This window comes from Erythrolamprus reginae, chromosome Z, assembly GCF_031021105.1.
Source record: "Erythrolamprus reginae isolate rEryReg1 chromosome Z, rEryReg1.hap1, whole genome shotgun sequence".
NCBI lineage: Eukaryota > Metazoa > Chordata > Lepidosauria > Squamata > Dipsadidae > Erythrolamprus > Erythrolamprus reginae.
This window is the reverse complement of record NC_091963.1, coordinates 22,701,928-22,774,016: the sequence shown is the minus strand read 5'-3', so window position 1 is coordinate 22,774,016 and position 72,089 is coordinate 22,701,928. Positions and strand designations below refer to the sequence as shown.

The 72,089-nt window shown below is 40.5% G+C and overlaps 1 protein-coding gene across 2 annotated transcripts; it reads right to left on the bottom strand.

The window, feature by feature from the left end:
• Positions 1–22,733: 22,733 nt before the first annotated feature.
• Positions 22,734–63,077, bottom strand: MAP3K8 (mitogen-activated protein kinase kinase kinase 8). 2 transcript variants are annotated; one of them, XM_070729601.1, is made up of 8 exons: positions 62,858–63,077; positions 49,616–49,980; positions 44,097–44,261; positions 42,015–42,276; positions 35,792–35,898; positions 34,524–34,676; positions 27,454–27,700; positions 22,734–24,772 (listed from the first exon to the last, which is right to left on the bottom strand). In XM_070729601.1, the coding sequence occupies exons 2-8, from the start codon at positions 49,949–49,951 to the stop codon at positions 24,642–24,644; spliced, it is 1,401 nt and encodes a 466-aa protein (XP_070585702.1). In that variant the 5' UTR covers positions 49,952–49,980; positions 62,858–63,077; the 3' UTR covers positions 22,734–24,641. The 2 variants fall into 2 exon arrangements, with proteins under 2 accessions (XP_070585702.1, XP_070585703.1); XM_070729602.1 differs by lacking the exon at positions 62,858–63,077 and adding an exon at positions 53,099–53,176.
• Between the last annotated feature and the right edge of the window lie 9,012 nt (positions 63,078–72,089).

The following is a 72,089-nucleotide window of genomic DNA, read 5'->3' as shown; positions in this document are numbered from 1 at the left end:
ACGCCGTCAGGGGGGCGCTCTCTTTCGCCCAGCGCCGCTTGAAAGGACCCCCCCTTTCCACCCCTTGTCGCCCGACAAAGGAGAAACTTCTGCGAATCGTGCGCCGTCTCCAGCGCTCTCTCCACGCTCGTCTGCTGTGTGGCTGACAAGGGTGCGGCGGAGGCGGCAGCAGCCCTCCACTTCCGTCCCAGCGCGAAGGCAGTCCTTGCCTCCCCTGCCCGCCCCCGAGTCACACACTTCGGGGTTGCTGCTGCTGCTGCTGCTGCCGGTGGTCGGTCGGTCGGAGCAGCTTCCTCTCCAACCAGGCCGGGTCGGCGGCAGCACCGAAAGCGGCTGCGTTTCCTGCACGTACCCAACTTTCCCATTGGCCGCCCGTGAGCCTGCTCGGCCGGCCCCCAGCCAGCTGCTTCGCCGCCGGCGCACGATTCGCAGAAGTTTCTCCTTTGTTGGGGAAGTTGTGCGGGCTGCCAAGCCGAGTACGGGGCGCGAACTCAGGGGAGCGGGACAGGTGGCCGACGTCCACGTTCGGTTGCCAGACCCTCGGTTGCCACACAGGTAATGTGACTCTTCCGGCTCGGGACTCTCTTTTTTTTTTGCGCTTTTCTTTTCTTTGCAACCGGCCGTGAAGGAGAAAGAAAGAGATCGGGTTGTGTGAAAGAGGCCTGGGTTGGGGGAAGGGGAGAGGTAAGATGTGTTTTTTTTTTTTTTGCAACACCGCTCAAAAGGTGCCTTGGCTGGAAGAATAGCTGGTTTCCAGGGCATAAACTGGCTCGCTTCCGGGGATGGTGCACATCCGCTCACTTGCAGGGAAACAGCTTTGGGGCTAAAGAGGCGCTCCGGGCGCAAGATTGTATCCCGAGTAGTAATTCCATTTACTGCTCCGATGTGCCTCGCTGCAGGCTTTCTGTCAACGAAATAACAGCAACATGTTCTCGGAAGCCACCGCCTCTTCCCCTGCCTCGCTGCCCCTTGTCTCGGGCGACAAGGGGTGGGAAAGGGGGGGGGGGGTCCGGAGCTGCGCCCTCCTTTGCCCGCCTCCTTTCCAATGTAAGACATACCCCGAAAGTAAGACATAGTGGGGCTTTTGGGGGTAAAAAGAAAGTAAGACACTGCCTTACTATCGGGGGAAACACGGTAGTAGTAGTAGTAGTAGTTGTTATTATTATTATTATTATTATTATTATTATTATTATTATTATTTATTAGATTTGTATGCCTCCCCTCTCCGAAGACTCGGACAGCTGAGAAATTATTTGAACTGCTAAGCAGTTCAAATAACTGTTCATTTGTTTGTTTGTTTTTTAAGTTGAAGATGCCTTTGCAGAAAGTTAGCACCCACCCTTCTCCTAGAAGAATGAAATACACTGCCTCAAAAAAATAAAGGGAACACTCAAATAACACATCCTACATCTGAATGAATGAAATATTCTCATTGAATACTTTGTTCCGAACAAAGTTGAGTGTGCACAACAGCATGTGAAATTAATTGTCAATCAGTGTTGCTTCCTAAGTGGACAGTTTGATTTTACAGAAGTTTGATTTACTTGGAGTTATATTGTGTTGTTTAAGTGTTCCCTTTATTTCTTTGAGCAGTATATTTTGAGAAATATTTTAAAAGGCAGAATAATATATTTCCCTGGATTAGAAATTGAGAATCATTGTTTCTTTGGGGGGAGAAAGCAGCCCCCACCTTTCTTACTAGCCCTCAACAGGTGTTAGCACTTAAAGAGATAAATAAGTTAAAAGGAGTCTAGTTTTTAGGTAGCTCCATTCAACTACATACCTGAAATAAATGTCTGAGTACTAAAAAATTTAGCCGCCCCGAGTCTTCGGAGAGGGGCAGCATACAAGTCCAACTAATAAATAAATAAATAAATAAATAAATAAATAAATAAATAAATAAATAAATAAATAAATAAATAGGCAAAAATTGCTTTCAGCAAGGTCTGAACAAAGGGAGGATTAGCCCACAGCCATAATAGGAATTGCCAACACCCTTTCAAAATATAAGCTCCTTCATTGCATCATCTCAGTTGCACCATCCCCAGCAAGCTTCAACCAGCTCAGACAAACATGACCCCTAGTTGGCCCCATTTGGAGTTTGACAACAGCCAATAGAATATATATTCTGGAGCAGGAACAGGAAGCTCAAGGGCAAAGCCCGGAGAAGGTATAAAAGCCACCTACTCTCAACTCCATGTGGTCAGTGGCGCAGAACCATATGCTTGGTGGTTCTGTTCATCATAGAGCTGAGGTGGTGCAGCTGGTAAAGTGCAGTACTGCAGGCCACTAAAGCTGACTGCTAGATCTGCAGGTCAGCGGTTCAAATCTCATCACCGGCTCAAGGTTGACTCAGCCTTCCATCCTTCCGAGGTGGGTAAAATGAGGACCTGGATTGTGGGGGCAATATGCTGGCTCTGTTAAAAAGTGCTATTGCTAACATATTGTAAGCTGCCCTGAATCTAAGGAGAAGGGCGGCATTAAAAAATAAAATAAATAAATAAAATAAACTAATTAATTAAACCATCAACCACCAATCAGCCTCCATGTTCCAATCAGCCTCCACCACGCCTTCTGCTGCACAAATCCCAGTGACCGGTTAGGTCCCACAGAGTTGGCCTTCTCCGGATCCCGTCGACTAAACAATGTCGTCTGGCTGGACCCAGGGGAAGAGCCTTCTCTGTGGCGGCCCCGACTCTCTGGAACCAGCTCCCCCCAGAGATTAGAACTGCCCCTACTCTCCTTGCCTTCCGTAAGCTCCTTAAAACCCACTCATCAGGCATGAGGGAACTGAGATATCTCCCCCGGGCATATACAATTTATGCATGGTATGTTTGTATGTATGTTTTGCATAGTAAATGTTTTTTAAAAAATATTTTAAATTATAATTATTAGATTTGTCATGAAATCAAATCAAATAAATAAATAAATAAATAAATAAAATAAGAGCCTTCTCTGTGGGTGGCCCCGACCCTCTGGAACCAGCTCTCCCCGGAGATTAGGATTGCCCCCACCTCCTTACCTTTTACAAACTTCTTAAACCCACTTCTGCCATCAGGCATGGGGCAACTGAGACATCTCCCCTAGGCCTATATAGTTTTTTGTATGGTATGCCTGTGCTGTATGTTTCTTTTTTAAATAATGGGTTTTTAGATATTTTTAAAATATTAGATTTGTTTATTGTATACTGTTTTATTGTTGTTGTGAGCCGCCCCGAGTCTTCGGAGAGGGGCGGCATACAAATCTAATAAATAATAATAAATAAAATAAAAATAAATAATGTTTCCAGTATTTTTCTCTTGGCTTGGAACTGAAACAGATAGATATTTAAGTCAAACTGCCTTCTTAGCAATTGCATGGATACAATTGTGTAATGATTTGAGTAACAGGACAAAAGTGGTTGACCAGTTTCACATTCCAGTGTATTTCTTAATTCCCCCATTATAGTCTACAGCTCTAATATTCCTTTGAGGTCTCCCACTCAAATATTCATCGTGCCTGAAGCTACGTAATGTACAGATTGAGCCAAGATCAGCCAGGTGTTGCCACCTGTTGAAACACTTTACAACTTAGAAAGATCTACTAGTGTCCAATAGGAGCCCAGATCTAAATAAGGCCTTGAGCTATAGACTATTTCCAACGGTACTAATTTACCTATGCTGATTTTACAAGAATGTATGCAATATAGGATGCAATTACTCCTCCTTTCAAAAGATAGGGTTTCACCCCCGGTGAAAAATGGAATGCCAAGCCAAAGCTTTGACCAGTGGGAGGAATGCCTATCATGGCATATTTTAGAGTAAAATCATCAGAGGAAGTTATTTGCTTGATTTTTCAGGCTGTTGATTCCCAAGGCTGGCAGCTGCTTTTGTCACGTGGCGCAAACATAATCAAACCTGCTTTTCCACATAGCTGCACTCTCCGTTCTTCTCACTGACTCACTGTTGTTGAACCAAATCGAGCAGCCAAAAAAAAAAAAATCAGAATGAAGTTTGCTACCATCAAATGCACCAATAAATTAAAGTTACAGTCAAACCTCGTCTTACGAACCTAATTTGGTTCCCCGGGGAGGTTCGTAAGACGAAAGGTTCGTAAGACGAAACATTGTTTCCCATAGGAAACAATGTAAAGTCAATTAATCAGTGGCAACCAAAAAAAAAAACCCGCAAAAAACCCGCTGCCGCCCGGCTGTCACTTGTTTAAAAGGTGACAGCCGGGCGGCGGGCTTCCCAGCACCCCCCCCAACCCCGAACTTTTGCCGAACTTCCGGGTTCGGGGTTCGGGGGGGTGCTGGGAAGCCCCCCAGCGTGGCTGTGACCTTTTAAAACAGCCGCGCGGCTTCCCAGCTGTCCTCCGAATGCTGAACGCGGAAGTTCGGCTTTGGTGTTCGGCTTCAGGAGACAGCTGGGAAGCCGCGTGGTTGTTTTAAAAGGTCACAGCCGCGCTGGGGGGCTTCCCAGCACCCCCTGAACCCCCGAACTTTTGCTGAACTTCCGGGTTCGGGGTTCGGGAGGGTGCTGGGAAGCCCCCCAGCGCGGCTGTGACCTTTTAAAACAGCCGCACGGCTTCCCAGCTGTCTCCGAACGCCGAACACGGAAGTTCGGCTTTGGCATTCAGCTTCGGGAGACAGCTGGGAAGCCGCGCGGCTGTTTTAAAAGGTCACAGCCGCGCTGGGGGGGCTTCCCAGCAACCTCCCGAACCGAACCCAGGGTTCAAAAAAATTTTTGCCTCTTCTTACGAACTTTTTTTGAGTTACGAACCGCGTTCGGGAGGCTGCTGGGAAGCCCCGTCGCCCTGCTGTCACCTTTTAAAACAGCCGCGCGGCTTCCCAGGCTGTCTCCGAACGCCGGTTCGTAACTCGAAAAAAGTTCGTAAGAAGAGGCAAAATTTTTCTGAACCCCGGGTTCGTATCACGAGTTGTTCGTAAGACGAGGGGTTCGTATCTTGAGGTACCACTGTACTGCAATCCACTGTACTAATTTTTTTTAAAAAACAAATTGTTCATCTTTAGAAAATAAGCCATAGGAGAAAACTGCAAGATAGAAATGTGTTGATTATTTGATCCTAATGGTGCCCAGGTCAATTAATTTAAAGAAGCAGTAGTGTCCAGGGTGGGTTCCAACTTACCTCGCTGCCGGAATCGCTCCCCCCCCCGGCATCGCGGTGGCGTGCAGTAACAAATAATAATAATAATAATTTTTAAAAGAACAAAGCCAAGAACAAGATGGCAACCACATGTACAGTGCCAGAAATTGGCTTCTGCACATGCTCAGAAGGAAAATTTTAAAATAGATAAATAAAATTTTAAAAAATTCAGAAAAAAAGATGGCGGCACCCGTGGATCAGCACCAAACCGAACTGGGTTGGTGATGTCATCATGACATCACCAACTGGTCACTACCAGTTCTGGCGAACTGTCCAAACTGGGAGAAACCCAGCCTTGATAGTGTCTCTTCACACTTGTTTGCTTTCATCAAAATAACCCAAGTAACATTTCAAAATTATACTGCGAGCTCCACCTTCTCAAGTATGCAGGTGACATTATTATGATACATATAAAGAAGTGATCAGGATTTGCGTTGTGACCTTGCAATGACCTTGCAATGCTGTGATCCTCCTCCATTTTGATTCTCCTTGATTCCTCTGCAGACTCTAGAGCAGTGTTTCCCAAGCTTGGCAACTTGAAAATATCTGGACTTCAACTCCCAGAATTCCCCAGCCAGCATTCGCTGGCTGGGGAATTCTGGGAGTTGAAGTCCAAATATCTTCAAGTTGCCAAGCTTGGGAAACACTGCTCTAGAGCAATGATGGCAAACCTTTTTTTTCCTTGGGTGCTGAAAGAGCATGTGTGTGCATTATCATGCATGCACAAGTGCCCACACCCATAATTCAATGCCTAGGGAGGGCAAAAACAGCGTTCCCCCCCCCTCCTGGAGGCCGTCTGGAGGCTGGAAATGCCCAGTAGGCTCGTGTTTCACCCTCCCCAGGCTCCAAAGGCTTCCTTGGAGCTGGGGGAGGGTAAAAATGCCCTCCGTCATCCTCCCGGAAGCTCTCTGGGGGCCAAAAAACACCCTCCAGAGCCTCTATGCTAGCCCCAAAGTCAGCTGGCAGGCACACACGTGCACATTGGAGTTGAGCTAAGGCAATGGTTCGCTGCTATCATGGAACACTGCTATCATGTCTCCATGGTCCTTCTTTTCATTATTTCATTATATTGTACTCGTTTCATTATATTGTATTCTTGTTTTATTTTTGTGCACCAACCTGAGTCCATTGGAGAAGGGTGGCCTATAAATTCAGATAGAAAGAAAGAAAGAAAGAAGAAAGAGAGAGAGAGAGAGACAGAGAGACAGAGAGAGAGAGAGAGAGAGACAGAGAGAGAGAGAGAGAGAGAGAGAGAGAGAGAGAAAGAAAGAAAGAAAGAAAGAAAGAAAGAAAGAAAGAAAAATTTCAGCTCATTTTAGCTGTAGCAAAGAGGTAAAGATCTCTCCATCTGACCAAAAGAACAAGGATGTTTACTGAGATGTTAGAATCCCTATGACAGATTGGGTCTGTCATTGGGAAGAAGCTTACATTCACAATAGGCCCCAAGCAATCAAGGGTGGCATATGCTTGAGTTATATACTTCCATCTCTCTCTCTCTCTCTCTCTCTCTCTCTCTCTCTCTCTCTCTCTCTCTCTCTCTCTCTCTCTCTCTCTCTCTCTGTCTCATACACACACACATTCTATTTCTTTCAAAGGCAAAAACAAAAATGGCAGGAAATGGGAGGGAAGTAATAACTACCCAGCCTCCTGTTTGATGGCTAGGTGGAGTAAAAGATGCTCAGTGCTGAGTGTTCCCATCATTAGGGATCATGTGCCAATGACATGTGAACTTGGATGAGTTGACTAAGGGATACTCACTGGGTGAGCCACATTTTGCAAACAAAGCTACTGAAAGACATTAGCTTTGAAAGAGATTTTTTGCAAGCTGCAGACATCTAGGCCTAGAAAGCCTAGAACTACGGCGTCTAAAACATGATTTGAGTATTGCCCACAAGATCATATGCTGCAATGTCCTACCAGTCAATGACTACTTCAGCTTCAACCGCAACAACACAAGAGCACGCAACAAATTCAAACTCAATACGAACCGCGCCAAACTTGACTGTAAAAAATATGATTTCAACAATCGAGTTATCGAAGTGTGGAACTCATTACCGGACTCAATTGTGTCAACCCCTAACCCCCAACACTTCTCCCTTAGACTCTCCACGATTGACCTCTCCAGATTCCTAAGAGGCCAGTAAGGGGCGTACATAAGTGCACTGGTGTGCCTTTCGTACCCTGTCCAATTGTCTCTTTCCTTTCTTTCAACTATCCTATATATTCTCTTCCTTTCATATATCCTCTCCTCTAAGTTCACCTTCACCCTCTTCTATATTAACACATGTCTATTTTTCTTCCTATGTACTTGTGTATTGGACAAATGAATAAATAAAATAAATAAATAAATCTTATTTCACAAAGAGGGGTTTTTTCCCCCCAGGATTGTCATGGACACAACGGAGGCACGTTATCTATTCATTAATTATGAGGCCACAGGGGAATTCAAAATGTTTCTTCTTTTTTTTATAACTCCAGTACTCTTAAATTAATATAGATAAGAACTCGAGTAGGATGCAAAGTAGGATGCTAAAGCATTTTGGTTTGGGGCTCTTGCGAATACAATAGAATTAAAGATTATCATAATACATATTAGGTTTCCCAAATCTAATGCCTCCCAGTTGTTTGGATTCTGCTATAATTATAATTCCAAATTATCTAGATCAGAGGTGAGGCCCATGGGCCAGATACATCACATGCTGGCCATGCCCACTCCTATTTTAGTGAAGGGGGGAAAGTCCCAATATGTCACTTGACAACAACATGACGATGTGAGCTTGACACCCCCTGATGTAGATAATGCTAATTGAAAGATTGGCCAGTATGAATGTCCTGTTCTCAAACCTGCTTTATCATTTTCAAGTGCAGTAACTCATCGTAAACACCCACATTGTGACATTAGCTATCTTGAATTTTACATCTTTTGGGAATGTTGTCCCCTGAAAGATCGGATTCAAAAGAAAATGACAAATCATGGGTTTTTTTGCTAGGTGTCTTTCCATACTTGCTTGGAAACAATTGCTTCTCTTAGTCTACAGCTCCTTTGCTAAACAAAACTAGCATTCCCTGTGCCTGATTCCATTACAGTCTAACTCAGTGGTTCCCAACTTTTTGTGTGGCCATGCTCCACCTAAACATCTCTAAAATTGTGATCCCCTTTACCACCCCACCCCGTGACAGTTGTTACATAGAAACATAGAAACATAGAAGTCTGACGGCAGAAAAAGACCTCCTGGTCCATCTAGTCTGCCCTTATACTATTTTCTGTATTTTATCTTAGGATGGATATATGTTTATCCCAGGCATGTTTAAATTCAGTTACTGTGGATTTATCTACCACATCTGCTGGAAGTTTGTTCCAAGGATCTACTACTCTTTCAGTAAAATAATATTTTCTCATGTTGCTTTTGATCTTTCCCCCAACTAACTTCAGATTGTGTCCCCTTGTTCTTGTGTTCACTTTCCTATTAAAAACACTTCCCTCCTGGACCTTATTTAACCCTTTAATATATTTAAATGTTTCGATCATGTCCCCCCTTTTCCTTCTGTCCTCCAGACTATACAGATTGAGTGAACTCTTCACCCAAAGAAAGCTTAAAGGGCCGTTAACTTGGTTTAAACAAAGTTCCAATTGTTCCCATTAAAAATCAAATTGCCCCCTGCGGGGTGTAGGTAGGGGTGGGCTGCTAGCCAGAAAGCTAAATTGGGCTCGTCGCCACCCCGGCTCATGAGTGCTTGTGGGGCAGCATGATTTTGCTTCTGCAATTGTGGAGATAGAAAAATTGTGCATGGAGCCACAGGTGAGCCCGTGTGGAAACACGAGTGCACCTGTGGCCCCATATATGCAGAATCTATTAGATCAAGATCTACTGTGGTACAAGTTATTTGCTTATGACCATTTGCAACAATTACAAGGGTGCTGAAAAGGGTGACTTACAACTGGTTCTCACTCTTATGACCATTGCAACTTCACCACAGTCATGTTTTTGTTTTTATTTATTTTTATTTATTTATTTTTGTCCAATACACAATGAGGGTTTTAGTGGGTATATATATATATATATAAACACATAGTAAAATACATGATGAAGGTTATAGAGGAGATACTCATGGTAAAATATATCAATGAAAGAATAGAAAAGAAGGTATAGTAATAGAACATATCAATGAAAGAATAGAAGAAGAGATATAGGAATAGAAGAAAGGTATAGGAGATATAGGACAGCAATAGGACAGGGGATGTAAGGCACTCTAGTGCACTTGTACTCGCCCCTTACTGACCTCTTAGGAATCTGGATAGATCAACCGTGGATAATCTAAGGGTAAAGCCAAGATCTTTAACCGAGTGGGGATTATCTGTGATAATTTGATTATTCAGTTCATATTTGGAGTTCAGATTCTTTTTCCCAATGTGTAGGACAGAGCATTTGCTAGTTGAAATTTGGAGTTGCCATGTGTTGGACCACTTAGAAACAGAGTTCAGGTCTTTTTGGAGAGTAGTTGTGTTATCGGTGGTGTTGAAGAGTTTTACATCATAGGCGAAGAGGACACAGTTGCTTGTGATGTAATCACAAAGGTCATTGATGTAGAGAATGAAGAGCGTTGGACAGGGGTGGATATGGTGCTTCCTATTTTAACCACTTGTTGTCTGTTTTACAGGAATACTATAATCCACTGTGGAGGGATCCTGAGATGCCATAGGATTTGAGTTTTAGGAGTAGTTTGTCATGGACCACCGAATCAAAGGCTTTGCAGAAGTCGATATAAATTGCATCTATAGATTTCCCTTGATCTAGATGAGTTGTCCATATATTTTTGCAGTGGAGGAGCTGCAAGTTGCAGGATAGGTTTTTTCTGAAACCAAATTGTTTGTTAGAGAGCAAAGTATTAGTTTCTTGATGGAGAGTAATTGATTGGTTTATAATTGATTCCATGACTTTGCATGGGATGCAGCATAGTGAAATTGGTCTGTAGTTATCGACAAGAGAGGGTCTCCTTTTTTGAAGATGGGGATGACCATTGCTTTCGACCATAGCTTAGGAAGTGTGCTGGTTCTGAAGGATTTTTCGAAATTATGATTCAAACATCATCACATATTTACAATGGTTGTAGCATCCTGTGATCACATGATTACCATTTGCGATCTTCTCCGCCACCTTCCATCAACGAAATCAGTGGGGAAGCTGGAAGGAAGTTGCAAATCATGCCCATGTGATGTCTCAGCTATCACAGATGGTTCGTTTAATGACTGTGACAAAAAAGTTGCAAAGTCAGACATGGTTATGTGATGCCTCAATTAATGACATATCATTTAATAACAACTTTTTGCACCCTACTGTGGCTGCAAATAAAGACTATCTGGATCGCAGTAACATCTGATTATCTAAATGTTTCTGAGAAAGTCACATGGTGGACATGAAAGCTATCATAGAAACATAGAAGATTGACAGCAGAAAAAGACTTCATGGTCCATCTAATCTGCCCTTATACTATTTCCTGTATTTTATACCATGGTCTTTTGAGACTGAAGGATGCCAATGAAATGCAAGTTAGAGAAAAATATTGCGCTGAAAAGTAAAATACGAATTACTTACCACTCTCCTGACATCCTTAGACAAAAATAAGGAATATTTTCCAGAATGAAATTTCTTTGGAGCAGCATAAGTATGAAATATACAAAGATGAAGAAAGAGAAAGAGTTGAGTCAGGGACATTAATGTATTCTTTTAAAAAAATCAGAATCAGAGCACTGGATATTGCTGCCAAATAATCTCTAGAAACTATTTATTTATTTATTTTATTTTATTTTATTTTATTTTATTTTATTTTATTTTATTTTATTTTATTTTATTTTATTTTATTTTATTTTATTTTATTTTATTTTATTTTATTTTATTTTATTTTATTTTATTTTATTTTATTTTATTTTATTTTATTTTATTTTATTTTATTTTATTTTATTTTATTTTATTTTATTTTATTTTATTTTATTTTATTTTATTTTATTTTATTTTATTTTATTTTATTTATTAGATTTGTATGCTGCCCCTCTCCGAAGACTCTGGGTGGCATACACCTACTAATACTCAATGTACATTAGGTCTATTATTCTGACAACCAAAGTATGGAAGGCAGCAGTTTAATTTACCTTAATTTACCTTCCTCTGAAATAGATTAATATTGAGTCATACAATGATGAGAAGAATTCTGCTACTGCCCAGAATTCATTGCTTCATTTGTTGAGTAATAAAACTGGCTCGACCACACTTGAACCCTGAATCCAGGAATCAAAAGCACCCCAAGCCATTCATCTGAGCTGCACTCAAGATGTACAGTGATGTGCCGGTGCCTGGAGGCTGTTGGGGCCTGGATGGGTGTCAACAGACTCAAGCTCAACCCGGATAAGACGGAGTGGCTGTGGGTTTTGCCTCCCAAGGACAATTCCATCTGTCCGTCCATTACCCTGGGGAATTACTGACCCCCTCAGAGAGGGTCCGCAACTTGGGCGTCCTCCTCGATCCACAGCTCACATTAGAAAACCATCTCTCAGCTGTGGCGAGGGGGGCGTTTGCCCAGGTTCGCCTGGTGCACCGGTTGCGGCCCTATCTGGACCGGGACTCATTGCTCACAGTCACTCATGCCCTCATCACCTCGAGGTTCGACTACTGTAATGCTCTCTACATGGGGCTACCTTTGAAAAGTGTTCGGAAACTTCAGATCGTGCAGAATGCAGCTGCGAGAGCAGTCATGGGCTTACCCAGGTATGCCCATGTTTCACCATCACTCCGCAGTCTGCATTGGCTGCCGATCAGTTTCCAGTCACAATTCAAAGTGTTGGTTATGACCTTTAAAGCCCTTCATGGCATCGGACCAGAATATCTCCGAGACCGCCTCCTGCCGCACGAATCCCAGCAACCGATTAGGTCCCACAGAGTGGGCCTTCTCCGGGTCCCGTCAACTAAACAATGTCGGTTGGCGGGCCCCAGAGGAAGAGCCTTCTCTGTGGTGGCACCGGCTCTCTGGAACCAACTCCCCTCGGAGATCAGAACTGCCCCTACTCTTCCTGCCTTCCGTAAACTCCTCAAAACCCACCTTTGCCGTCAGGCATGGGGAAATTAAACATCTCCCCCTGGGCACGTTTAATTTATACATGGTATGCTTGTGTGTGTGTCTGTTAGTATATGGGGTTTTTTAAATCTTTAAATATTTTAATTAATTGGATTATTTATGATTTGTTTTCACTTGTTGTGAGCCGCCCCGAGTCTTCGGAGAGGGGCAGCATACAAATCCAAATAATAAATAAATAAATAAATAAATAATACAGCTTTTGTATAGCTTACACCAAAGGTGGGCTGCTAAAGTGGAACGGTGATGTGTGCTCGCCCCCATGGCTCTGAGTGCTAGTGGAGTCCAGCACAATTAGGCTACTGCACCTGGGCAGGTAGCGAAATCATGCATGGACATACAGGTGCGCCAGGGATGTACCTGTATGTCTGCATGCGATTTTGCTTCCTGCCCAGATGCAGTAGCAGAATTGTGCTGGACTCCACTAGCACTCAGAGCCATGGGAGCCAGAACACATCACCGTTCTACCTTAGCAGCCCACCTCTGGCTTGCATCAAAATTCTCTCAGCATCTTCAGTTTATTTAGCTCCATATTCTGCTTGATTATCCGTGGTTGCTCTGTGAATAGCTGCTTCTGAACTTTACAATAGCTAATTAAATCATTATCTTATTATGACAGATTATAGACTTTACACTGTTGAATCTTGCAGGTTTGTTTGCTTGGTTACTTGTGCAGGTGATTCTAAAGTTTTCAATACATCTTTTGCTAAAAATTGTTCAGATGGATGTTAAAGGATGTTAAAATGCTAAAACCACCTTCTAATTGAATTTTGTATCTTTTTCTTTTACGTCCATTTGTATACATAGTTTTATTTTCAATAATTGTTCCTAAGTAGTTGAAACATTTCCAAATTTGTAATAAGCTTAGATTTTTGTATTTTTTTCACCATGAATTATCAAAACATAAAGCAATACCCTTTAGGTCAAAGCAATGGAAACTGCAGTTTAATGTTTCCAAATGTAAAATAATGCACTTGGGGAAAAGGAATCCTCATTCTGAGTATTGTATTGGCAGTTCTGTGTTAGCAAAAACTTCAGAAGAGAAGGATTTAGGGGTAGTGATTTCTGACAGTCTCAAAATGGGTGAACAGTGCGGTCGGGCAGTAGGAAAAGCAAGTAGGATGCTTGGCTGCATTGCTAGAGGTATAAAAAGCAGGATGAGGGAGATTGTGATCCCGCTATATAGAGCGCTGGTGAGACCACATTTGGAATACTGTGTTCAGTTCTGGAGACCTCACCTACAAAAAGATATTGACAAAATTGAACGGGTCCAAAGACGGGCTACAAGAATGGTGGAAGGTCTTAAGCATAAAACGTATCAGGAACTCAATCTGTATAGTCTGGAGGACAGAAGGAAAAGGGGGGGGGGACATGATCGAAACATTTAAATATGTTAAAGGGTTAAATAAGGTCCAGGAGGGAAGTGTTTTTAATAGGAAAGTGAACACAAGAACAAGGGGACACAATCTGAAGTTAGTTGGGGGAAAGATCAAAAGCAACATGAGGAAATATTATTTCACTGAAAGAGTAGTAGATCCTTGGAACAAACTTCCAGCAGACGTGGTTGGTAAATCCACAGTAACTGAATTTAAACATGCCTGGGATAAACATATATCCATCCTAAGATAAAATACAGAAAATAGTATAAGGGCAGACTAGATGGACCATGAGGTCTTTTTCTGCCGTCAGACTTCTATATTTCTATGTTTCTAGATAATTCCTAGCATAGGAAGTTAGCAACTTCTGCTTTTTTTCTGATGTAGCAAGTTGAACGGCTGGTTAGGCAGCTGTGTTTCATGTACATTTGCTACTGCTGTGCTGTGCCACTGACAGAAACTCTGCTAATTTACTCTTGCATCTGCTTTAAACCGACCCATCTTATGAGGAACCAAAAGCAAGTTATGAATCGGGTCTGAAACAAGTAAGATAGGTGCAAAGCTAATTTTAGGATAAAACATATCTTATGTCATCAAAAGGCTGCGGGGGGGTGATTTCCCCCGGAAAAAAACAATTGATTGCACTACCAAAGGATTATAAACAGTGATTGGACCAGAAGTAAATTAGGGACACAACATAGAAACATAGAAGACTGATGGCAGAAAAAGACCTCATGGTCCATCTAGTCTGCCCTTATACTATTTCTTGTATTTTATCCTAGGATGGATCTATGTTTATCCCAGGCATGTTTAAATTCAGTTACTGTGGATTTACCAACCACGTCTGCTGGAAGTCAAGGACAATCTTAATATTAAAAAAATAGGAAAAGAAATAAACACAAATAAACACAATATTTATATGCATATGCACCAAAGACAAATTCTTTGTGTGTCCAATACAGAATTCTATTCTATTCTATTCTATTCTATTCTATGCCATGCCATGCCATGCCATTCCTATTCCTATTCCTATTCTTATTCTATTCTACATTTACAATAGTTACAAAATAAGCAGTTAGCATCTGGTAGCCAGACAACATTCCGTTCTTCTTAAGCACCATGATTTCTGAACTTTCAACTTGCATTCCTGACACAAATTTCTATTACACACTGATGATATCAGAGGTAGGAATGCACATACACTTGTTTTAGAAACATAGAAACATAGAAGTCTGACGGCAGAAAAAGACCTCATGGTCCATCTAGTCTGCCCTTATACTATTTTCTGTATTTTATCTTAGGATGGATATATGTTTATCCCAGGCATGTTTAAATTCAGTTACTGTGGATTTATCTACCACGTTTGCTGGAAGTTTGTTCCAAGGATCTACTACTCTTTCAGTAAAATAATATTTTCTCATGTTGCTTTTAATCTTTCCCCCAATTAACTTCAGATTGTGTCCCCTTGTTCTTGTGTTCACTTTCCTATTAAAACACTTCCCTCCTGAACCTTATTTAACCCTTTGACATATTTAAATGTTTCGATCATGTCCCCACTTTTCCTTCTGTCCTCCAGACTGTACAGATTGAGTTCATTAAGTCTTTCCTGATACGTTTTATGCTTAAGACCTTCCACCATTCTTGTAGCCCGTCTTTGGACCCGTTCAATTTTGTCAATATCTTTTTGTAGGTGTGGTCTCCAGAACTGAACACAGTATTCCAAATGTGGTCTCACCAGCGCTCTATATAAGGGGATCAACTAAACAATTCAGACAATTACTTCTATAGGAAAGCGATCTAATTTTAGATCTAAGATTGTACCACTCCATTCCTTGTTTGGGAGAGCACTGTTCTGTGTATAATTTTTTTTTTCCAATTTGGTAATGTACCTTTGAGGGTTAATGTTGAGTATTAGTGGCCACACAGATAAACTTCTCCAGAATAACCAGTTCCAACCTGGCCCTTCTAATGGCGCACCCGTTGTAGCCAGCGGTGGGCAGCAGGCCGGATGGGGTGGAACACAGTTCCACTGGTGGAAATGAAGCGCAGCTCCAACTGATAGGCGACTGTCACTTCCTGGATTATGGGTCTCGGCTCGGCTCTCTTTTCTTTCCCTGCTGCTGCTGCTGAGTATGTGCTCCTTGCTTTTTTCCTCTTTCCCCCTTCCTGACCTCAGATGAAGTTTCCTCTCTCCTGCTTGGCTCCCCTCCAGCCTCGCACGGCCACCTCCCACCTGAGGTGCAAGCAGAAGGTGTGGGTGGAAGCAGCGCTGGCAGCATTTATGCTTCTGGCAGTACCCATTCACCTAGTTATCCAGCCTGAGGTGGGGGGCGACCCAGGAAGGAGAGTGTGGGAAATGCGAAGGACTTAACAGTTCATTTGAACGATGATGATCATTCAAGCCACTCCCACCTGATCACATGGCTGGCAAGCCACTCCTACACCGTCACATGATCATTAAGCCACACCCACAAAATAAGCCACACCCACAGTGTGGCAGTAAAAATTTTGGCTACCCATTACTGGTTGTAGCTATAATTGAGCCCATCCACATTGATAACGGAAGCCCTTTTCTTTTCTTGTAGTTTTAGATTGTCTCAAAATGAACAGCTATAGGCTATGTATCAAGTCATTAAAGGGTTTTATTAAAATGGGGAAAATGCAGAGGTGCGATTCAGCTAGTTCAGAACAATTTTGGGAAACTAGTAGTGGCGACACGTCATATGTCGCTGTGTTTTTTTATGTGGCATGCATGCTGTTGTGGTTGGCTCTGGCCCAGCTCCTGCCCCAGGGAATGTGGAGGTGGATGCAGGGGAAACTTCAACATGTCATAGGCCTGTGTTATTGCCGACAGAGTCAGTTCAGAGTTTAGTTTCCTCAGACGAAGAAGAAGGTGGGAGTGACTCGGCAGAGGCTGGCTTGGCACACAGCCCAGGCAGTCAATCTCCATTATCTTCCATTGCTTCGGATGAAGACATCTTGGACCCATGCAAGCGCAGAATTATGCGTAGAAGAGACCAAGTAAGGACATATTACAGGAGATAAGAGAGGCCACCTGTGTTTGGGTGGGGCTCCAATAATTAGGGCTGCTGCTATAAATAGCAGCATGTGGGTTTGGCCATTGTGGAAGAGTATCTGATCGCAGTTCTTCAGGAATCCTGTGTTGCTGTTTTCTGGACTTTGTTGATTTTTCATGCCTTTGAGACCAAAGCAGAGCAACGTGTGTGTGTGTCTCACTTTGTTGGAAGAAGAAAGGGTGTGAAGTTTCTTCACAGCTGCTAGCTAAGTACTTAATGACTGCTTAAGGGAAATTGTACAAACTACCCGGTTGTTTTGGGAAGAGTGCTCTTTGCAATACAAAAAGAGTGCTTAGTTTATTTTGAATTTTGTGATAAAGAACATTGTTTTGAATATTCAAATGTGTGTGTGTCTGAAATCTGTACCCTTGAATTTTTGGGAGGCTCCTACCAGAGAGCCCGGCAGAACACATGCGTGAATGGCATGCACCAGAGATGAGTTCTTACCAGTGCGGTCTGCTGCACCACTCTGGTAATTACCCTCCAGTGTGATTGGATACACAAGGAAATTGTCCTTGATGCATATGCTCTCATTGTGCCTAAAAGAAAAGATACATTTATCAAGAATCAAGAGGTGCAACACTTCATGATTGTCATAGGGTACAAATAAACAATCAGGAAACAGTCAACATTAATATAAATCGTATGAGCTATGAGTTCCCAAAATCCTTCATTAAGCTTCTTGTTTAACCAGCTTCCAATAAACTAGGTTATGAAGTTATGGTGCATCACTCTTGGCTAGGTTCATGAGGTTTCAGTATCCTCAATTCATAAGGAATGGGATTGTGATTATTTTATAAAAGAAATTTCTCCCTGTTCTAAAGTATGTACTGTATTCCCTTGACAAGACTCAAAAAAGTAAAATACCTTTTGTACAGGTATACAAGTTCCTTTGTTATGGCAAAGGAGCTCACTTAGCTGAGGTAGCAACGTCTTAAGAAACACATTTAATTGGTCTAGTGTAGAATGATGATAGCCTCCGTCTTGTCCCAGGTAGCCAGAGTTTACTCCACTATTTCCAAATTCTCATCTCATCTTTTGAGTCATTGTGAAGCTTCCCCGACCTGCTCCTGAATTGCCGTCGGCAGGGGGAAAATGGGAAATTGCGCCTCGCAGCTGCACCAAGGAATTTACTTCTTAGTCATAACATGATGTATTCCGGCTGACCAAGTCAAGGCCATCTCCATGGATACCAGCAATGCCTGGAAGGGAGTGACTTGTGCAACCCCTGAAATTACCTTTTTGGGGAATGTGACTGGGTGACGCATTTTGATAGAAAGGGGAAAGAAGATCAGAAGCAAGGCAAGTGAAGGGAGTGAAGATAGAGTTGGCTTTAGTCAACTCTTTAGGCTTTAGTCAACTTTTTAGACTTTTATCAACTTTTTGGGCTTTAGTCATCTCTTTAGGCTTTAGTCAAAGCATAAATATCATCACGTAACCCCAAAAACTTTACTCTTAGACTATCCACTCTCCCGATTCCTAAGAGGTCAATAAGGGGTGTTCATAAATGCATCAGAGTACCTTCCATCCTCTGTCCTAAAGTTTCTCTCTTACTACTATCATGTATATAAATATTGTTACATCTTTTTTTTCTGTTGGATCACCCGACACCCTAGATTATAAAAACATATAATCCTTCCCTGGTACAAAGCTGAAGGGATCAGATCCTGTAGCCTAGAGGTTAATTCTCTGCCTTACAAGGCAGAAGCTGCAGGATCAAATCCCAGTAAGGGTATGGATAGCTGATGAGGCCAGAACAAGGTCGAATAGTGCTATCCTTTTAATATTCAGCAAAAACATGTGACACATTGTTATATCTTTGTATTCTACCCATACGTACTTGACAAAACGAATAAATAAAATAAAATAAATTGTTGATTGCTTTAGGGCACTGATTGGAACCCTGACATAATGGGAGGGAAGATGGAAGAGAAACTGTGAGCTGGGTGAGCACTAAAGTAATTACAAGTCATCACCAACACGTGCAAATGCCACTCAGGGTTCATTGGCCCTGTGTTCAGTAACATTGCCACACTTCTTTTACATACTCAGCTGGCCATGCTGTTCTCAAGCTGAAGACTCTTTGCACAAGTGGCTCCTGGGTGATACAAAAACAACCTAGCTTAGGAACCTCGCTCAAGCTCAAGAGTCATATTTTGGAAAAACATTTCAGGTTGTTGAATTTTAAGGATTTGGTTGTAGAATCCTGTCCGCTAGCCAGAGGAACTTGTAAAGGTGGATCGATGAATAGTCTCAATGTGGGAAAATCTATGAGAATGAAGGTAGTCCTTGACTTACAACTATACCTGAGCCTGCCCATTATGGTCATAAGTTCCGACTGTCATAAAGTGGGTCATCACATGATCGAACCCAATTTTACAATCTTTTTGGGGGGCAGTTGTTAAGAGAATGTGGCGGTCTTAAAGCAAATGTGGCAGTCGTTAAGCAAACCCATTGGGTGGGGAGTTTTGGAAACCAGAAGAAAATGCAGATTTCCAGAGGAAAAATGTCGTAAGTCCCAATAACGTGACAGCAGAGTGATTCTAATGGCTATAAATGTTGCCAAATACCCAAAATGTCATCATGTAATGGCAGCAGGCAGGGGTAGGAGGGAGCTGGAATGGACGCAGGTATTGTAACTTTAAAACTGAGTTGTAAGTTGTTTTGGTGAAGTCCAATACAATTTTGAATAGTTGCTAAAAGTGACCAGTCATATGTCAATGTTGTGGTTAGCTCTGGCCCAGCTCCTGCCCCAAGGAATGTGCAGGTGGATGTGGGGAAAACATCCACATGCCGCAGGCCTGTTTTGCTCCCGATGGAATCTGCCGACGAAGCCTCCTCTGACCAAGGAAGCGTGAGTGACAGGGAAGAGGGGAGTTTGGCAGACAGCTCAGGAGGAGATCAATCATCTGTATCATCCTTGGATTCTGAACAAGAATTAATGACACATCCACGCATGCGTAGAGTGATGCATAGGAGACAACAACTGAAGGATTATTACAAGAGAAAATGAGGCTACCTGTGGTTGGGTGGGGTTGCTGTAATTAGTGCTACAGATAAAAGTGCAACCTGGTGTTTTAGCCTCATGGCAGTTTATCTGATTCATTGTTTCGTCAAGATCGTGGTTTTTGTGGTGTTCAAGATTGTCTGTGGACTCTCTGGACTTTAGAATTGGACTCAATTTCCCAGTTATTGGGTGAGCGATTGGATTGCATTTAACCTGTGCCTTGTGTGTACCAGAAAATCCCTTTGACATTTAAAAAGGGAGCTGTTTCTGTTTTTCTGTTTATAAAAGCTTTGGGGTTTTCCTTTTATTGTGTGGTGTGTGTCTTCCTGGACTAATTACCCTGTAATTACGGGCGGTTGAAACACGCCGGCAGAACACGTCAAGGACAATCTTAATATTAAAAAAATAGGAAAAGAAATAAACACAAATAAGCACAATATTTATATGCATATGCACAAAAGACAAATTCTTTGTGTGTCCAATCACCCTTGGCCAATAAAGAATTCTATTCTATTCTATTCTATTCTATTCTATGCCATGCCATGCCATGCCATGCCATTCCTATTCCTATTCCTATTCTTATTCTATTCTACATTTACAATAGTTACAAAATAAGCAGTTAGCATCTGGTAGCCAGACAACATTCCGTTCTTCTTAAGCACCATGATTTCTGAACTTTCAACTTGCATTCCTGACACAAATTTCTATTACACACTGATGATATCAGAGGTAGGAATGCACATACACTTGTTTTAGAAACATAGAAACATAGAAGTCTGACGGCAGAAAAAGACCTCATGGTCCATCTAGTCTGCCCTTATACTATTTTCTGTATTTTATCTTAGGATGTATATGTTTATCCCAGGCATGTTTAAATTCAGTTACTGTGGATTTATCTACCACGTCTGCTGGAAGTTTGTTCCAAGGATCTACTACTCTTTCAGTAAAATAATATTTTCTCATGTTGCTTTTAATCTTTCCCCCAACTAACTTCAGATTGTGTCCCCTTGTTCTTGTGTTCACTTTCCTATTAAAAACACTTCCCTCCTGGACCTTATTTAACCCTTTAATATATTTAAATGTTTCGATCATGTCCCCCCTTTTCCTTCTGTCCTCCAGACTATACAGATTGAGTTCATTAAGTCTTTCCTGATATGTTTTATGCTTATGCTATATCCCTCTATAGTATTATTTTGTAAGGTGTCTTTTGAGAAAACTGAACAGAAGTAGCTATTGAAATGGTCAGCGATCTCCTTATTCCCATTAATGCATGTATTATTCCCGGTACTTTTTTTCTTTTATTCCCAAAATGATGATGGTGAAAAGAGGAATGGGATCAGAAGAACACGACATTAGGCTTTCCCCCCTTAACTAACTATTGTCTCACATGGAAAGAAGGAAGGGAGTGTTGTGTCCACCAGTGGCTGATAGTGGATCCCATTCAAGAGCAGACCAACTTGGTGATGCGTCAGGGGTCTGTGCAGCTGGCACCCGAGGATGGCAAGGGCTCGGTGCCAGAGGCAGAGGTTCAGCCAGGGCCTTCGGATCCTCCAGGACTTCATAACAGTGGTGAGGAGGAAGTGACCTTTCCTCTTCTTGATGCAAGAGCCCGCAGGGCTGCCAAGATCCAGTGTATTTCTGGATAATAATCCAGATAATTCGGACCAGAATATCTCAGGGACCGCCTTCTGCTGCACGAATCCCAGTGACCAGTCAGGTCCCACAGAGTTGGCCTTCTCCAGGTCCCGTCGACTGAACAATGTCTGGCGGGACCCAGGGGAAGAGCCTTCTCTGTGGCGGCCCCGACCCTCTGGAACCAGCTCCCCGCAGAGATTAGGATTGCCCCCACCCTCCTTGCCTTTCATAAACTTCTTAAAACCCACCTCTGCTGTCAGGCATGGGGGAACTGAGATATCTTCCCCAGGCCTATATAGTTTATGTATGGTATGTTGTGTACATGTTTTTTAAATTAGGGGTTTTTAACTTTGTAATATTAGATTTGTATTGTACATTGTTTTCTGTTGCTGCTGTGAGCTGCCCCGAGTCTGCGGAGAGGGGCGGCATACAAATTTAATTAATTAATTAATTAATAAATAATAATAATAATAATAATTTACAATCCTGGGTCTAGAAAGCCTAGAACTACGACGCCTTAAACATGACCTAAGTATTGCCCACAAGATCATATGCTGCAACAACCTGCCTGTCAACGACTACTTCAGCTTCAACCGCAATAACACAAGAGCACGCAACAGGTTCAAACTTAATAACAACGGCTCCAAAATTGACTGTAAAAAATATGACTTTAGCAATCGAGTAGTCGAAGCATGGAACTCATTACCGGACTCCGTGGTGTCAACCCCCAACCCCCAACATTTTTCCCTTAGACTTTCCACGGTTGACCTCACCAGGTTCCTTAGAGGTCAGGAAGGGGCAAGCATAGGTGCATTAGTCTGCCTTCCATCCCCTGTCCAATTGCCCCTCCTATATTTTATATATATTTTCTTCCATTCATATATCTTTTCTTCTATTCTTCATTGACGTATTCTATTCTCATATCTTTTCTTGTATCCTTTCCCTGATATTTACTACTGCATGTTTTTATTCTCCTTAACTTTCAATTTGTATTGGACAAAATAAATAAATAAAATAAATAAATAAATAAATTGCTTGAGTTGTGTGCAGTGGTGGGCTCCTACATTTAATCCCCCCCCCTGCATCTTTTCTTTAATGATTCTATTATACCATTTTTTTTATGTTAGTGTAATTCTTGATTATTGTGTTTTATTATTGTGAACTTTCAAGAATCATATAATTGTAGCGAAATAGATGATTAGACAGACAGACAGACTTAGAACCCACTCTTCTTGTCACAAGAAGCTTCCCTGTGTGTTCTCCAGGAATCCCAGAAATTAAGTAGCAGCCCTTGACCTCTGAAAATCTTCCCTCCCAAAAGCTTTGAAATAAACATGTTTAATAACAAAAGAAAAATGGAACAAAAGAAACTAATAATTTCATATCACTTTAATCCAAAACAGTAAATATGTTTAATAGAAATTTATTTTACAATAAGTGATTCTGGAATTAGAACTTCAAGAAGTTAATATAAACTTATTTTGCATACAAAGACATTTCAAATACAAAATCTAAAGCAATATATTGTTAATCATTCTATTTATAACACACATAGTATGTTCCTACTAAACTGTTTTATAAAAGTTAATACTGTTTATTCATCCCATAGGATGTACAAAGTTTTGTTCTTGAACCAGTTTTATTATCATTCAAAACATTTGTTTTAAATGCACTCAAATCTTCAAAAACAAAAGGAGGTATTCTTTCCATAGGAACATAAAATAACCGTAACACCTAACTACATGTCTATTTTTAACACATAGTTAAATTAAATTAAGATCACCTTCATGAGTCATGTATACAGTGTGTTAACATTCAAATAGCATATGATTATATTTACTAAGTGTGTAATTTACATTCACATGACAGAGTTTATCTCAAGATCTGGCATAGTTCCCATTCATGTCAAAGAACTATTGTGTTGGAAAATATTTGCAGCCAGGCTGGGATGCAATCATTTTGACAATTCCCTGTCTAGCAGCTTGATAATTAAAAACTTAAAACAGAAGATGCAACTAAAGTCACAATATATTTCCTTCCCTCAAAACCAGTAACTGTACATGAATTAAATAATACATATTCATGAGGAAACTAGGTGACCCAGAATTCAGAAATGTTTTCTTGGAAATGTTTTTTAGCTTATGTACAGAATTCTTAAATTTGCCACACCCTCAGTCTGAAAGAAAGGAGGTCATTGCAACAGCACTAAGAATAGAATAGAGTAGAATAGAATAGAATAGGATAGAATAGAATAGAATAGAATAGAATTTTTATTGGCCAAGTGTGAGTGGACACACAAGGAATTTGTTTTGGTGCATATGCTCTCAACGTACATAAAAGAAAAAGATACATTTGTCAAGAATCATGTGGTGCAACACTTAATAATTGCCATAGGGGTCAAATAAGCAATGAAGAAACAATATTAATAAAAATCTTAGGATATAAGCAACAAGTGACAGTCATACAGTCCTAAGAAGGAGGAAAAGGATGATAGGAATGATGAGAAAAACTAGTAGAATAGAAGTGCAGATTTAGTATGAAGTCTGACAGTGTTGAGGGAATTATTTGTTTAGTAGAGTGATGGCATTTGGGAAAAAATTGTTCTTGTGTCTAGTTGTCTTGATGTGCAGTGCTCTGTAGTGACGTTTTGAGGGTAGGAGTTGAAACAGTTTGTGTCCAGGATGCGAGGGGTCAGTAAATATTTTCCCCAACCTTTTTTTGACTCGTGCAGTATACAGGTCCTCAATGGAAGGCAGGTTGGCAGCAACTGTTTTTTTCTGCAGTTCTGCAGAATTAGGAAGAATGATCGCACACCCACCCAAAATATGAAGCCCCCAAATATTATTTTAACAGGAGAGGCTTATCTCACTTGATGATCAGAACAAAGCATAAACAAAACTAATGGGGGAGCATACATATGCTCTTTTGCTCCAATATTATTTCATTCACTTAGTAAGAAGATATGGGAAAATAGAAGTTGAATTACAGATAAGAGAAGCCAGGTTTTTTTAAAAAATAAATAAATAAAGTAATAGAACCTAAGCAAAGGACTTATTGTCAGTGTAACTCTATGTAAAAAAATCACAGTTACCAGAGTAAGGGAGGGTGTGTGTGTGTGTATAAAGGTAGCAATGGAACTCAGCCAGTACATTCATTAAACATTGTTAGAGTTCAAGTAATCCAACCATAGTCAATTAAAGCTCTCATGGTTCTCTCTCTTTCTCACTCCTCTCTACATAAGTAGTCCTGTCAGTGCCACATTAGAGATCCCCAAATCTAGTCATAATCTAGTGTTGTCGATCCACGGACAATATTAAAGTAGCCAGCCAATGCTCCAAGATCGATATATAATGAGCGTTGTCTCCTCAGCAAATCCGATTCCTCAGTAATCCCAAAATTTGAAGATTCTAACAAGGAAAAATTAAAGAAAAAGATATATTATACATTAGAAAAGTAGTTTCAGAACAACTAACTTAGGCAGACTGGGGATTCTTCATCCCTGGCGATGGGTCAATTACTGTTTGAGGATGCATTAATTGGGTTTCCTCCACATTGCAAAGGATTGGACTAATTTTAGTCCACTTCCAACTCCATAGTTCTGTGATTCTCTGGTTTATGAAATCCCCTCCTTCCTCTACAAATACATAGAACTGTATATATAATAATGGCTTCCAACTAAGATAACTTCAAAGAGAAAGATAAGGTTATCAACAGTTTTACTCTTCTTAGCTAAATATTGTCATCAATTAAATAGATGCTTATTCCTTTAGCAAGCCTCAAAGTCTTCTTCATTAAAGTGTTGGCAAAATTAAATGTACAGTGTTCTTGAGAAATAGTTCATTTTGTAAACCAATTAGGGATGAGCACATGTCTAATGGAATTTTATATCAAATATGAAATAGAACTTTATGTGAGCTGATGCAGATTTGCCTTTGCTCTGTTTAAAACGGAAATTGTTCAACAAATGAATACAGGGAAATCAGAAATTTTTTTCCACCCCTTTTAAATAAAAACTATATTGGCCTGATGTTGGCTAGGAGAAAAGTAACCTGGTGAACTATGAAATCTGACTGCATTGTTAAAAGGCTGAGAATATAATTATTGATGAAAATAATGATGTTCTAGAAAAATGAAGAAGACAGCTACAGCAAACTAACCGCACTCAGGTTTGTCTTCTATTGGAATATTTCTTCTTAAGAAAATAATCTAATATTTCACATACTGCAGAGCATTATAAACAGTCCCCAGGTTATACTGGCAATCCAAGTATTAGGTTTTCAAGGACGTGACAGTAGAAACATTGCAATGGCTAAGGATGTAAACCAAATGTAAGTTCCTGTCATTCAGTCTTGTGGCAAGTTTGAATGATTGCAACCCAAGGACCACTTAGATTACACAATATTGGAAGTTCCAAAATATTTGTTGAGATTCCTAGATACTGAACTGATTTTGCAGGAATTACACACTTCATCTAAAGCCTTTTCAGTTGAGAAGGATTCTCCCTTGTCCTTAAATCAGAGGCCTTCAAACTTGGCAAGTTTAAGACTTGTGGACTTCAACTTCCAGAATTCTGGGAATTGAAGTCCACAACCCTTAGAAACATAGAAGATTTATGGCAGAAAAAGGCCTCATGGTCCATCTAGTCTGCCCTTATACTATTTCCTGTATTTTATCTTACAATGGATATATGTTTATCCCAGGCATGTTTAAATTCAGTTACTGTGGATTTACCAACCACGTCTGCTGGAAGTTTGTTCCAAGGATCTACTACTCTTTCAGTGAAATAATATTTTCTCACGTTGCTTTTGATCTTTCCCCCAACTAACTTCAGACTGTGTCCCCTTGTTCTTGTGTTCACTTTCCTAATAAAAACACTTCCCTCCTGAACCTTATTTAACCCTTTAACATATTTAAATGTTTCGATCATGCCCCCCCCCCTTTTCCTTCTGTCCTCCAGACTATACAGATTGAGTTCATTCAGTCTTTCCTGCTTAAGACCTTCCACCATTCTTGTAGCCCGTCTTTGGACCTGTTCAATTTTGTCAATATCTTTTTGTAGGTGAGGTCTCCAGAACTGAACATAGTACAGTGGTCCCCCGATTATTGCGAGGGTTCCGTTCCAGGACCCCTCGCAATGATCGGTTTTTCGCGAAGTAGCGCTGCGGAAGTAAAAACACCATCTGCGCATGCGCAGATGGTGTTTTTACTTCCGCCGCAGCAGCGAGGAGCCGAAGATTGGGGTTTCCCCACCGCCCACGCAAACTCCTCGCTGCTGCCGCGCCCGCCGCTTGTCTTGTCCGCCCGCCGCTTGTCCGCCGCCTGCCTGCCCGCGCGCCCGCCGCTCGCCCGCCCTTCGCCCGCCCACGCCGTTCGCTCGCGCCGCTTCCCAGCTGAGTCCTGAAGCCAGAAGGCAAAGGTGAACTTCCGCGTTTGGCTTCGGGACTCAGCTGGGAAGCGGCGCTGGGGTTTCCCCACCGCCCACGCAAACTCCTCGCTGCCGCTCGCCCGCCCTTCGCCCGCCCACGCCGTTCGCTCGCGCCGCTTCCCAGCTGAGTCCTGAAGCGAACTTCCGCGTTTGGCTTCAGGACTCAGCTGGGAAGCGGCGCTGGGGTTTCCCTGCCGCCCACGCAAACTCCTCGCTGATGCCCGCTGCTCGCCCTCCCGCCAGCAAGAGGGGGAAGACCCAGGGAAGCTGCCCAGCAGCTGATCTGCCCGGCGCCATCTACGCATGCGTGGCCATAGAAAAAAGGGCGCGCATGCGCAGATGGTGTTTTTACTTCCAGGTTCAAAAATCGCCATATAGCCGTTTCGCAATGATCGGGATCGCAATACCCGGGGGATCACTGTATTCCAAATGTGGTCTCACCAGCGCTCTATATAAGGGGATCACAATCTCCCTCTTCCTGCTTGTTGTACCTCTAGCTATGCAGCCATAACTCTTAAACTTGCCAAGTTTGGGGACGCCTGCCTTAAATATTGTTTTGCTGGCCTTCATGTTTTTATTAAGAGACTTGGGAAGTGCGTGTGTCTTTGCCATAAAGACCAAAGTTGTGTTGAAGGAGCTGGTGTACATAAGAGCAGACCATACCTGAATTATTCTCAGACAGTTCCAACTCATTCTTCTCCAGAAACTTCTTTCGTGGAAAAAGAGCTGAATCTAGACTCTGACATCGGGGCTGTTCCTCCGGTGATGGGTGCAAAGCTTCATGTTTGAGCAATTCTGTTGCTGTAAGCCTCTGCTTGGGATTCCTTTCAAGAGCTGCTTCCAATAACTGTCTCATACTAGCACTGCAATCGTCAGCAATGTCCTCAAGTGGCGGAGCTTGCTTATGGATCTACCAAAAGAAATGTTTAAAAAAGGAAACATAGAAGACTGACGGCAGAAAAAGACCTCATGGTCCATCTAGTCTGCCCTTATACTATTTTTTGTATTTTATCTTAGGATGGATCTATGTTTATCCCAGGCATGTTTAAATTCAGTTACTGTGGATTTACCAACCATGTCTGCTGGAAGTTTGTTCCAAGGATCTACTACTCTTTCAGTAAAATAATATTTTCTCATGTGGCTTTTGATCTTTCCCCCAACTAACTTCAGATTGTGTCCCCTTGTTCTTGTGTTCACTTTCCTATTAAAAACACTTCCCTTGTAACTTGATGCTGAAGAAAAGCCAGAGAAAAATTCCCCAGCGTTGCAGAAGATATGCATGTTGTAAAATTACCGCTCTAGGAATTTTGTCTCCCTCACCCACAGGCTGGAAAATTGCCATTATACTCCTAAGGCAAAAAAAATCAGTTGAATTCTGGAAGCAGAGCCAGTTTCACACTGAAACTTGCCTCCAAAACAGGTTCAAATTCAGCTTAAGATCCACAATCCTAACTCAGAATATCCAAGGCAAGCAAAGAGAGACGCACAGCATTTGAACAATCTAATTTGGCCAGCAAAAGGGAACAAGATGGGCATGCTATAAATGAGAAACATAGTTGTTTTGGCTTAGTCTTGTCCTTCCTGCAACAAAACACAATCTCTCAAGGCATAACTTGCCAGCTTTACATCTGGAGATACTTAAATTGGTTTCGAAATGAGGTAGGGTTTATATTTATTTATTTATTTATTCATTCAATTTTTATGCCGCCCTTCTCCTTAGACTCAGGGCAGCTTACAACATGTTAGCAATAGCACTTTTTAACAGAGATAGGCTATTACCCCCACAATCCGGGTCCTCATTTTACCTACCTCGGAAGGATGGAAGGCTGAGTCAACCTTGAGCCGGTGATGAGATTTGAACCGCTGACCTTCAGATCTATAGTCAGCTTCAGTGGCCTGCAGTACAGCACTCTACCTGCTGCGCCACCCCGGCTCATTATATGTATGAAAGGAACATTGAATATATATTTTAATGTTCTATTTCTGGTCTGATAAAGAAGAAATTATCCACAAAAATACTGCCTAATTTTAATCAATTGAGCTTTGGGCCAATTCAAAACAGTACTGATGAATTTTATAGCAATATAAAATTTTATAGCCGCCCGAGTCTGCGGAGAGGGGCGGCATACAAATCTAAATAAATGAAATGAAATGAATACATCACCAAAAAGGTTTCACGAGTTGTTAACTTAATCCTATATAGCTTCTGCTCCGGTAACATCACACCACTAACCAGAGAATACAAAACTTTCACCAGTCCAATCCTCATCTGTCTGGAACCCACACCTCATTTCGGACAGAAACACTCTAGAAAATGTCCAAAGATTCTTTACCAGAAGAGCCCCCCACTCCTGCAATCACAACAGAATACCTTACGCAACTAGATTTACAATCCTAGGTTTAGAAAGCTTAGAACTACGTCACCTTAAACATGACCTAGGCATAGCCAATAAAATCATCTGCTACAACGTCCTTCCTGTCAGCGATTACTTCAGCTTCAACCACAACAACACAGAAGCAAACAACAGGTACAAACTTAAAGTAAACGGCTCTAAACTAGGCTGCAGGAAATACGACTTTAATAACCGAGTAGTTGATGCATAGAACTCACTATCTGACTCTGTAGTATCATCACCTAACCCCCGAAACTTTACCCTTAGATTACCCACTGTTGAGCTCACCCGATTCCTAAGAGGTCAGTAAGGGGCCTGCATACGTGCAGCAGCGTGCCTTCCGTCCCCTGTCCTAATGTTTCTCATTTATTTATTTATTCATTCATTCATTCATTCATTCATTCATTCATTCATTGGATTTGTATGCCGCCCCTCTCCGGAGACTCGGGGCGGCTAACAGCAACAATAAAACAGTATACAATAGTAATCTAATACTAAAAATGATTAAAAACCCATTAATATAATAACCAAACATACATGCATACATACCATGCATAGAATTGTAGAGGCCTAGGGGGAAAGAGGATCTCAATTCCCCCATGCCTGACGGCAGAGGTGGGTTTTAAGTAGCTTACGAAAGGCAAGGAGGGTGGGGGCAATTCTAATCTTTGGGGGGAGTTGGTTCCAGAGGGCCGGGGCCGCCACAGAGAAGGCTCTTCCCCTGGGTCCCACCAAGCGACATTGTTTAGTTGATGGGACCCGGAGAAGATCCACTCTGTGGGACCTAACTGGTCGCTGGGATTCGTGCAGCAGAATTAGTATCATGTATATAAACATTGTTATATCTTTGTATACCACCAATATGCAAATAAATAAATAAGTTGAATCAGTGGCTGGTCAAGTTTAGGTTCTGTAAAAACAAATTAGCTGAATCATTCAGAACTGCCTTTTTAAAAATTATTTTTCACTTGCCAATTTCTCAGCTTGCAGTTTTTATCTCCCTCCCACTCAGATCAACAAAACACCTTCATTTTCCAAATTGTTGCCATTTTCACAATCTTTATGAAGTTTTGTATGAGGGGAATGCAAAAGGCCTGAGAGGTAGCCCAGCAGCTTACTTCATAGATTCATATCCACAATGTTTTGTTTTCATTATACAGTATTTCAATAGCCAGATTTCACCTCTATTTTTCTCCATCCCAAATACCCAAAACCTCCCATCTGACTTTATTTTTCCATGCATAAGAGTATTAACTCTGTATTGCCTAGTACGTAATTATGGCACCACCAACTCAACTGTCTGGACTGCGTACAATGGAACAGCTATGCTTATCTCTAATACAATGGAAACTTGGGAGTTCCCAATCAACCAGTAGTTCTCTGTTCCACAGAGAAATTCAGATTGTATTGGTGCTACTGAAAAGCAACTGCTTAATCTTTTTCCCTGTGTTATTTGACCACTGACGTTGTCTCTTCCCCAATCAGGGTTTGGCAAGCAGCTAATTACACATTTGGAAAGCATTTTGGAAGCCTTCAAATCTGACTCCTTGCATATTTCAAGAAACCCAAAGCAACAATCCTTTCCACCACACCCAAACGCGTACACAAACACTCACACACGCATACAAACACATCTCGCCAAGAGAAGCATTCTTTAGATTTCTATGGGAATAGAAGATGATAAGCACGAATATATTGGATGTAGAAGCACTGATTACAATCCTTGTTTAAAGAAACAGGATAGGTGCTTAGACCTTGGGCAAAGTGTTCTGTGCAAATTAACAAAAGCCTTTTGTAGCCGTTTGTATTTACACATGCACACACACAGAAATATAGCTGCTCACCAAGAAAAGCATTATTTCGATATCTATGGGAATAGAAGACGATAAGCACGAATATATTGAACCTAGAAGCACTGATTACAATCCTACTTTAAAGAAACAGGGTGGGTACTTAGGCCTTGGGCGAAGTGTCCTGTGAGAACTAACTAATGCCTTCCTTTTGTAGCAGTTTGTGTTTCATTACGTGACCCAAGTTGCAATGCTATTTTTCTCTGAAATGAAACTCCTATATTAAATGTAGAAGATTTCAGACTGAGTTTCTGCCTTGTCCAGGTTAACAGGTTCAGACTGGCAAACTCCTTGGTTCAGACATGCAAAGCATAGAAAATGTAAGTATCCTGACCTGGTCTTCAAAATTGAACTTTCTAGTTTACCATTTCCAATATGGCTAATCATGTAACACATATGCATCACAGGTGCATATTTATTTATTTATTTATTTATTTATTTATTTATTTATTTATTTTATTTATTCATTTGTCCAATACACAAGTACATAGGAAGAAAATAGGCATGTGATAATATAAAAAGGGTGAAAGTGGGCTTAGAGGAGAGGATATATGACAGGAAGAGAATATATAAGATAGGTGAAAGAAAGGAAAGACAACTGGACAGGGGACGAAAGGCACATCAGTGCACTTATGTACGCCCCTTACTGGCCTCTTAGGAATCTGGAGAGGTCAATCGTGGAGAGTCTAAGGGAGAAATGTTGGGGGTTAGGGGTTGACACTATTGAGTCCAGTAATGAGTTCCACGCTTCGATAACTCGATTGTTGAAATCATATTTTTTACAGTCAAGTTTGGCACAGTTTGTATTGAGTTTGAATTTGTTGCGTGCTCTTGTGTTGTTGCGGTTGAAGCTGAAGTAGTCATTGACTGGTAGGACATTGCAGCATATGATCTTGTGGGCAATACTCAAATCATGTTTTAGACGCTGTAGTTCTAGGCCTAGGATTGTAAGTCTATTTTCGTAGGATATTCTGTTTCGAGTGGAGGAGTGAAGGGCTCTTCTGGTGAACTATCTTTGGACATTTTCAAGGGTGTTGATGTCTGAGATGTGGTATGGGTTCCAGACAGATGAGCAGTAGTCTAAGATGGGTCTGGCAAAAGTTTTGTAGGCTCTTGTGAGTAGAGTGAGATTGCCTGAGCAGAAGCTGCGTAGGATTAGGTTAACAACTCTAGAGGCTTTTTTGTCGATATTGTTGCAGTGGGCTTTAGCACTTAGGTCATTCGATATTAGTATTCCAAGGTCTTTTACAGAATGTGGGTTAACAGTGAAAGATTGTTTATTCAGTTCGAATGTGCGGTTAGGATTCTTTTTGCCAATGTGTTACACAGAAACAGAAGTAAGGCTTTTCCAATTGTCTTTGACAACTGATGAGATAATAGGAAATACAAGTAAACCCTGACTTATGACTGTGATTGAACCCAAAATTATATTGCTAATATGATTATTGTATCTTATCTTAGCCCATTTAGAGGCTATAAATTTATAATAAACAACAAGCAATGTAGTTGCCAACTCTTTTTGCCTGATTTTTTTGTTTGGGATTAGGGTTAGGATTAATGATTGCAAAATTGTAATGCTGAAAAATAAAATCTATTCCTCACATGTATCCTACATTTCCAAAGAGCCCTACCATACTGGGATTTTCTTCCAGTTCTGCTGCTAAACACACCCTGGATGACACCAAGAGCAAATCCAACACAGTTCCATTTCTAAAAACCTTTACAAAGCCAAGATAATTTTACCCAATTATCTACCCAGTATTTTTCAACTTTGCTAAGTTTAAGATTGGTGGACTTCAACTCCCAGAACTCCCCAGTTGGGGAATTTTGGAAATTAAAGGCAATGCATCTTAAAATTGTCAAAGTTGAAAAACACTGTTCTAATCACTGCACTACTATTAAATCTACAGAAAAAGATTGTCAACAGGCAATGAACTGTTAGCTTTCCATGAAATGTATGTTTTTAAATAATCTTCTTCACTTCACTTAGCAGAGTATTATCATAGCATTTCTGTTATATATATATAAAACAGAAAAAACATATAGCCCCTCCCTGGTACAAAGATCTGGTGGCCTAGAGGTTAAATCTCTGCCTTACAAGGCAGAAGCCCCAGGATCAAATCCCAGTAAGGGTATGGCTAGCTGATAAGGCCAGAATAAGGCCGAAATAGCGCTATCCTAGTCTCCCTTAATTTAAAAAAAGATTCAGAAATATTTGTTTTCGTAGATATTCACGGGTATATGTATGTAGATTGTTCTGAGTTCGGGTTTTGCCCCGTGTAATATTTTGAGTGTCTATGCGACGTTTCGGTGAAATCACATTCACCATCATCAGGCTGAAGTAGCACGAAGCTTAAAACTTCAGCCTGATGATGGTGAATGTGATTTCACTGAAACGTCATGTAGGATTTAGAATTTCATAGGATCTACAAAAACAAATATATATATTGTCACCTTTTATTTTTGGCTGAATTTGAAAATTAAGGGAGACTAGGATACATCTATTTCGGCCTTATTTTGGCCTCATCAGTTAGCCATACCCACTGGGACTTGAACCTGCAACCTTTGCCTTGTAAGGCAGAGAATTATCCTCTAGGCCAGTGATTTTCAACCTTTTTTGAGCTGCGGCACATTTTTTACATTTACAAAATCCTGGGGCACACCACCAACCAAAATGACACAAAATGACACCCTAAGACACTCTCCTCTCTTTTTCCACCCCTGTCTCCTCCCCACCCTTGTGTGTGTGTGTGTGTGTGTATACACACGCTTGAACCATTTCCAAAAACAGGTGAGGGCTGGGTTTTTCTCTCTCTTATTCTTTAGGTGCTTTTTATCATATGCTTTAAATCAAGAGTCAGTTCTCTCTCTTTTTTGTTTCTCTCTCTTTCCTCTCATTCTCTGTCCCAATCATTTTCTCATTTCTCTTTTTTCCTCCCCTTTTTGCTCATTTTTTCCTCTCTCTCTCTCCCTTCCTCTCCTTTTCTCTCTCTCTTTCTTTCTCTCTCTCTTGCCTTCTTTCTCTCTCACTCATGCTTTCTCTTTCTCTCACTCTCTTTCTCTCTCTCTTTCTCACTCTCACTCTCTCAGCAAAAAGTTGCGAGATTGGAACCTGAGCTTCCTTCTTCGCGGCACACCTGACCATGTCTCGCGGCACACTAGTGTGCCACGGCACACTGGTTGAAAAACACTGCTCTAGGCTACAGTATCCAATCCCTTCAGCTCTACACCAGGGAAGGGTTACATATTTTTGTGTCGAATCACCCTGGTGTATTGAATATATATATATTCCATCATGAACTCTAACATTGAGAGAATACATCTGCTCTTGGTGATACAGATTTACCAACAACCAACATACGAATGAATAGAATTCTCCTTTCCAACTGCCAAATCCGACTATATACCTGTATGCAAATTGGCCCTCATGTACCATTCCATTCCCCTTTTTCCATGCTATGTGCTAGAACAATCAATTAAATAAACTTACTATGTAGAGATAGGAGGGATAGGCTGCACGAGGATACCGACTGACCCATGGTGGAATGCCGGTTTGCATGTGGATAATGGTTGCTCCTAGGCTGTAGATGTCTGCTTTCGTACTATGTCCTCGGCAAAGAATCACTTCTGGACTCATGTAAATCTGCAAATAAAATCAAAAATGAAATTAGCTTCTGTGACAACTTTACTCTGGAATCATCTCTTAATCATCTTAAAGCCAAGCAAGGAAGGTTTTAAATGGATTTGCTTAAAAGCCATGCAAATTTTGAGCTTTTGCTCAAAGAAACAGGAGAATTATTGGGTGTCATTTTGATGCATTGTGAAACACTAACGAAGAGCAAGAAATAATAATATACTATCCCAATTAAGATTTATCAAAGATCTATATTGATAATAATGACTACATTTCATAGAATCATAGAGTTGGAAGGGAGCTCCAGGCTCATCGGGTTCAACCCCCTCCTAATGCAGGATTCACTAAACCATCCCAGAAATATGACTGTCCAGTCTCTGTTTGAAGACCTCCACTGAAGATGAGCTCACCACCTCCTGTGGCAAACTGTTCCACCGGTTTATCACCCTTGCCGTTAGAAAGTTTTTTTCTGATATCTAATCTAAATCTACTCCCTTGCAGTTTCATTCCATTGTTTCTAGTCCTAGGGAGGTTTGCTTCTGTTTGAAGTTGTCTAGATCTGAAACACTCTTTAGTAGAAGGGGACAGACATTCTTAATTACTATGGTACATAAAGGGATGGGCTGCTACAGGTTCACCCGGGTTCAGGAGAACCTGTAGCTAATGTTATAGCTAGTTTGGAGAACCTCCAAATCCTACCCCTGGCTGGCTCCTCCCACTCACTCTACCATGCCCCTCCCACCCCACCCTGCCCCTCCCAGGAGTTTCCACACGGTCCGTTTTGGATGCGAGGTAAGTGCAGGGCCCATGTGGAAGCTTGGGAAGGGGGGGGAAACGGGCCTCCTGGAAGTTCCAGAAGGCCAGAAATGGACCCATTTCCAGCCTCTGGAGGGCCACTGGAGCCTGAGGGAGGCAATTTTGCCCTCCCAAAAGCTTGAGGAAAGCCTTTGGAGTCTGTGGAAGGCGAAAACACCCCCCCCCCCCGCCATAATACAGGAGGTTAACTAGGCCATGCCCACCATGGCCATGCCCATCCAGCAACTGGGCAGAGAACCCGTTGCTGACATATTTGAAGCCCACTCCTGGATATCCTATGGAGTTATCTTCTCATGATGAATCATTACCTCTGTTCCTCGAAGTTCTTTGGGATAATAAATATCTCCTGTCATTTGAACGCTAAGTCCAAAATCCACTAAAACAGCTTTGGTTGACATGAAAACAATGTTGCTTGCTAGAAATTAAAGGGAAAAAAATGAGGATATTAGGCTAGAGAGAGAACAAATGTTCATGTTTAGTTTAACACAGAAAATATCTTACAGGCAGGAATTAAAAGGAAAGCAATGATTAAACAGGCACACAGCAAGCAAAAATACACTTGGGACTTCTTTTACCAGTGATTCATAACACAAGTCAACATAAAAAAATCATTAGCAAAGTTAATATGTCTGTTTTATTATTTATTATTTATTAATTAATTGGATTTCTATGCCGTTTTATGGAGTTTGATGTGATGATTCCAAAAATATGCTTACGTTAATTTTGCTCTATCACATAAAGTTTCTGATATAGAAGCATTTTTATTACGTTATTTCTACATTTTTAATCTTTGTGATAATTACTGTTTCTTAACGTTGCCAGTATATTTTCTATACCTTATAATAATGATGCTGCCCTTTGGAAACTATACCTGCTACAGAAAAACTATATACATTTTTGAAATCAGAACAAAAAAAAATGATTTAGAAAAGTAAACTGGGATGATTACAAAAAATATTTTTGTACACCTGTGTTACTGTTTTCTTAATGTCGCTAGTATATTTCCTTATAATAATGGTGCTGCTCTGTGGAAAATATACCTGCTACAGAAAAACTGTATAGATTTTTGAAATCAGAACAAAAAAATGATTCAGAAAAGTACAAGGTCAACTGCGATGATTACAATTTTTTTTTTTTTGTAGATCTGGGTAATTAGATGGGAATTATAGTTGTCCCATTTCCTGAACAAGTCTACTGATGAATTATTTGACTCGTATGTTGATGTTGTTGTTGTTGTTGTTGTTGTTGTTGTTATTATTATTATTATTATTATTATTTATTGGATTTGTATGCTGCCCCTCTTCGTAGACTCGGGGCGGCTAACAAAAGTAATAAAAACAGCATATAACAATACAATATTAAAACAGTTAAAAACCCTTATTATAAAACCAAACATACATACAGACATACCATGCATAACATTGTAAAGGCCTAGGGGGAAAGAGTATCTCAGTTCCCCCATGCCTGGTGGCAGAGGTGGGTTTTAAGAAGCTTACGAAAGGCAAGGAGGGTGGGGGCAACTCTACTCTCTGGGGGGAGTTGGTTCCAGAGGGCCAGGGCCGCCACAGAGAAGGCTCTTCCCCTAGGTCCCGTCAGAGCTGCATATTCATATAGGATGGGCCTCAGAAGGGACAGAAGAGATATCTCTGTAGAGATGGGCTTCTGACTCTGGTTTCATCTTCCCCTTGTATAACTGTCCCTTTGAGAACCTAATTATCGGTTTTCAACAAGCTCACAAGAACAATTCCAAGTTAAGAAATTTCCTGGACTTCCAGACTTAAGGTAAGAGATATTCTTCACAAATCCACTTTGGTGGACTTCCAGCAGCAACTTGAACCACTGATGGACACAATCCACATTCCATTCCAGAGTTTGTGGCGATTGTGGTTTTAAAGCAAATTAAAATTCGGAGATCTGAATTTCTTTAAAAAAAGATAATCATAGATTTCAGATGTATAAAGCCATGGCTCCTCAAATGTCTCTGAAATTATCTAGGTTTTAAAGCAACCCCAGTGACAGCAATGATGGGGAAATTTTATATGTTGATGAGAAAAAGAAAAAAGACATATGATCACTTTTCCCCATTCTCTCTTCAACTAAAACTTGGGGAAATCAATCCCAATGGCAGGCAAAGAGACTAAAGGCTGCATCAGATTGACTCTGCAAACAGCTTAGAGAGGGTTGCAAAGCAGTATATAGGTACTATTGCTATTAGATTTCTCCAACACCTGTATGACAAGTAACATACCCCAGTGACTGATCAGATCCAACAGTGTTGGCCTCCTCTGGGTCCCCTCAGACAAACAATGTCGTCTGGTGGGACCACAGGGGAGGGCCTTCTCTGTGGTGACTCCAGCACTCTGGAACCAGCCTCCCCCTGGAGATTTGTACTGGCACCACACTCCTAGCCTTCCGAAAGGCCCTAAAAATGTGGCCCTGCCGGCAGGCCTGCAAAGATCATTGACACCTAGCTCCTGTCCGATGGTGGTATGATTGTGAGGGCATCTTTGTGTCTCAGACAGATGTAGGTGGAGTAAAACCTGGACTGTTTGTCTTTGACTATAGAAGGAAAATAAAGTTGTGGAGCTCTACAGGAATAGGAGTGGCTTTTTTCTTGCTCTAAAGCAGTGTTTCCCAACCTTGGCAACTTGAAGGTATCTGGACTTCAACTCTCAGAATTCCCCAGCCAGCATTCGCTCCAAGCTTGACTGTAAAAAATATGACTTTAGCAATTGAGTTGTCGAAGCGTGGAACTCATTACCGGACTCAGTAGTGTCAACCCCTAACCCCCAACATTTCTCCCTTAGACTATCCACGATTGGCCTCTCCAGGTTCCTGAGAGGTCAGTAAGGGGCGTATATAAGTGCACTAGCCTACCTTTCGTCCCCTGTCCAATTGTCTCTCCTTATCACATATATCATATATCTTTTCTTCCTTTCATATATCTTCTCCTCTACTTTTATATCTTTTCTTTATATATAATACTTCATGTCTATCCTCTTCAATATGTATTGTGTATTGGACAAAATAAATAAATAAAATAAAATAAATAAATTAAAAGTTGCCAAGGTTGGGAAACAATGCTCTAAAGCACTTCATAAATGCTAGATGTGAAATGCTTTCAATTGCTAGGACTTCTACCACATTTTTTTTCACTGGAACATCTCCTGATGCATCTCCATGCCAAGATAAACATCATGCACTGGATTTTCAAATGTCAGCATAGCTGATGGGAAAGGAGAAAAAGCAAGACATTTTCTTCATAGAATTTTTCATTTTCCTGGGCCTGGAATATGCCGTTTAAAGTATAGATAGTCCTCAATTTAAGACCGATCACTTCTCCACGATGGAAGCAATGACATTCCCAAATGTGATAGATATGGGAAAAAATGTAAGATATAAAGACTTTTGAATGAGAAGGGAGAACCAGAAAAAACCCCAACAGGAATTGAATAGACAAAGGAGAGACTTAACATGGGGCCATATGTAGAAATATAATCCAGCTCTCAAAAAGATGCTAAAATATATGGTTTTTATAAAGAACCAACAGAACTGGATCAAATTTTAGTAGGATTGGAGGAGAAGCTAATTAAAAATTCTATAATTATTTATTATTAGAATTGAAGAAGAGCAAGTAAAGTAAACCATGCTAGAGTGGGCCAAAAACTTTGGGCACTCTAGAGAATTGGATAAATGGCAAAAATTGTGGGATAGAAAATAATTGTATTTAATTAACAATGTCCACTGAATATAAAGAAAATTTATATAACATGTTTTATAGCTGGCACTTTTCTTCAGCAAAATTAGCCAGGATGGTTAAAGATAGGTCCGCCAAGTTTTTGAAGTGCAACCAGATCCTGGGTTCGTACTACCACATGTGGTGGACATGTCCAAAAGCAAAAAATATATATATTGGACAGAAATACATACCTGGATAGAAAAAATGATAAAGGAACATACAGATCTAAAACCAGAAATATATCTGTTGGACATTATACCTGAAAAATATAGGAAAAGGAACGTATATTTAATATTTAATGTGTATAATAAAAGGAATGTGTCACCCTAATTGTGTTAACAGCAGCCAGAATCATGTTTGCCTAACATTAGAAGGACAAGGAGATCCCTACAGAAAAGATCATTTTAAAAACCTTAGAATGTGCAGAAATAAGTAGACTAACTCTTGAAACGAAAGAAAATGAAGACAACGAATATTTTGAGATATGGGACTTGATGGTTAAGAGAAAAAGAGAAAAATAAGTTAGAACTTTTAAAACTATAAGAGAAAGATTAATTTTAATTCTGTTGATTACTGTAAGCTATTAATAATTTTAATTAATATTAATTAATATATATATATATATATTAATATTATGAAGGAAAAGCACTGTTACTATAAGATTATTGCTAGAGAATATCATCACTATCATGACGTGGAATTGTTTAAAGGAATTATAACCAGATAAGACACTGTCTATATGGATATTGAATATGTTGATGATAATAATGATAATGGTGATGATGATAATAATAATAACAACAACAAAACAACATAATTACCTATTTTCAAAGTTATGATGGTGCATACCCACTCTGCGATCACATGAACACATTTTAGATTCTTGGCAACCAGTCTTCATTGGTTGCAATTTGCACATCCAGTCATCATGTGACCGCTATCTGCAATCTTTTTTGTTGGTTCTATTCTATTTACTTCCAGTTTCCAGCAATAGCAATTGGGGAAAATGGATTAACTTATTGACTAAATCAATGATGGCGAACCTATGGCACGAGTGCCATGGGTGGCACACGGAGCCATATCTGCTGGCATGCAAGCTGTTGCCCTAGCTCAGCTCCAACGTGCATGTGTGTGCTGGCCAACTGATTTTTGGTTCACAAAGAGGCTCCGGGAGGGTGTTTTTGGCTTCCAGAGAGCCTCCAGAGGCGGGGAGGACATTTTTACCCTCCCCCGGCTCCAGGAAAGCTTTTAGGGCCTGGGGAGGGCGAAACACAAGCCAACTGGGCCCACCAAAAGTTGGGAAATAGGCCGTTTCTGGCCTCCAGAAGGCCTCCGGAGAGCAGGGGGAAGCTGTTTTCGCCCTCCCCAGGCATTGAATTATGGGTGTGGGCACTCACACATACGAAATAGCATGCACGCATGCTCTTTCGGCACCTGAGGAAAAAAAAGGTTTGCCATCACTGGACTAAAGCATTTTCTGAACAACAACAACAACAAAAAAGAATGTTCTGATCATGTGATGGCTTAACTTACAACTACAGAGACTTACAACCCTAATTCCACATTCTATTACAGTAATGTCAAGAAAAACCTGTACTCTAGAGCAGAATTGTACATTTGGAGATTTTAAATAAATTTCAGGAAATGAAGTTCTTAGGATAATAAACACCACAGTGACAGACGGCACCTTCAACCCCCATTCCAAATATTACTGAATTTTGAACAGAGATCCAACTTAATGATCTGGAGCAACTCAATGCCTTCCAGCAATGCTAGATGTTTATACCTTTAACCAGGACGTCCAAAGGACAAAGAATGTACAGAAGTTCTTGCAAATGAGAGAAAGAGGGAGGACAGAGTGTTTCCAACTTCAACGTTTTTGTTATCTATCATTTGTGAATATAAAACTTCCACTATAATATGCTCTGCCATGGTATAGTTTATTTGATTTTGGCCTAGTATTCTATGTAAAACTAGCCACGTTTCTTGTTTTTCAGGTGTAAAAATATCTTAGTTAAATAAATATAAAATCATGGTGGCAAGTCATGGCTTAGTGCAGGGATTCCCAAACTTGGCAACTTTAAGACTTGTGGACTTCAGCTTCCAAAATTCCCCAGCCAGCTAAGTTTGAAGACCTCTGGCTTAGTGGTGTGCATGACTCCAGAATTTGTCTAATTAAAACAGAAAACATATATGCCTCCATTCTCAGAATGTTTCATCCTGACTGCATCATTCTATTGTTTTCAAGAGGTTGTAACATAAATGTATGGGGGGATGGTCTTAATGTTCATTAATAGCAATCCTATACACCAGTATAAACTTTCACATTTCCGAATTAACAATAGGTTTGCAAACCTCTGACCATTGGCTAAGTTCAGTAAGAGCTACAATCACTCCAAATTGTCTATGATTACCTGTATGAACAAAATTTCTGAATTTAATGGGGCTTTCTTCAGAGGAGTTATAATTAGGATTGCAATGCATGGAATCCATTTAGCACTTAATTCATTCCATTTCTACCTAACACATTGTTCTTAAAACATTCTAAACTTTATTATTATCTACCCACTGGAGATGAAAGTATTGTGCGTCCAATCACACTTGGCCAATAAAATTCTATTCTATTCTATTTATTCTATTCTATTCTATTAAAAAATAAATTGGATATATCTTGTTTCTAAGGTGCAGAAATTCAAGTGATTTTTCAGTGAGTAATTAATCTCCAAATAACCTTAAAAGAAGCTGGTGTTATCCTAAATATTTTCCACAATATAAGGACTAGGTTAACTTACGTTTGATATCCTGATGAATAACTCCCTTTGAGTGAAGAAATTCAAGTCCTTTGAGAATATGTTTGGCCAGCCAAATGACTTCAAATTCTCTCAAAGGCCCACAACTTTCTATCTTTTCTAGGACCGAGCCTCCTTCTCCTGCCTCCATAAAGAGATGGATCGTCTCATCCCATAAAATGGCTCCATAAAGTTCAGCAATATTTTCATGGCGAAAACAGGCTTGGATTTCAACATCTGATGGCTTGAACTGCTCCACGGGAACCTATGAGACCAAACATAAGTTGATTAAATTATACTGTCCAAGCAAAGATAGTTCTGCTAGAATGCCTGCAAAGGTTAATTTGACGGTCTATATTGTAGAGTACTACCCCATGTTCATATAATAATCAGGAAATCTTTCATATGCTTCCATTGTAAAACCATGGTATGTCCTTTTAAATCATATGCATGCCAACATCAGTATAAATATCTACATAGGCAGAAACTTCCTACCCCCCTTTTTAATTATAGAATGCTTATAACATTCCATCCCAACCCAAAGGGCATTAAGCTTTGTTGACTCATTCTTCTAGTGCTATTCTATCTTTTCTCCATGGATCTCTCATTGACAATTCAACAGTATTCAGGTGATGTTCTTTCTTATCCTGACCAGTCTTAATTAGTTTCAGTATAGTTATCCACCTCCAGATGATTGTTAACCATAATTATATGTATTTATTTATTAAATTTATGCAGCCACCCATCTCACATATGTGACACTTCAGCATTTGTTGATGTACATGGAATCTCTTCCAAAGAGATCTCGGAGTTCTGGTGGATAATCAACTAAACATGAGCCAACAATGTGCAGCAGCGGCCAAAAAAGCCAACACAATCCTAAACTGCATCAACAGGGGGATACACTCCAAGACCAGTATTAATACCACTCTACTACGTCCTGGTCAGACCACATCTGGAGTACTGCATCCAGTTCTGGTCACTTCACCTCAAAAGAGACATAGAAACTCTGGAGAAGGTGCAAAAAAGAGCAACCAAAATGATTAGAGGACTCGAAACCAAGACTTACGAAGAGAGATTGCGGAAATTGGGCATGGATAGCCTAGAGAAAAGGAGGGCCAGAGGGCACATGATAGCAGTATACAGGTATATGAGGGGTTGCCACAGAGAGGAGGGGGTCATCTATTCTCCAGGGCACCAGAAGGCCGGACGAGGAACAATGGCTGGAAGATGACCAAGAGAGATTCAACCTGGAAATAAGGAAGAACTTCCTGACAGTCAGGACGATCAACCAGTGGAACAGCCTGCCTGCGGAGGTTGTGAACTCCCCAACTCTGGACACTTTCAAGAGGAGATTGGACTGCCATCTGGCTGGGGTGCTATAGGATTTCCTGCTCAGGCAGGGGGTTGGACTTGATGACCTGCATGGTCCCTTTCAACTCTAGCAATCAATCAATCAATCAATCAATCAATCAATCAACCAATCAATAAATAAATAAGGTATGTCCTCCTTAGTTTCAAAACTTGAGTCCATAGTATGCATGTTGGAGTAAGTGCATTTACAATATGCTGGTTGCTATCATAGTCTTATAGATCTCATTCATTTCAGCCTTCTACCGCACGAATCCCAGCGGCCAATAAGGTCCCACAGAGTTGGCCTTCTCCGGGTCCCGTCGACCAAACAATGTTGTTTGGCGGGCCCCAGGGGAAGAGCCTTCTCTGTGGCGGCCCCGGCCCTCTGGAACCAACTCCCCCCAGAGACTAGAACGGCCCCCACCCTCCTTGTCTTTCGCAAACTACTTAAGACCCACCTTTGTCGCCAGGCATGGGGAAGTTAAGTTACTCTTTCCCCCTAGGCCATTACAAGTTATGCATGGTATGTTTGTGCGTATGTTTGGTTTTTTATAATAAGGGTTTTTTAGTTGTTTTTACTAATTGGATTGTTTATGTTGTTTTACCACTGTTGTTAGCCGCCCTGAGTCTGCGGAGAGGGGCGGCATACAAATCCAATAAATAATAATAATAATAATTATAGAAAAAACCTAACATGTCACAGCATTACCAAAGATAATTAAAAAATCTTACCAGCTTGCAAGCCATCCGCTTTTTGGTTTCTGTATCTTGTGCCAGGTATACTTTTCCAAAAGCTCCTCGTGGAATGAAGTCAGTTCCAATATTACTGTAGGTCAACTTCCAAGGAAATAGAAGCACGTCTGAGTCAATCTTATAGCGCCCATTTTTGGGTTTGATCTATTTAAAGATATTTGAGACAAAAGGAGAAAGTCAGAACACAATACACCTTCACAACCTTTTTGTGCTGAAATACAAATGCATTTGCTGGAATACACACAGCTGAATTAATCTATATACACCAACCATATAACTTTACCATGAAATGCCTTTTCTGAAGTCTTACATTTTCCCCAAGGTCTTTCTGTTGCAAATTACTAGGACCCGAGTCTGTAAACTGGTTTGTGGGAAACATGTTTAGATGCTGCCAAGAGAATGGACATCTGAGAGACAGCATAGCCTGCAACTGGATTCAGACATGCAGATATTGTCCTCAAAGGACAAATCAGGTAGGAACCATGACCTGATGATCTAATTCTACTTTGTTTTAAAATGACATGGATAGAATCTTCTAAGTCTGAAAATCCAGTCCTTTCCCACCTCCTTCAGTATCTGAGAAACTACAGAAGTCTCTTCTGAGTCTCTCGTCCAGTCAATTATCTAATTATAGGTTATCGCGCAGAACGCAGCCGCGAGAGCCATCGTGGGGCTTCCAAGATTCGCCCACGTTTCTTCAACACTCCGTGGCTTGCATTGGCTGCCGATCAGTTTCCGGTCACAATTCAAAGTGTTGGTCATGACCTTTAAAGCCCTACATGGCAATGGACCAGATTACCTACGGAACTGCCTGCTACCGCACGAATCCCAGAGACCGATAAGGTCCCACAGAGTTGGCCTTCTCTGGGTCCCGTCGACTAAACAATGTCGTTTGGGAGGCCCCAGGGGAAGAGCCTTCTCTGTGGCGGCCCCGACCCTCTGGAACCAACTCCCCCCGGAGATTAGAACTGCCCCACCCTCCCTATCTTTCGTAAACTACTCAAGACTCATTTATACTGCCAAGCATGGGGGAGTTGAGATAGCTCTTCCCCCTAAGCCATTACAAGTTATGCATGGTATGTTTGTGTGTATGTGTGGTTTTATAATAGGTGTTTTTAGTTGTTTTTTATTATTGGATTGTACATGTTGTGTTTATTATTGTTGTTAGCCGCCCCGAGTCTGCGGAGAGGGGCGGCATACAAATCCAATAAATTATTATTATTATTATTATTATTATTATTATTATTATTATTATTATTATTAATTATTATTATGCTATGTCTTATCTAACTGTACCTTTGGCAGTGACTTTTTGCCCAAGTCTTCTAAGGTCTCTGTCACCTACATTTACAGGTTAAGGTCCCCCGCACACATACGAGCTAACAGGGACCGGTACTCATCTCTGTTTTCTAAGCCAAAGAGCAGTGTTATTTGTTGACGATTCCATGCTCATGTGGCTGCACAGAACGCTGTTACCTTCCCACCAAGTTGATGCTTATTTTCCTCTGGCATCTTTCGAACTGCTAGGTTGGCAGAAATTGGGACAATTAAGAGGAGCTCACCCTGTTACATGGAATTAGGGATTTGAACCACTGAACTGCTAACCTTTCTGATCAACAAGCTCAGCGCCTTAGCTTCTGAGCCACCGCGTCCCCTTCTTAATAGGTAACAACAGTTAATTTATCTTAACTAGGCAGACTCCCGAGCTGATCTTGCTTAGCTTCTGAAATCAGCCAAGGCAAATTAAATTAACTCTTAGTAGGTAACAGCAGAGCACTGCACACCAAGACAACTAGACACAAGAATAGTTTTTTCCCGAACGCCATCACTCTACTAAATAAATAATTCTCTCAACACTGTCAGACTTTCTACTAAATCTGCACTTCTATTCTACTAGTTTTCTCATCATTCCTATCACCCATTTCCTCCCATGTTGACTGTATGACTGTAACTTGTGTGTCCAATCACACTTGGCCAATAAAATTCTATTCTATTCTATTCTATTCTATTCTATTCTATTAATTTAGCTTGGCTGATTTCAGAAGCTAAGCAAGATCAGTTCTGGAGTGTGACTAGTTAAGAGACCATTGGGATATCAATGGCTGATAGATATATACTGTAGAGGAGAAGATAAAGGAATACCAAAATGAGCCAGGAGTGAATTACTTATAAAACATTTCCAGGAAAAATACACGGACCTGTGCATGAAATTACCAAATCGGAAGTTTGATTTCAAAGCATGTTTACCTGAATCTAGGACAGAATGTAGATCTTTACATGGAATACCTGCAAGTTGACAGCAGCTCTAAGCTACAGCTGTTTCTCTTAGAGAACATTGCTGATGTTCTACTTTTCAAAACATAGCAGCTCCATGACCATAGTAGTCTTTATATAGAACATTAAAATGGGAACTACATGTGAAGTATTCAATTCATCTTGGAAATATTTATAATTCCAAGTGGTGATTAGCCTTGCATAAAGCATAGGTTGCAGTTAATTGTCTGGCAACAACAGCATAATTGACAGTCTAATTAACAGGCTTACATAAGGAGTCCTCTTAGTAGTTTATTGGGTAATTCTTGCTATCTCTTAGCCTTTTGCTCTACAGAATTGTGAGTTTGGCTCTGAGAGCAAATACAAGATATTCTATCTTCAAAGGTTGTATTAGGAGGTTGGCAGAGGAGTAGAAATATTTTTTCTCAGAATAGGTGATGCAGAAGACATTTGAAATCTAATTACTGTATTCTTTGCAAGTAGAAGGGTTTTTTAAAACAAGGTAAAATTCTCCAAACAAAAATTAATCAAGAGAAAACGCAAGTTCAAGTATAGCAAGTAGATTACAGTGTTTAAGACTAGCTTCATCTGCTCTAAAATAGTGGGGTTTCGACTGCCTCTACAGAGATTAATCTGTATTATGGAAGTTTAATTGTGTTTGAGGCTGTGATTGAATTGGCACACAAGCAAAGCGAAGTTGAAAAACAGAATGGAAATTGAGCTGGCAAGACATCATATGGTATGCTATCTGAGTGGAAAACCTTGTAAAAAGGCCTGAACATATGAAAATCAAAACTAAAAAGCCGACTAGCTCCATCCAATGATTTCTCACAACTGTTGCCTAACATTTGATTTTAAGCTAAGACTACTATAAATAATGGTTTATAACCTAACCTTACTTTTTCTCATCTAAAAAAACCCACAGAAATCAAAGGGCAACCTCTCTTCGTATGAAGTGACAAGAAACTTGAAGGTCCTGTTCTCCTGGTCTTAATTTCAACCTGTTACGGAATCTTGATACTTAATTTGTTTTTGTCAAGAAACACTTAATTTTCTAGTCATTGTGGTCACAAATAGCAACTGTGAGCAAGGACTGATAAAACAACAATCATAAATAAGGGCTGACAAATGTGATCTCCATGGAGACATGATAGATAACTGCATAATTTTAATAATTTAAACTGTTTTTATATTTATTTTTTTATACCATTTAGTATGCCACCGACAGTCGACTTATTGGGGAGATGGGCAATATGTTAATTAACACATTTAATGCTCAAACATTAGATTTTTGTCTCATTCTGTATTTTACATGACAATTTAAATTGCATCATGACTGAGATTTAAAGTTGGGGAATGCACAAAACTTGCCTTTGGTGATGGGTGACTAGATAAGATAGATACTGTAGATATGTAGATAGATAGATAGATAGATAGATAGATAGATAGATAGATAGATAGATAGATAGATAGATAGATAATAGATGGATGGATGGATGGATGGATGGATGGATGGATGGATGGATGGGCGGGCGGGCGGGCGGGCGGGCAGACAGACAGACAGACAGACAGACGATAAAGATGAATTGATGGATTGGAAGTAGAGACAGAGATAGATATAGATATACACAGACAGGCAGAATAACTGCCAGGCAGCTGCAGTGTAATTTCACATAGGATGTCACAGGGTGATAAATGTATACATCTTTAAGTTTATGTTCATAGCTGCAACACATTTTTAAGAAAGTAAATCAATTTGTACAATAAATTGATTTATTATACTCAACAAGCTCAATGCCTGGCAACTTCATTGAAACATCCATGTCAAATTCTGGGTACTAAATAGAATTGCTGTGCAATTGTCTCCTTTTGATTGATCAGCCTAACCTACAACCTGGGATTCTCTCATCACCTTCCAAATAGTAATCAAATCTAATTCCGCTTAGCTAATTGAAAGAAGCCAAGCTCAGGTAGGTGCTAATAACAGTATTGCACTCCGAGATTTGTTCATTAGTTACAAACAGAAACTTAAATCCAAGCTAAAGTCTCTGCTTGCAGAAGCCATTGCTCAGGCCAATATTCATTTTCCTGCACTATGTAATTTTCTCGTGCAGCTTCAAGTGGTATTTCTAGGGCCTTCCCCTTTCTTTTTGGGGATTTCCCGGTAACTCTCGGCCTCACAAGGAAATGAGAAAAAGTGTAAGAGGGCCAAGGTCGCTCAAGTAAGATGCAGTAGGCCAATACCTTCACCACCTCACCCCTTTGCAACATGGGGCTACCTCTAAAGAGTGTTTAGAAACTTTAAATCGTCCAAAATGCAGCCGCGCGAGCAGTTCGGGGCCTTTCAAAATATGCCCACATTTCTCCATCACTCCGCGGACTGCAGTGGCTACCGATTGGTTTCCAGACACAATTCAAAGTGTTGGTTATGGCCTATAAAGCTCTACATGACATAGAACCAGATTATCTCCAAGACCACCTGCTGCCATACGAATCCCAGCGTCCGGTTAGGTCCCACAGAGTTGGCCTTCTCTGGGTCCCATCAACCGGACAATGCTGCCTGGCGGGTCCTAGGGGAAGAGCTTTCTCTGTGGAAGCCATGGCCCTCTAAAATCAACTCCCTCCAGAGATTTGCACTGCCCCCACCGTCCTTGACTTCCGTAAGAATTTGAAAACACATTTATGCCGCCAGGCTTGGGGTCATTAGACCCCAGCCTCTGCCCAAGGAATGTATCTGGTGTGAGAGTAGATGTGTGATTTTTTTTATTTGAAATGTTTAGCTTTAAGAAATTTTTAAAAGTTATTATGCTATTAATTGGCCTAGAATGTTTTATCTATTGTATTTTTTTACTAAACTGTTGTAAGCTGCCCCAAGTCCACGGAGAGGGGCGGCATATAAGTCAAATAAATGAATGAATGAATGAATGAATGAATGAATGAATGAATAATATATAATTCCCATAAGTCAAATAAGTAAGTAAGTAAGTAAGTAAGTAGAATAATATATAATTCCCATAAGTCAAATAAGTAAGTCAGTCAGTCAGTCAGTCAGTCAGTCAGTCAGTCAGTCAGTCAGTCAGTCAGTCAGTAAGTAAATAATATCTAACTCCCATATTAGATATTATAGATATTATAGAGCCTGATAAGAATTTAGGAATGTCGGTAAGTTCTATATGAAATACATTCACATAGAATAGCTGGTGGAGGTTTTAGAAAATACACACCATATTTAATATGATTCCAGATTCTTGTCTCCTGTGCTGGCACAACTGCTTTGCAGTGTTTGACACCTGATTGGCAAATGAGAGCAGGTCTTCCACAGTTCCATACTTAACACATGAAAGCAGAGAAACTTCTCTTCGGCTGAACAGCAAAGATTCAGTCCGTTCCTCATTTTTGTTCTTTTCTGGGAGCAGAGCAATGAGACTGTCTTTGTAAATTGTCAGGTCTCCTTTGGGATAAAGGTTCTCCATGATGTCAATTACTTCGGACATATTTAAATTTGTTAGCAATAAGTCAAATTCTTCTTTGTTTTCACTATCAGTACTCATATACTCCATTACTGTATGTTCTCTTCCTCTTCCTCTACCTGGGGGAAAAAAAGAGGAATAATACTTTATGGTTGGTTAAGAAATTGCAACAGAGGAAATACTGCAACAGAAATATCTAAGGGCAACTTACACATCTCTACATTTAAGAAGGGGGGGGGGGAACAGAACTGTGCAGTCTACCTAATCATACAATGCAAACCACTACATTTTAAGGTCCTAATTCTACCCTGTATAATTGGAGAAAGTTCACCGTAAGCCGATGCCTTGACATTAGCTCTTCTGAAAGCATTGATATTAGAGTCAATAGAGTCATTGGTAATAGAGTTTAAGTGTAATGCATCTGAAGACCAAAAGATTGCTGAAGGTCAATGGGTGAACAGAGTCTGTATAACAGCAATGTGTGCTGGCAATGGGCCTGATCCAGAGCTGCATATGTTTAAGTACCTCTGAATTCAAGGGGCTCTCCAAGTCAACTGTACAGTAGGCAACCACTGGTTTTGAAAAAAGTTTAACATGTTTTCTGTCCTTTTCCAGCAGTTAATCAAAAACACATTTAAATGTTAATATTATCAACCCTGCTGAAGCAGAATGCACTCACTGAAATCTAATGCAAAGGTAGGGAACAGTGGCTGTTCTGTTAATGCTGAACTATATTCCTCAGCATCTATCACCTAAGCCAGTTATGGCGAACCTATGGCACGGGTGCCACTAGGTGGCACTCAGAGCCGTATCTGTTGGCACACAAGCCGTTGCCCTAGCTCAGCTCCAGCACTCATGTGTGGACAGACCAGCTGATTTTCGCCTCACCCGGAGGCTCTGGGAGGGTATGTTCGGCTTCTGAAGGGACCCTGGGGCATAGGGGGCGTTTTGGCCCTCCCCAGGCTCTAGGGAAGCCTAGGCAGGGTGAAAAAAGGACCTACTGGGACCACCAGAAGTTGGGTAATGGGTTGTTTCTGACCTCCAGAGGGCTTCCGGGTGGGCAGGGGAGACAATTTTTGCCCTCCCCAGGCATTGAATTATGGGTGTGGGCCCTCATGCAGGCATGATAGTGTGTGCCCACACGCTTTCGGCACCCGAGGGAAAAAAGGTTCGCCATCACTGACCTGGGCAATTATGACTGGAACTGTTGGGAATTACATTTTCAGCAAGTTGTACAACTATCCTCCTTATCCTTGGAATGGAAGGCAAGTGATGCTTTGCAATATGATGGAAAGTAGTAATTATTTGAATTGATTATGAGAGATCAGATCCTGGCCCCCAAAACTGATTGCAATCTTCTCACGTTTTCTGGTGGTACTACTTGAACCCATATTTTCAACAGTTCTTTGCACACAGAAGGTCACCATTCTGAGTGATCAAACTATCAACTACGAAACAAGGGCGGGGAATGGGGAGGAAGGAAGGACGTGGTGAAAAGCGAGACATCTGACGTGGCAGAAAACTTAATTCTGCAATTCCCCAGCTTAAACTATCTTGCTGCTTCTACAAAATGAGCAGCACCAACCTGGGGAGATTTTGCTTTGATCTTTCCCTACCACATTTATTTCCCATGCTTGGACTTCATTCACCGATAGCTGCCAAAGCTGATTCTGAAGTTGATATCTGCTCCTGATCCAAGAAATCACAGGACTTTTTGCAACCAATAGATTAACCCTCTTGTCTGATCCCCTAAAAAAGTGGACCCTTCAATTTCAGGACAAACATTTAAGGCACCAGCTAGAAATCAGGAGACTTTTGAGTTTGAGTCCACCTTAGGCATAGAAACATAGAAACATAGAAGTCTGACGGCAGAAAAAGACCTCATGGTCCATCTAGTCTGCCCTTATACTATTTTCTGTATTTTATCTTAGGATGGATATATGTTTATCCCAGGCATGTTTAAATTCAGTTACTGTGGATTTATCTACCACGTCAGCTGGAAGTTTGTTCCAAGGATCTACTACTCTTTCAGTAAAATAATATTTTCTCATGTTGCTTTTGATCTTTCCCCCAACTAACTTCAGATTGTGTCCCCTTGTTCTTGTGTTCACTTTCCTATTAAAAACGCTTCCCTCCTGGACCTTATTTAACCCTTTAATATATTTAAATGTTTCGATCATGTCCCCCCTTTTCCTTCTGTCCTCCAGACTATACAGATTGAGTTCATTAAGTCTTTCCTGATACGTTTTATGCTTAAGACCTTCCACCATTCTTGTAGCCTGTCTTTGGACCCGTTCAATTTTGTCAATATCTTTTTGTAGGTGAGGTCTCCAGAACTGAACACAGTATTCCAAATGTGGTCTCACCAGCGCTCTATATAGCGGGATCATAATCTCCCTCTTCCTACTTGTTATACCTCTAGCTATGCAGCCAAGCATCCTACTTGCTTTCCCTACCGCCTGACTGCACTGTTCACCCATTTTGAGACTCTCAGAAATCACTAGCCCTAAATCCTTTTCTTCTGAAGTTTTTGCTAACACAGAACTGCCAATATAATACTCAGATTGTGGATTCCTTTTCCCCAAGTGCATTATTTTACATTTGGCATGGAAAGTGGATGGGTAATTTTCTCAGCCTGTACAGTAGGTCTGGGTAAATTAACTTCTGTCATAACTAATGGATCAACCCTTTACTAACCTAGAAAAAAAATAGACCCACCAATTATGAGAAATAACCTAGGAAGGAAAGAAAAACTCTAGCTTCCCTGTTTTTTTCCAGTAATTTAGTGCAGGAGCAGAGACTGTAGGATAGTACAAGGGTTAGAGATAATTTGCCCCATTACCATAGGAAATTTTCAAAAATTTTCTACATTACTACACAATGATATCATAGAGTTGGCTTTCCCTTCACATTGTTTCTAATTTACTTTTTTTTTTTCTGTGCAGATTTTTGACATAGTTCCAGTACAAAAGCTGGGGAAGGGAAGGGAACTTACAGGAATCCAAAACTGATTATGTCAACTAAAATCACTTCCTAATGCTCAATCAGAAAAAAAACCTTCCTATTCACAAGAAGGCTCCCTTAAAAACCTGGAAGAACAAGGATTGCATTATTTTAGATAATTAGATCACTGGAAATCCCCCGAGGCGTTCTTTGTAGACAATGCCCTCTCTCATTTATGTATTTTATCTAATTCATATGCCGCCCAACTCCCGAACAGTGTAGGTCTGCACTTACCTTTCCCTACCAGATCAATCCCGGAGGTTGGCGTGGGCACGTGTGCTGGGAGGCAGGCGCGTGCAACCCTACAAGATTCTGCTTCTGCGCATGCGCAGAAGCAAAGAAATCAGCAAAAATTGCCGAAATCTCACACGAGGACGTTCGCACATGCAAGATTTCCGTGGTCTTCACAGATTTCCAGGAGCAAAGAAAGCCCCAAAATCGCTGAAATCTCGTGCACGCGAGCGTCCTCACGTAAGATTTCACCGATTTTCACCAACTTATTTGCTCCCGCACATATGTGGAAGCAAAATTTTATGAGGGGTGCATGTGCACACAATAGGGACACACAGTTGTGCATGCATCGCCGTTTCCACCACTGGATCAGCGATCCCAGGTATACCGGGGGCAATCCAATACTGCTCCCGAAGGACTCTGGGCGGCTAACCGTAGGAACATCTAAAAAACAATTTAAAAGAACAATTTAAAGCCCCTTAAAAAAACAATCATATCATTTATGGCCAGATCTAAAAGATGTCACATTTGCTCCAAGGCACCAGGCCTGTCGGCAGAGCCAGGTCTTTAAAGCTTTCCAAAAGGCCAGTAGGATGGGGCAGTATGGATCTTGGGAAGAAGATGGTTCACAGAAGGCCCTCCCCACAGCCCCGCCAACCAGCACTGTTTAGCCAACAGGACCTGGAAAAGGCCAATCCTCTGGGCCCTTATTGGTCGTTGGGAAGTGTGCGGCAGAAGGCGGTCCCAAAGACAGTTATAATTATATTATTGCAACTGGCTTGCAAAAACTTTTTTATATATTAAAAAGCCAACATTAAACAAAGATTGCTACTGAATTTGATGTTTTATCAAGATGACAGTTCTAAGGAAATAACAATAATAATAAATAAATAAATAATAAATAAATAAATAATAATTAATTATTATTATTATTATTATTATTATTATTATTAGATTTGTATGCTTCTGTTCAGGACAACTGTATCATTGTGCTAAAATTATTTGGCACTGAAATCTGAGAAAGAAAATTCAAGAGGAATGGAGAACTCTGCCAGCACAAATTCATCTGCCTCTTTGGCACCTTTAGACCTGATCAAAGAGAAAGGTGAAATCACTCCCCATATTGTTATTCCACCTGTACTTAAACCTACCTAGACCTACTTTTACACATGCTGACAGGCAGGTTTCCCCTTGACTCACCTGGCCCACCTGACAGACTCTCGACTACCTACATCTGCTGATGGAAGGATGAAAATGTGGATGGTGACAGGAAATATGGGCCAACTCCTCCCAAGGTTAAGTGACATCTGATCTACTGAAGCCGCCAGACAATGTAGCATGCGTAGCTGTAGTTTTGGGTCCAAGATGTTTATCTTTCTGCTGGCAGAGAGCCCTTGGGCCAAGGTTTTCATAGAGGATCAGTGGAAAGCACATTTGCCAATTCCGTCCTAAGAATTCTGTCTCTTCTGCGGTGACTAAGAGCTGCCAACCAGCTTTGTCCCAAATGTGAAGAGAATCAACTCACACCTTCAAGAAGCAGGTAGAACTTTTCAAGGACAGAAAAAAAACAGAAGGAAGAGAGCTGAACCGACTCTCTGTGGTTACAGAGAAACTAGGGAAGGGGGAAATTGCTCACAAACTCCCTTGGTGTGCTCACCCAGACTGTGTCAAGTTGAAACCAAGCAAGGAGCTCAGGAGTATCACATACTCTTTCCCTACACCAGAAAGAGTAAAAAACCCCCCTAAAACTTAATTGTTATAAATTTCAGGCTCAGTCTTATGCTGCCCACACCACTGATGGTTTTACAGTGTTCCCTCGATTTTCGCGGGTTCAAACTTCGTGAAAAGCCTATACCACGGTTTTTCAAAAATATTAATTAAAAAATACTTTGCGGTTTTTTCCACTGGAGTTGAAATCCATAAGTTTTAAACTTGCCAAGTTTGGAACTCTTTTACAAGTTTAATGTCTGTTAAAAACCACTAGGAAATCTGGACCCGAGCGAATACTGATCAAACCCAAACTGATATCTCAATACCAGTGCTTCGAAGTCTTGTTCTTTACAAAATGCCTAAAATGCTGAAATTCCCAAAAACGTAAGATTATCCTAATTTAACTGTGTGAATCTACCCTTTTATACATACGTTACAGCAGATTTCTCTTGATGAAAAATATTCACTAATCAAGTGATCCATGGCTAAACAGCTGGAGGATTACAGGAGGCAACCTACATGCCGTCCATCATGTCAAATCACCTTCTGAGCACCTTTGCAGTGAATTCCAAACTCTACCCACGCAACTCAGAGAAAATAAACATAATGTTGTTTATGCTTTCATGAGGTCTTTAAATATCTCTGCATGAACCTTCTTGTAATTTCAAGATAATAATGAATACCTGCAGCTTCTGGAAATGAGAGTTTTGCATAGTTGACATCATTCTAATAGCTTTAAATGGGCGAGGCTGTGTTTAGAATTAGTCTTTGTTTGACACAAGGGAGAACTGTGGATCACACTTGTGTCACAACCAACAGTGATAGAACTGGATTCTAGGAGCAAGGAACACAACAGGGTCTTGTGCCCCTCTTCCTTCCTGTGCTTTGCAAAATCCTTCCTTCTGATGAGAGGTAACTTCTTAGGAATGGGGCAAAAAAAAGAAAGTTGGTTGTTAAGTGAAATAGCAATTGTGGTTATATATACATATATAATTGAGGTTATATATATATATAGCTTTCTTTCGCTATGAAAGTTGTATGTGTTGCCTCTAAATAAGATGGGTGGCACACAAATTAAATAATAAAATAATAAAATAAAAATAAGCAAACAAGCAAATAAAAAGGATTGGACACAAAATTTATTCATTTATGGTATTTAAGAAAATCTATATGGTCACCCCAGATCATTCTTAAAGGCTTCAGGCAACTTACAAGAACAACTTTTCATAATTATTTTATCTGTAAATGATCACTAAATGAGGCAATCACTACATGAGCACTACCTCTACTCTCCCACCAAGAAACTACAGGTAATCATCACTTAATAATGTAAATTGGACCAGGCACTCGATTCTAAGGGACATGGTGATAAAGCACAATGTTATGAAAATGTGCTAACTTACAAACGAAGTTCCGGTGATCCCACAGTCCCAAAATAGGGCCAGATTATTTGAGGGACTGCCTTCTGCTGTATGAGTCCCAGCGGCCAATTAGGTCCCACAGAGTCGGCCTTCTCCAGGTTCCATCATCCAGACAATGTCGTTTGGTGGGGCCTAGGGGAAGAGCCTTCTCTGTGGGGACCCCGACCCTCTGGAATCAACTCCCCTGGAGATTCACACTTCCCCCACCCTCCTTGCCTTCCGTAAGAGTCTTAAGAATCACTTATGTCGCCAGGCTGGGGGCAATTAGGTCTCAGCACCATGTCAAACAAAATGAGATACTGTATATGTTGTATGATTGTTTTTAAATGTATTCGATTTTTAGATTGTAATTTTAAATTTAATTAGATTTGCTGTTGTACTGTATTGTCGCATTATATGCTGTTAGCCTCCCCGAGTCCTCGGAGAAGGGCAGCATACAAATCTAATTAATTAATAAATAAACAAACAAGCAAGCAAACAAACAAACAAACAAACTGCCATTTGTAATCTCCTGCCAGTTTCCCTGTTGGCCTACTTGTTGGAAGCTGGAAGGAAAGGTTGCAAATAGTGTTCATATGACTATAGGACACTATAATGTTGTAAATGCAAGCCGGTTGTCAGACACCCAAATCATGATTATGCAATTCCCAAGATACTGTAATAGTCACAACTACAAGGACCAATTTCAAGTCCTCCTCATTCAATGCTGGTTGTAACCTCAAACAGCCACTGAATGAGTAGTCATTCAACAAGCACTGCCTGTACTCATTGCAACACCATAGGCAGGTCAAATTTATTTTCTATCAAAGCATTTTGGAAACTGACTGATTACAGGCACCTCTTTTGAGTTTTAGTGGGGGTTTTATCTTTGCCTTCTAGGATTATTTTTTATTTGGATTTTGTTCAGTTTTAGTGGCTTACTTGGGGGTGAATGGGTTTGTTGCACAGAGTATTTTGGGAGTGGGTCAGGTTATAAATTCCATAAATTAAGCAAGCAAGCAATAAACATTTTGTAAAGGTATTGAGATTTCTAGCTTCTGCATCCCAAGCTACACAGTTTAAAATTATGGCAAAAAAGACTGGCAAAATGATTAAGGCTTTTTGAACTACTTTGGAATACTTACTATCAGTAGTGGGTTTCTCTGTTTTTATTTATTTTTTTTTTATTTATTTAATTTTAATAATGAAAAACAAAACAAAACAGAGATAAACATACAAACATACTTACAAACATAAAAACGAGCACAAGGTCAATCAGCTCTTATCTTTGCACAGAATGTTTTTGATGATGTCCGTGAAATGGGCGGAGCCTCCCCAACTGCCACTACTGGATCGCTAAACCAGTGTGAACCGGTAGCAACCCATTACTGCTTACTATGTAAATTGTTTGTTCATATTATATTTAGTACTCTATTGTTTGCCTCATTGCTCCAGAATCACAAGGACACCAAGTGAAGACTGGAATATCACCACCAGAAAATAAACTCACAGAACTGTCTTTTCCAAGCACTTTGTTCTTCTCATTCCTTAAATGTATGTATCTTCCTAGAAAAATAGGTTTACTAAGAGATATAGAATATGTGATGGAGCCTATTTTAGAAAAAAAAAGAGGACATGTGACCCCTAAAGTGATACGCACACCAAAGCACTGAACAAAAGCTCATTGCAAGGTTACTTGTTGGCAAATATCTGCATACAGATATTAGGCATCACCTTGATACACTGGACTACAACTTCTTTTTTTTTAAAATAATAATTTGTATTGATTTAAAAATATATATACATCTACACATTTACAAAACATAAAAAGAAAAAAGAAAAAGATACAAAACAAAACATATAGAAATAATAATAATAATAATAATAATAATAATAGTTGATTTTTATTATTATTATTATTATTATTATTATTATTATTATTATTATTAATTGGATTTGTATGCCACCCCTCTCCATAGACTCGGGGCAGCTAACAACAATAGTACAAAACAGCATGTAAATCCAATACTAAAACAGTTAAAAAACCCTTATTTGTAAAGCCAAACATACATACAAACAAACATACCATGCATAAATTGTAAAGGCCTAGGGGGAAAGAATATCTCAGTCCCCCCATGCTTGACGGCAGAGGTGGGTTTTAAGGAGCTTACGAAATTAATTAAATACAAGAAACATTATTGACAATGACAACAAGGACAATAAACAAACAACAAAATATATATTGTTTGTATTCTCTTGTGAGGAGGAAAAAATAAACAGTCTCTTCTAGTATCAAATTATTTTCTGGTGAAAAAACAATCGGTATTTACTGTTATTCCTTTTGGTTATCAATCTTTTTTTTTTGTTATTTTCTTAGCCGCTTTCGTACACTCCTAATTGATTAATTTAATTTCATACAAATTTTATTTTAACAAAGCACTGCGTATATATCATATTTAATCTGTTATATCAAAAAAAGAAAGAAAAAGAAATATTGCTATTGTTATATTTGAATTTAAACTTTTATTTCTCCTTTTAAACCAATCATAAAAAGAATTCCATGTTTTATAATAATCAGAGTCTTCTTTATTTTTTTAATTTAAGGGTTAAAGCATCAGATTCTGCACAGTCCAAAATTTTGGACGGGACTACAACTCCCATAATGTCTAGCCCAGCAGGATGATACTAGATTAGGAATTTTTTTTAAAAAAAACTAGATGAGACAAATTTGCTTTACACTTCAGAAGAGTCAAATAAGTATGCTTAAATGCTTACCACAAAGAATGTATAAAATGTAGTGAGCGAGAAAAATCACAAGGTTTAGAAAGGTGGCACCCCAAATTAACTTTCCACTAAGTGATCTGCAAAATCATTAAGAAAGGCGTAAACCAAAATTCCTAGGGGCAGGGACACCCCATGCGTTTTTATGTCCCTACTGAGTTGAAACATGACCTAATTCCGAAGCAAGTATTTTTCAGCGACATTTCTCCATGAACCTGATTCATTCAAGTCACGCCTATCAGATCAACATGGTAGGACTGATTCAGGACTGTAGCATCCAGACAAACTTGATGCTGGACTGTCAGACCAGCAGCCTGCTCTTTGCCCACTCCACCCAAAATGCCAGGGTGAAGGTTTTTCAGAAGATGCCATTCATCTTTCTCGCCTGGGATTACCAATACAGGAAACCAGGAGAGTTCCAGCTGTCCATTTTTCTGGTCTTATTATTGCTGGGCGGAGGGACGACCACTAAAGTGGTTGGATGGCTGCTAAATTACTTGGTCAGTAAAATCTAACTCAAATTCTCTCTTTGGGGATTCAAGTTTCTTCATTCCACAAATGAATATGCAAATGATAAAGTAGAACAATCAAGTCAATGCCATTCAAGAGCTTCTAACCTCAGCTACCCAAAACCTCTCTTTTAAATATTTAAGATTCCACAAATAGAGCTAGACACATGCTTTTTGGGTTTCCTATCTGCTGTGGAGAATAGCTATTGAATTGTCTGTCTGTTTCTATCTATCTATCTATCTATCTATCTATCTATCTATCTATCTATCTATCTATCTATCTATCTATCTATCTTTCTAATCATCTACCTACGTACCTGCCCACATACCAACCAACCTCCTAATTCACACGGACATAGCTGCATAAAATTCCCCAAACAGTAAAAACAATTAAACCATAAAATCACATAGATAGCCCAGACTGAAAGAATTTTAATGGTAAAATGAGCCGGGATGGCGCAGCAGGTAGAGTGTTGTACTGCAGGCCACTGAAGCTGACTGTAGACCTGTAGGTCAGCAGTTCAAATCTCATCACCGGCTCAAGGTTGACTCAGCCTTCCATCCTTCCAAGGTGGGTAAAATGAGGACCCGGATTGTGGGGGCAATAGGCTGGCTCTGTTAAAAAGTGCTATTGCTAACATGTTGTGAGCCGCCCTGAGTCTAAGGAGAAGGGCAGCATAAAAATCGAATGAATGAATGAATAAATAAATTAATTAATTAATTTAAAAAATACATCACAGCAGAGCCCTCCAAAATGCATCAAGTATTTAACTGCCACGGACCAAAGTAAGGTTTTAAGACCTCCCAGGAACCCCAGAAAAGACAGTAAGTTGGCTGTGGAATTATAATATCTGTAGGCCACGCTTCTTAAATTTAACAAATGTAAAGCAAATTGATGCAATGGTATTTACAAACAGAATATCAGTGAATGCTGCCCCTTTTACGATCTTTCTTTCCACAGTTGTTAAGTGAATCATTATAGATGCCCAAATACGTGACACATTGGTTGAAAGAAATCAGGTTTCTCTATTGACTTTGCTTGTCAGGGGATTGTAAAAACTGGTCACATGTCCCTGGGACACTGCAATTGTCTTAAATGCTTGCTAGTTGCCAACTATCCAAATGTTGACCACGCAGAAATGCTGCAATGACCTTAAATATGAAAAAAAATTGCAAGCCACATTTTTACTGTTGTTGTAACTTTAAACAGTCACTAAACATATGGTTCTAAGTTAAGGACTAACTGTGCAGAGTAAAAGTCAGCCCCATAGGCCACTCACAATTTTTTTTCTCACAGTTAATGTGTTACTGGAATTGGGAAAGTTCAAATGTCATGTGACAAAAGCATGAGGAAATATGTAGAAGAAAATGGGAACCATTTCAAACAAAAGGTAATGTTTATAACGAACTGTGTATAGGCCTGAGCTTTGCTACACTCTATATTTTAGCAAACAGACTGTTTCTTATTTGAAATAGGGGAAATAATATTTTTTTTAAAAAAATGGGTGAATGACTTTTTTCCTCCTCTCTTGTTTTTCACTAGTCAAATATAATTTCTGCATAGGCAAATCCAGAATGCTACCAATTAAAAACAATAGGCACACACTCAGGATGTTAGGAACATTCTTTGAATTTTTCATGCATTTGTACAGGAAAGAAATTTAACAAAATGAATGCCCTGATTCCGAGCAAGTATTACAAACATGTTTTTAATAGAATAGAATAGAATAGAATAGAATAGAATAGAATAGAATTTTTATTGGCCAAGTGTGATTGGACACACAAGGAATTTGTCTTGGTGCATATGCTCTCAACATACATAAAATAAAATATACATTTGTCAAGAATCATGTGGTACAACACTTAATGATTGTCATAGGGGTCAAATAAGCAATGAAGAAGCAATATTAATAAAAAATCTTAGGATATACACAACAAGATCTGCAAAAAATAAGCATTCTTTCTTAATTTAGCGATTTAAGAAATATTATTAATAATAATAATAATAATAATAATAATAATAATAATAATAATAATATTTAGGAAACTAAATAAATACCCTCCAGAGAATTTTATTGCTATGGACTTGCTGAAAACTATTGCAAGCTGCCCTGAGTCTGCGGAGAAGGGTGGCATACAAATCCAACAAAATAAATAAAATAAAGAAATAATAAACTTCTGAAGCTTGCATTCCATTGCCTTTGGAAGGCTAAACTGGAGAAATAACCTTCAAATCACTTTTTTAGCACAGATCTGTCTTTAGCTTTGCAACAGTCCTATCAGGTGGAATGAAGTTGCTATTCTTATATTGCAAAGCAAGAAGAAGGGAAAGTCCTGAGCTCATTGCAAACTTGGAAAAGGAATTTCCTAGCAGATTCACCTTCCTCTCCAAGGCCAAATATTGAGCTTCTCCCACACTAGTGATGGGAACATTTGGTGATAGCTAATACGAAAGACAAGGAGACTCTTGTATACGTTTCCTTTCCAACCAATGCAAACTTAAGAAGGTCCATTCCCAACCGACTGATACTAGAATTTGAGATTCCATTGTTAAATATTAAGTTCAACAGTTTTAAGTTTGTGCATATAACATTTATAGCTTAAAATACAAGTTCATATCTATTCTGAAGATATTTTATTTGTTTGTTTACTTATTTGTCAAGTATGTATTGGTAGTATACAAAGATATAACAATACAGTACATGATATTGGTACTAGTAAGAGAGAGACATTGGGACAGGGGACGGAAGGAACGCTGGTGCACTTATGCATGCCCCTTACTGACATTTTAGGAAATAGATGCTCATTAATTGCTTAGCTGAGTCCAATTAACTAACCAACCATATTTTAGCAAGCAAACTGATATGAAACCAAGAGCAACAAAATTATTTTTACCACTTTTCCCAACGGTGCTCTCTAGGATGGAAATAATAAGTGTGGACCGGTGTAGATAGGAGACATTGCAGCATAAACTGCTTGATTTAAAACCTGGGTTAGGTTACCATTAAAGAAAAGAGTGCACCAAGCAAACGCTGACAGGACATTTAATATTTAAAGAGACTAACCAAGATCGCCCCCCCCCCCCCAAATCCTTTATAAATGGTTCCTTGTTTTAGTTCCCTGCTGTTAAGTGCTGTGCGTAAAATACTTCCTACATACCCAAGTAATAGGGTTGTTAAAGCATAAATAAAACATTTTCCAAAGACAAGTTTTGTCTGAGTCCAAATCCCCACGTCATCTCTAACCATAAAAAGCCAAAGATAACGCCGGGGTTACATTAATTCCAAAAGAAATAAGTAATTTTATTATGCGCAAAAACCCACCCTTTTCTTAATAGAAAAATAGGCAACCGATTTACTTACTCTCGGGAGCGCGAATGCGTTTGCCCCTCTGCTCCTCCGACAGCCGCAGATGTCTTCTCACCTTCCCTATCGCTGACCGGGCTGAGGGAGCGTTCCCTCCCGCCCAATCCTATCCCAGCGCGAGGAAAAAGGACGAGCAACAACAGGTGAGCAACAACAGGTGAGCGCGCCGGACGAGCTGGCTGTCTCCGTCCGTCCCGCTCGATACCTGCGCAAGCTGAGCGCTCGACTCCCCTGCTGGAAACGGGAAAAGCCGGGGGGGGGAGGAGGAGGAGGGAGGAGGAGGGCCGAGTGGAAAATCCAACCTCCGCAGCTGCGGAGCTCGCCCGGCAGGGAGGAAGGTCTGGTTTTGCGCCCCTTTTGGTTTCTGTTTAGGAAAGAATGCGGAAGGCGAGCGCAAACAGCGGTGTGGTGGGTTTTAGCGGGGCGAGAGATATGGCGGGACTGTCAGGTGACAACTGCCCAGTTTGTGTGTTTTGGGATACTGAATGAGCCTGCCAGGGCAGTCTTTTTTTTAGAGTCGGGCTGCGTCCTGAAAAAAAAAATCAAATGGGGGGGGGACGGGGAGAGATTTTTGATACAGAGTTGGAAGGTACTTGATTGATTGACTGACTGATTTATTTATTTATTTATTATAAATTATTTATTTCATATTGATTGTTTCTTCATTGCTTATTTGACCCCTATGACAATCATTTTGTACCACATGATTCTTGACAAATGTATCTTTTTCTTTCCTGTACGCTGAGAGCATATGCACCAAGACAAATTCCTTGTGTGTCCAATCACACTTGGCCAATAAAATTCTATTTTATTCTATTCTATTATTTATTTATTTGTCAAATATATACAGGATAGTAGTTTGTATAAACATAAGTCTTCGGAGAGGGGCGGCATACAAATCTAATAAAATAAGTAAGTAAGTAAGTAAGTAAGTAAGTAAGTAAGTAAGTAAGTAAGTAAGTAAGTAAGTAAGTAAAAAGTAATGATAAAAGAGGACAATAGAACAGTAGGACAGGATGGTAGGCACTTATGCCAGGGGTGGGCTATTGCCCGGATTACGGGGGGAGGGACACACAGTGGGATAGTGAAAATGGAGCTCCACCCCAGAGCACCCAATTTGCACTGAAAGATGTTGAAAGAAAATTCAGGGCGTCCTGCATGAGCCACGCCCACAGTGTGGTAGTAAAAATTTGGGTAGCCCTTCACTGACTTATGCACACCCCTTACCAGACCTCTTAGAAACGGGGAGGGGTCAACTGTAGACAATCTAAGGTTAAAGATTTTGGGGTTTGGGGAAGAAACCAGAGTCAGGTAGGGCCTTCCAGGCATTGATCACTCTATTGCTGAAGTAGTATTTTCTGCAGTCCATTTTGGAGCCGTGTACATTTAGTTTGAATCTATTACGTGGTCATGTATTGCTGGGGTTGAAGCTGAAGTAGTCATTAACAGGAAGAACATTTTGGTGTATGATTTTATGAACTACAGTTAGATTGGATCAGAACCGACGTAGTTGTAAATTGTCTTTTTTTCCCCAAGGTATTTTTTTTCTCCACATCATAACATACAATATACCTTCTATTTTGTTATAATACGATAGTCTAGCGTTAGTAAATCTTATATAATCAAATTATACATTTTTAAATCCCATCTATTTAATTTCAATTACCATCACACACCCTTATTCCATTCTTTCTAATTTTGTCATCCAGATAAATTCCATTATGTTCTAATTAAATTCATAATATTATATTACAGTATATTATAACAAATCTAATAAATAGTAATAATAATTATATTATTATTATTATTATTATTATTATTATTATTATTATTATTATTAGATTTGTATGCCGCTCCTCTCCGAAGACTCGGGGCGACTCACAACAATAATAATCTAATATTAAAAAACAGCTAAAAAATCCATCATTTAAAAACCATGCAACACATGCATACCATACATAAAATGTAAAAGCCTCGTGGAGGTGTCTCAGTTCCCGCATGGCGATACAGGTGGGTCTTAAGTAATTTGCAAAAGACAAGGAGGGTGGGGGCAGTTCTAATCTCTGTGGGGAGTTGATTCCAGAGGGCCGGGGCCGCCACAGAGAAGGCTCTTCCCCTGCGGCCCGCCAAATGACATTGTTTAGTCAGCGGGACCCGGAGCAGGCCAACTCTGTGAGACCTTATCGGCCGCTGGGATTTGTGCGGTAGAAGGCGTGCGGTAGATAGTTGCTCATGTCAAAATATCCCACTCGCCCCCCTTTGGGAAATAACCAATCCCCATTGTCCACCTTCGTCAGGTGGGCACATCTTCACTGTCGCGTCATGCTTATGGAATGCACGCCACTAACGATCCTCTTTTTTGCCTCTTCTCAGGAGAAGCGAAACTCCCCTGGTCTTCACCAGAAGAAAAATGAAACTTACTAGGGGCCCTCTGGAAAACTTCCCCTCCCAAATCCAAAAATACCTCCCCCCACCCCCGTTACTTATGACAGCTGAAGTGTAGTTGAAGGATGAAACATAGCTAGGCTCACAACTTGGGTGGAATCTCCAGAGATCTGAGAAGGCATGGGCTAGAGAAAGTGAGGAGAAAGCATGACCTTCTTGGACCCAAAATCATCTGGCCAGCAGGAGGCGCTCACTCATGCGCAGTGGAACCGAGCTGGTCAACGATTTGCGTGGCATAAGACCAGAATATCTCCGGGACAGCCTTCTGCCGCACGAATCCCAGTTGGCCTTCTCCAGGTCCCGTCAACTAAACAATGTAGTTTGGTGGGACCCAGGGGAAGAGCCTTCTCTGTGGCGGCCCCGACCCTTTGGAACCAACTCCCCCCAGATATCAGAGTTGCCCCCACCTTCCTTGCCTTTCGTAAGCTCCTTAAAACCCACCTCTGTCGTCAGGCATGGAGGAATTGAGATTTTCCCTTCCCCCTAGGCTTATAAAATTTATGCATGGTATGTCTGTATGTATGATTGGTTTCTTAAATTGGGGTTTTTAAATTAACTTAAATATTAGATTTGTTTACATTGTCTTATTATTGCTGTTAGCCGCCCCGAGTCTACGGAGAGGGGCGGCATACAAATCTGATAAGTAAAATAAATAAGTAAGTAAGTAAGTAAGTAAGTAAGTAAGTAAGTAAGTAAGTAAGTAAGTAAGTAAGTAAGTAAGTAAACAAACAAACAAACAAACAAACAAACAAACAAACAAACAAGGTTCGCCATCACAGGGATAGGGAATTCTAGGGTTTGAAGTCTTCATCTTGAAAGTTGCCAAGGTTGGGAAACCCTGAATTAGATGATATTCTGCAGTTAAGATTTTTTTCCCCTTCTTAACACACACAGCCAGCCTACAAATTGACTTCAGAAGTTTGGGGAAAATCCCTGGGCAGATTTGTAATGCATGTAAGATTCACTGAGACCAAAACTGAAAGTGAACTGAAGCTTTAAACTAATGCATATAGCTCATAAGTTCACATGGTATCCATCTTACTTGATTTGTTTGTTTTTTTTAAAGCTAGGATATTGTACAGGTTGTACAATTCCCTGATGTTGTAATGTACAAGTTTGAAGAGAACTAAATGTTGCTCCTTTTATGCATGTTTCCTGATCTTCCCAGTATAAAGAGAATTAAAGAAAAAGGGAACAACTAAATGGCACCATATGCACTCAGTTAATATATAGTAATAACAGAGTTGGAAGGGACCTTGGAGGTCTTCTAGTCCAACCCCCTGCTTAGGCAGGCAACCCTACACTACTTCAGACAGATGGTTATCCAACATCTTCTTTAAAACTTCCAGTGTTGGGGCATTCACAACTTCTGGAGGCGAGCTGTTCCACTGATCAATTGTTCTAACTGTCAGGAAATTTCTCCTTAGTTCTAAGTTACTTCTCTCCTTGTTCAGCTTCTACCCATTACTTCTTGTTCTACCCTCAGGTGCTTTGGAGAATAGCTTGACTCTTTCCTTGTGGCAACCCCTGAGATATTGGAACACTGCTATCATGTCTCCCCTGGTCCTTCTCTTCATCAAACTAGCCATGCCCAGTTCCTGCAACCGTTCTTCATATGTTTTAGCTTCCAATCTCCTAATTATCTTTGTCGCTCTTCTCTGCACTTTTTTTCTAGAGCCTCAACATCCTTTTTGTCTAAATGCTAATTTATTTATTTTATTTATTTATTGGATTTGTATGCCACCCCTCTCCGTAGACTCGGGGCGGCTAACAACAGTAATAAAAAACAGCATGTAAATCCAATACTAAAACAGCTAAAAAACCCTTCTTGTAAAACCAATTAGTATTATCATTGGAAGGATCATAATCATTCTAGCCGTTGTCTATCCACTGCCGGATGAAGGACACTTACACGTTTCCAACCAATACAGCCCTGAACTTGCTTTTGTCAACTGGGCTCACAATACTTGCTGGTGTTATTGATCCATTTTATTTTAAATCTCTTTTGTGGATGCTTTTTATCATGTGGGATCAGGGGTAGGTTACTCCCGGTTCGGATTCATTTACCCGAACCGGTAGCGAACTCCTGGTGATGTCATGATGACATCACCAAACCCGATAGGTCAGTACCACTTTTTCTTCTTCTATGCATGTGCAGAAGTTGAGTTTCCAGTAAGGTGCATTCGGTCACCAGCTTGTTTTCAGTGGTTTTATTTTTAAATGCTTTTGGGGGGGGGGTTAGACATGCACACGACCACAAGGCACAGCTACGCGGCACGGGAGGAAGTGAATCAGCAGTGAGGCTGATACTCTGAGGGAAGAAACCCGCCCAAGCTGCTGGCATTGGAGCTTTTCCCCCCTTCCTGCAGCTTGGAGCTCCAAGCTGTTGCAAAGAAGCCGGAGATCTGGGTGCACCACGCTCGCTTCTATGCATTGCAAAGTGGCTCTCAGAACGAAGCTTCTTCACAACAACCAACGAAAGGGCATATGTTCCCTTGTGGCTGGATGCGTGACCCAAGGCAGAGTGGAGGTTGAGCAGGTAACAGCTCAAAAGGTGACCGAGCCTTGCCATTCCCTCCCTCCCCCATCAAGAAGCCTGTAGCTGCCACCTCTTTGCCAGTGCAAGAAGCCTGCAGTTATAAATAAATAGACCTTTATTAAAGTCAAAGACCATCAATATAATAATAATAATAATAATAATAATAATAATAATATTAAAAAAAAAAAAACCAGAACATCCAAGAACCGTTTCAGATTCTTAAAATCTAGACATTTTAGTATGACCAACTTTGGATGGTCAACGAACTGCTGTAAGTCAAGGACTACATTTATCACCCAAGGATCTGCTACTAGGATCAAAGTGATTTTTAAAAAAATTATTATTATTATTATTATTATTATTATTATTATTATTATTATTTATTGGATTTGTATGCCGCCCCTCTCTGTAGACTCTTGTGGATGTCCAAAGAAATTAGAAAGATAGATCAAGCTAATGTCCATTTTAGTCCAGAATTTACTTCTCTTAATAGCTAACTAGGTGCCTTTTGGGTGATCACAGGTTGATAGGAACATGTTTCTCTTGTCATTATTCCTTTGCAATTATTTTAGCAGCCAAGCTGCACCAATAGAAGTAGCTATATTGAAATATGATAATGAAATACTGAGGGGGGGGGAAGTATATGTGTAGAACATGACAGTAAATGTCACTTCCAGTGATGGTGATAAAAGTTGCTGCTTCAAGTGTAGGCCAACAGGAATCTGGAGTGCATCATGATTTTGGGGAAATGGAGATCAAGATTAAAATCTCATTTCCCCTCTACTAAAACCATGACTTTAGTGAGCTGCTGGCTTTCCCCATGTATCATATCTAGCTAAGTGCTTATCACTTGAGAGAAGAACCCATACCACATCTCAGACATCAACACCCTTGAAAATGTCCAAAGATATTTCACCAGAAGAGCCCTTCACTCCTCCACTCGAAACAGAATATCCTACAAAAATAGACTAACAATCCTGGGCCTAGAAAGCCTAGCACTATGGCGCCTAAAACACGATTTGAGTATTGCCCACAAGATCATATGCTGCAACGTCCTACCGGTCAATGATTACTTCAGCTTCAACCGCAACAACACAAGAGCATGCAACAGATTCAAACTTAATACGAACCGCTCCAAACTTGACTGTAAAAAATATGATTTCAACAATCGAGTTGTCGAAGCGTGGAACTCATTACCGGACTCAATAGTGTCAACCCCTAACCCCCAACATTTCTCCCTTACTCTCCACGATTGACCTCTCCAGGTTCCTAAGAGGCCAGTAAGGGGTGCACATAAGTGCACTGGTGTGCCTTTCGTCCCCTGTCCAATTGTCTTTCCTTTCTCTCACTTATCATATATATTTTCTTTCTTTCATATATCCTCTCCTCTAAGTTCACTTTTACTCTTATATATATTACTACATGTCTATTTTTCGTCCTATGTATTTGTATATTGAACAAATAAAAAAATAAAAAAAATAAAAAAATAAGAATGGGATATTTCTCCAGAAACATGTGTGTTGCCCAGGAAGTGAGAACTTCCTGTCAGCTGCAAATGTTCCAACTTTGTTGTACATGCTTTTCCAGTCAAGTTCACTATAATTTACTGCTGTGCACTTCATAGCTGTGCATTATCATCTAGTCAATGAGGCTAAAATAAGTCCAAGCTGGGGTCTATTAAAAAGTGCTATTGCTAACATGTTGTAAGCTACCCTGAGTCTAAGGAGAAGGGCGGCATAAAAATTGAATGAGTGAATGAATGAATGAATGAATGAATGAATGAATGAATAAGTGAAGATTTGAACTCATATCTCTTTGAGTTGAGATCTTCACCGATTGGAGAGATTCAATCAATGCTACAAGGGTTGCCCAGAAAGTAATGCACCACATTTTTCCCCTCAACAATTATTTATTAAACACAATGAAACTTACACACAAGAAAGAATGGTGTTTCTTCTACACTCCCTATTTTTCCATGTAATATCCAACTCGTTCTATGGCCTTCCTCCAGCGAGACACAAGGGTGTGTATGCCCTGTCGGTACCACTCCTTGTTCTGATCACGAAGCCATTTCTGCATTGTGCGAATCACCTCTTCATCATCCTCAAAATTTCTTCCACGACTAACCGTACGTCTGTCAACTTCAGATTCTCCATAGACTGTACACAAACATTTGTGAATGTTCCCAAGTTTCTTTCTCCAGTGAGTGCACTAGTGTGCCTTTCGTCCCCTGTCCAATTGTCTTTCCTTTATCTCATATATCATATACAGTGATCCCTCGAGTTTCGCGATCTCGATCTTCGCGAAACGCTATATCGCGATTTTTCCCACCCGATGACGTCACTCTCTTCCTTCCTTTCTCATATTTCTTTCTCTCTCTTTCTCTATCTTGCTTCTTCCTCTCTCACACTCTCTTCCTCCCTCTCTCATTTCTTTCTTTCCTTCTCTCTCTTTCTCTATCTCTCCCCCTCTTGCTGGTGGGCGGCGGGCGGGGGCATCAGCGAGGAGCCGGGGTTTCCCCTTTGCGTGGGCGGCGGGGAAACCTGGATCTTCGTCTGCTCGCTGCTGCTGCAGCAGCAGCGAGCAGACGAAGATCCGGGTTCCCCCGCCGCCCACGCAAAGGGGAAAGCCCGATTCGGCTCCTCGCTGCTGCCGCCGAGCAGGTCAGCTGCTGGGCGGCTGCAGCAGCAGCAAGCAGACGAAGATCCGGGTTCCCCCGCCGCCCACGCAAAGGGGAAAGCCCGATTCGGCTCCTCGCTGCTGCCGCCGAGCAGATCAGCTGCTGGGCGGCTGCAGCAGCAGTGAGCAGACGAAGATCTGGGTTTCCCCGCCGCCCACGCAAAGGGGAAAGCCCGATTCGGCTCCTCGCTGCTTCCGCCGAGCAGATCAGCTGCTGGGCGGCTGCAGCAGCAGCGAGCAGACGAAGATCCGGGTTTCCCCGCCGCCCACGCAAACTCCACCATCTGCGCATGCGCGGCCATGGACAAAGGGCGCGCATGCGCAGATGGTGTTTTTACTTCCGCAACCCTACATCGCGAAAAATCGATTATCGCGAGGGGTCTTGGAACGGAACCCTCGCGATAATCGAGGGATCACTGTATATTTTCTTCCTTTCCTATATCTTCTCCTCTATTTTATAGTTTTCTTTATATATATATTACCTCATGTCTATTTGTGGATGCTGCAAAGTCCCTGATGAAGACAATGTCTTCCGAGGGGCTAAGAGCAACCCAGCCGTGTGGGATCACTCACGAACACAAATCCTAGAAAGAAGACTTGGACACATTTTCTCTCTGGGTGAAGTGACACAGTATAGAGTTGTGTGCCTCTTTTTATTTGGGAGCATAAGCAAATGGGGATAATTACACGTACATGTCAAGTGATACACAAACATCCAATAACATAACTTCAAACATGACATATCTTTGAGTCCTTCCTTTCCCCCAGATACCACAAACCAATTTCCTTGAAAGTTTTCCTTTGAGCAAATGTTACTCACACCTAATTTCTCTGAAGCCTTCTGCCTTATCACAACCAATCTCCTTAACACAGTCTCGTCCTGTTTTTGCTTCAGGCAATGTAAATCTCCCCCTTTGATCGTATAACGTCCTGTCTGGAGTGATGTAAACTTGTTTATCAGGGAGATGTTTATTGAGCCCTTTTATGGTCAGTTGTTTCCCTGTTGTAATTCACCAGAAATACAGACTTAAGCAGTTAGTACCGTCCTATCCTGGCTATAATAGAATCAGGGTAAGCAGAGCAGGTCCAGATATATATGATATAATCCTATTCTAACATTTTATGCTATACTGCAACATCTATTCTCTTCTATATGTATTGTGTATTGGACAAATTAAATAAATAAATAAATAAAATGATGACGTACTGCTTATAACATACATCACTTAGAGATGCCATTTCAAAACACTGCTGCAGCTACGCTCTCCATCTGAATAAATGCAACATTTACACATGCACTCCTGACAATTCAAATAATGTATATTTAAAGTTTCGCATTCGTACGGTTACTGAGAAAAATAATGTGGTGCATTACTTTCTGGGCGACCCTCCTACATCAGGGTGGCATCTTCAAATCAACATATAAGGACTGGGGAGAAGAGGGCAAATAAAATCACTCCAGTAAGAATTATTAATCAGAAGAAGGATAGGAATGAATTGACTTCCTCTGGAAAAATACTTAGTACCTTATGTACTGTCACCTCACCAGTTGCGGCCCTATTTGGA

Coding starts and splice junctions, on each gene's coding strand:
- MAP3K8 (XM_070729601.1), bottom strand. CDS start 49,951: ATGGAGTATATGAGTACTGATAGTGAAAACAAAGAAGAATTTGACTTA. Junction 44,262..49,615: donor CTGGAATCATATTAAATATG/GTGTGTATTTTC, acceptor ATCTTTAAATAG/ATCAAACCCAAAAATGGGCG. Junction 27,701..34,523: donor ATCCCTCCTATCTCTACATA/GTAAGTTTATTT, acceptor TTCTTTTGGTAG/ATCCATAAGCAAGCTCCGCC.